Source organism: Nycticebus coucang, chromosome 6 (assembly GCF_027406575.1).
Source record: "Nycticebus coucang isolate mNycCou1 chromosome 6, mNycCou1.pri, whole genome shotgun sequence".
Classification (NCBI taxonomy): Eukaryota; Metazoa; Chordata; class Mammalia; order Primates; family Lorisidae; genus Nycticebus; species Nycticebus coucang.
In genome coordinates this window covers 48,085,817-48,157,905 of record NC_069785.1, presented here as the reverse complement: position 1 = coordinate 48,157,905, position 72,089 = coordinate 48,085,817, and positions in this window count along the sequence as shown.

Genomic DNA, 72,089 nt, shown 5'->3' with positions numbered 1-72,089 from the left:
GTTCTGCCCATGCATGAGCATGATGTTTTTTACATTCGTTTAGGTCATCTACAATTTATTTCTTAAGTGTTTCATAATATTTCTTTGTAGAAATCTTTCACTTCCTTGGTTAAGTATATTCCTAAGTATTTTATTTTCTTTGTAGCTATTGGGAATGATCCTGAGTTTTTGATTTGACATTCAGTTACACTGTTATTGGTGTATAGGAAAACTACTGATTTGTGTACATTGATTTGGTAACCAGATACTTTGCTCAATTTATCAATCAATCTAGGAGTCTCTGGGTTTTCCATATATAAGATCATATTATCAGCAAAAGTGATAGTTTGACCTCCTCTTTCTCAATATGGATACACTTTTATCTTTCTCTTGCCTTATTGCTCTGGGTAAGACTTCTTCCAGCATTATGTTGAAGGTAAATGGTGACAGTGGGCACCCTTGTCTTGTTCTACTTCTTAGTGGGAATGCTTTCAACTTTTCCCCATTCAGTATATTGTTGTGGTTTGTCATATATGGCGGCTATAACTTTTAGATATATTCTTTCTACATTTAGTTTTTTGACGGTTTTTATCATGAAAAGGTACTGGGTTTTGTCAAACTAAATATATACAAAACCAAGGCATCCATCCATTACCTAGACTGCCATTGAAACACAAGCAAAGCCAACATTTCTTACTTAACATATGCTACAGACACACCCTTCTGATGGGGAGAGGGGAGCCTCATCTAAATAAAAGAAAATCCAAAAATAAGTGACAGCTGCTTCAGATGAGAAGAAATCAGCAAAAAATCTCTGGACGTATGAAAAACTCAAAGGAGAATACCAGCTGTCTAGCAATGGATACCAACCAAAATGAAAATATTGAAATGATAAAGAATTCTAAATATTGATTGTAAGGAAGCTCAATTAAATTCACAAGAAATGTAAAATCACCTCAAAGAAATAAGAAAAACAATCTAGGAAATGAATGTAAGCATTTCTTATTTCAAATATTTACCCACAAATGTGGTTTCTGAAAGCATAATAAGAGCAAGAAATTCAGATCCGAGAGAGTTGAATTGCAATATTGACATCACCGATTACAGCTGTATGAATTTGGACAAGTTATTTTTCTTTGACAAAATAAGGTTAAAGGCACTAACCTCCTATAGGTGGTGTGAAGACTAGTGCTTTGTCTCAGATATTAGGTATTAGAAATCACAAAATTGTTGAGGCTTTCTCTGACAATTACACCTCATCTTCTCAGGGAGGATTCTATCCCATTCAAAATGTGCAAGCATTAGGGCTATTCCATGGGGAAATGGCCAATCCCATGAGAAAAATGGAATTCCCGGATTGAAGTATAAGCCTTGTGGAGGCATATGACACACTGCACGTTCAATAGATGAGTAATATGACTCCTTCTGCTCTACTCTCACACCATTTCTCATAGAGAGAAGTACTGCCTAACCTAGGTCTGATTGCCAACTCCCACCCCCACCCCCCCAAAAAAAAAAAATCTTTCCTGAAATTCTATGGGTTTTCTGGGCCTAGCTTACCTGTGAGAATATCCAAGGTCACCAGCTGGTTTTCAATTTCTCCTCTTCTTTGCTGCTGTCAGTCCTGTTTCACCTAGGTGGCAACTCCCTTGACAGTTGTCTCTGTGACCTGGGTAACACTGGCATTTGTAACCACCATAAGATCAAATGTTTTTCTTTACAAAAGACTGTACTCTTTTGACATGAAGTCTTGTCTCTTCTAATTTGAATTGTAATGATCTATGCAAATACTACTACAAAGCATAGCCAGGGATTTTAAAATGTGAAGGAATCTCTTCTTTCAACCCATGTTTGATAAAGTGAGTAACAGGGTCCCCAGATTGGCCCTGGAGGTCCATCTGTTTCTCAGATACACTGTTTCCTATTAGGAAAGAAGCTATAGGATAGCTTAAACTTTTAGTTTTCTCTCTCCTTTCCAAATAGTTTCCATTAATGTAAGGCCAAAACTTTTGCTGATGGCATGGTGGAGTAGTTTCTTCTTCTTTCTGATCATATAATTTACCTGTGGTGATGATGATTTATGCCTTTAATTACTTCAACAAGCTTATCCTACACCACAGTAATTTCCTCATTTTTTTCCAAATTTCCCTATTTTATTTGGTTATTCCCACCTAGAAATAATTTCATAACATAGATGGCAATATGCCCCAAACTGAAATTACCCTCTTCATCTAATTTGTTGTCCTCATCAGTGTCATTTATAACACTCCCAACTTCCTTAGTAATACATGCTTGAAAGCTAACAATAATCTCTATCCTTTATTTCCTATATCCTGTCTAGCATTGATTAATTCTTCTTCCTAAATTTCTCTCAACATGAAGTCCTTTCCATAAATGATGTGCTAGGCTATTCAAACAAAGCCCCTCCACAACTACTGCCTGAGAACTATAATCTCAACAACTAACCACCCCACCATGCTGTTCTGCCTGCCAATCATTGATAAATAAATTTTCCTAAAAGATCACTTTCCTGACGCCATTTCTCTTCAAAAATCTCCAATGGCTCCCCATTACCTGATTGTTGAATCAGTAAGAACCATTAGTATCATTAATTACTTTCTAATGACTCTGATTAAAATAAGCAAGAGAAATGAGAATGGAACTGGGGTTAGCCCCACAGGAATCTTGAGATATCACTATGTGGCACATGTAATTAACTGTCTTCTAGAAGTATTTAGCCAAACAAGAAAAAGAAGAAAGAAGTATGAGAGGGAGTAGAGGAGGAGGGAAGGGAAGAAAAAGAATGAAGAGAAAAGGGGTAAGGAGAAATGGAAAGCAGGGATTAAGAATGAAAGAAAGGAAGGAATGCATCTAAGGATATTACACAATTGCTTCTTTCCAGATTGCTTCCTTCAACATCTGGATTTCTATTTTTGTGTTAAGTCCAATTTTTAATAAAAAACAAGTTTATTCCAAGCAAAAAAAGAAAAAGTTAAAATTCATAAAACTAAAGAAAAAGCACATGATTTGGCTAGACTTTCATGCTTTCCTGGAAGACATCGAACTAAGATAGCACTCTCTAATTTTCCAATTTAGAAAGAAGAAATAGAAAAATATCTTTGTAGTTTTCTCTCATAAAAGTCAGAACACCCTTTATATTTGAATCCTGCATGGCTCAGATGTGGTGCTTAACATTTTTCTCTCTTAAGATTTGTTTCTGCCACCTTTGCTTATGTGTTGATTAGTATGTCAAAGAGAATATTGAGATTCAGAAATGATAGTCTGCATGTAAGGTACTTATTGGCACAAGAAACAGAAAGTAAACAACTTTAAAACTACAGAGCAGGTTTTCTCAATTAATCTGTGTTTTTTAAGAGTGAATGCAGAAGCATAATTGAGAGAATAAAGTTAATGATCAACATATTCTTCAACCAAACATAATTTTGTTTTAAAGAAAAAGAAATAACGAGTAATAACTGGTGCTAATTTTAGTATGAGCTTGGCCCTTTAAGTCACCCTATAGGAAATCCATTGGGAAGTAGACCCTAATGCTAAGGAGTTGAGTTAAGGTCTTTTAATTAAATTTAAAGATTTTCTTACCCCTGGGAAAGGGCATAATTAGCTGTTTTCTAACACATTTGACCTGCAGATGCTAGAATCAGCAGATAATTGAATGTATTAAAAGAAGTAGCAAATTCTAATTATGAGACATGGTTGTTGGGGTAGGGAAAAAAAGAAGTTATTCATTATTTATTCAAGAGAGTTCATATGCGTGTAGATGCAGGGAGGGAAACAGGCAATTACCAACTGTCTCAAGGTCCACAATAGTGTATCCTCAGATGGTGGCTCTTGAAAGAATTGGGCAGCTTAGGATGTGAGTCATTTTGTTATTCTCACGAAAGATCTCAATCTGCATCCAAATAAATTACTACTAAAAATAGAATGAAGCACTCAGAGCAGTAGAATGTACCAGCTGGACTGATGCCTGCATCACAGATTAACTCTGATATATGGGGCTTTGGTGTTGTTGCTGTGATGCTTCTGGAGGCACATATATCCAAATCTACATACTAACAAGCTGTTCTCAGGTTGAGTTCTACTGAATATGTACTTGGGTCATATAGTACTTATGCAAGTTTGCATGACTCCTTTTTGCAAGAAAACAAATCTCATAAATTCCTAGTTTAATATCCTATTATAATTATGGTAACCAAATATTTATGCATATGAAATCTATGAACTTAAACATATATTCTTATGCTTATGAGCCCTTCTACAGTTTAAAAAACAAAACTTACAAAGTAAATAAAACAATGAACTACTAAAATTCCAATCAACAAAATTAAATGTTAGGTAATACTGTTTTGTTGAAAATGTATCTTTACTCCAAAATCCAGATGTGGTATTGACTACTGTGACACTATTTTGCTGACTTCATTGTGCCCAAACTATCATGTGTCTTGTGGTAATTTAATCTCCATCACTCTTCTTTGCATGAACTAAGGAAAAACTAATCCTCCTGCTATGAGGACAGTTGACTTTCATTTGCTTTAATACATCTTTAAGTTTAATCCTGGAATATACTTAATATCCTAGTTCAATCTTTTTTCTTATAAATGCTAGGTAATTAATGCAGTATTACTGATCCAAACAAACTAAAACAAATATAAACCAAGATGCTAAATACACTGTAGAGGATATTATTTTTCTTTCCTACCAGATATAGAAAACATTATTTATTTCTTCTCATACATGCATTTCTTTCACTGAACAAATAAAGAGTGCTTGCTAGGTATCTACTTAAGATGATGATGATGATGATGACGGCTGCAAAATCTAAGGTCAAGAAAAATTTAAAAACTTTAAGATTGAATGCTCAGCAATGGATCATCCAAAGAGCTACAATTTTAGCCGATTTTAAAGCTATTATCCTTTGGAATGAGAAAGAGGCCCCAAATTTAAAAAATTACAAGAAAAATAATGCTGATTATATTTATACACATTATTAAGAACCTGTTGGGTACTAGTCATTGCTTAGGTATTATCTTGTTTAATAGTCACAGCAACCTAATGAAATAGTTATTTTTATTATTGTGTATATAACATGTAAGGTAGTTGAGACCCAAAGAAAACTAATAGAAACAGAGATAAAACTTCAATGTAGGCAGAACAGCTCCAAAATGTGAGTGTTTAAAAGACTTGCTACCTAAAAGATTTGGTATTTGAATTGGACATTTTTTTTTTTAAATTAAAATATATGAATTAAGCACATATATCAGGTGGTCTTGAATGCCCAGTTAACTAGCCCATATAGTAATCATTATCATATAATGTGATAATTATATAGTTATGTGTTTTAAAATATTACCAATAATATTACTAATAAAAATACATATTGTTATACATGCAATAATTGTATAGTTAAATTTTTGTGTCAATTTGACTGGGCTACAGAATGCCCCAAACTTGAATCTGAGTGCTTCTGTGAAGATGTTTCTGGATGAGATTAACATTTAAATCAGCAGGCAGAGTAAAGCAGATGGCCTTCCCTAGTGTTGAGTGAGCCTCTCCCTACAAGTTAAGGGAATAGAACAAAAGGGCTGACCTTCTCCAAAGTAAAGAGAATTCTTCCTGCCTGATGCTTTCAAACTAAGATACTCACTATTCCCTGCCTATGGACTTTCATTGAAACATCATCCTTCCTGTGTCTCAAACTTTCTGGCTTTCTAATTGAAAGTATATCATTTATATTCCTGGATCTCCAGTTTGCTGACTCACCCTGAAGATTTTGGAACCTACGCTCCCCCCACCATTTTCTCAATTGTTCTGGAGAACTCTTACTAATAAAGAGAGCTAATGTTTATTGAGCACTTGCTAGCCATTTGCCAGCCATTTTTACCAGTTATGTTGTATATATCAAAGAACTGTCACAATCCTATCAGTACTTTAGTTATCACTATTTTACAAATAAAGAAACTGAGGCAAAAGAAGATAAACAAATTTCTCAAGATTACACAACTTGAACGTGATAGATTAAGGATTAAAACCCAGACGATCTGACTTCAGAGTTTCTACTCTAATCCACTCTATGTGGGAAATAAAAAGGCAGTTATTATGTGGCTCTTAGTCGAAATAAATCAATATTTGAAGTATAGAGTACATGAGGGGCACAGAGTAGGAGACCTGAATCTAGATTGGAGATGGAGAAAAAATGGTGGATATTTTTTGGAATGGTGTTAGTAATCTGACAATGGAAGCTGAGACTCTGATCCTTGTGTCAGAAATGGAAGGACAAGATACTCCTGTTTTATTTTTTTATTACTCAGTTGTGTTACTTATTTTAATGATCAATCAATGCTACTTTGGAAAAAATATTCTTGCTATATTTCTTCTACTTTCTCTCCCTTATGATGCTAATTGGAAAATATGAAAATTTCAAGAAATCTATACAAATATTTTCCTACTCCCAGATTTTATAGTATTTTATTTAAAATAACAGTAAGAAATATGCCTTTTGCTTGTTCTTTCTTTCCATGATGCTAGAAATTGGGCTGCTTTGAAGAATTTGCTAGCACCCCTGAGGATTAAGGAAGTTATTCCTTGAGGCTCATGTCTAAGGATAGTGTCTAAGTAGGTTTGATAGGCTTGCCCCGACAGTAGTCCAGAGCTACATAACTTAAATGATACTTGATTTTTGATATATACTGTGTAATCTGAGAGAATAGCAGCACATGTGAGGTCGGACAATAAAGTTTTGCAAATTCATCCTAGAAAAGGTGTGACATAACTCATTGCTGAATATTATCACTACAGTCACCTTCAAAGTGCTCTCTTTGGGAAGGTATGCACCTGCACCAGGTCCTGGTCCACTGTTCATCACAATTTTGGAACTCCTTTTCTGGAATGGCCAAAGCTGTCAATTAAGTACATGAGGTCAATTAAGTACATAAATTCATCTCATAAAAAGTGCTTTGAATGTCTCAATATGCATATGAAAGTTGAGTGTTGAAATGCTGAATGAATGAAACGTGGGGTGCTAAATACATTATTATACCTCATTATACTTATATTACCTTCCCTGGTGCAGTAGCCCACTGTTATTTCTATTGTGTTACTTCAGAAAAGGGAATTTGCTATGCTAGAATTATCAAGAAATTGGTGGGACCTGAAATATGAAATATGATAAGAAAACACATTCCATTTCTTAGACTATGATGAAGAGGAAGACACCTTTTCTACAATCTTTGGCTAAAAATTAATAATAGATCTAATAACACAATGAATAAAAGAGCTCTGAATTTTGACTCTTTTCCTCACTCACAGTAAGATTGGCTCTTAAGAAGGGAGACCATGGACAGGATGAATGACACAGAACTGAAGATAACCTGTTTGTAAAACGGACATTCCTAAAGTTTCCTTTCACTTTACATTTTACCACAATTAGCCAATGCAAGATGGGAAATTCATACAGATCCTATCCCTGGAGAAGCAAAAAGATATGAAGACTAAGCACCAATTTGCATAGTGAGATGATTAAAAGTGTGAGAAAACCATGCAGAAGCCCTGGAGTACCAGAGCTCTGTCCTTACATAATGACTTTATACTCTAAGAAAATTTTCAGGGTTAATTATCTCATCCAATCTCAGAGGTAAAACCAGAATTATTGTATTTTAAGCAGTGATTATTAACATTGACAATGAATAAGAAAGTATGCCATTGTACTTAGCTGTCTTTTTTTACTTACCCCCCCCAAACATTACCACTATTCATTATAAACTGTTGGTTAATGGATACCTTTTATTATATTCATACAAATTGTAAATGAGAGGAAGCGTAGGTTCTAAGCACTAGTTTCAGTTAACCACGGCTATGGCTATAACCATATTCATTTATTTGGATAATGCGTTATTATACAGATATCACTATGTCCCTGTTGATAGTTTATCTACAATGCATGAATAGCTTATGGGAAGAGAGAAAAGTAGTTATATTTATTTGTCTGTCAAACCTAAAACTTGGAGGAAATACCAATTGTCCTTAATATGACAAAAGTTGTATGGCTGGATCTCCAGCATGATACCATATGCAGACAGTTGATCACCTGAGGCCTCCATGGCCAAGAACTGTGGGAGTAAATCTGGAGGTGAGACTGCATGGCTGAACTGATTCCTCTAGAGAACATGTAATAATTCTAGCATAATTACTCAGTGAGATTTTGAGTGGTAGCTATGAAGTACTAGTACTTTCATTTTCAACATTTGGCTGTTCTTTAAACCTAGCTTTCTCTGATACCAAATGCTTGAAAGCCTCTACAAAAATGTTCAGCATATTGTAAACACAGTAGCTTTACCAGTACTTGATTATTTTGGCTAAATTATAAATCTCAGATATATTTTGTAACTACACAGGAATAGTTTTACTCCTAAAACAAATCTTTTGCAGCTCCGAATCTCAAATCATATCTGGTTTTGTTTTATGTCTCTTCTGAATTTTTAAAAAACACTTTGATCATGTTGGAAGTAAATTAATTAATGAAATTTACATAAACAAATATTCTCTGAGGCATTGCTAACCAATCATCAAGGATGGCACAGAACATGTTTCTTAAAAGTGACATGACAGCATATATTTCTAAATTTGGTTACTCCCAGAACCTAACAGAACATTGTCAAAGGATATGGTTCAATGATTATGCAACCTCAAGTAACTGAATAATTAAGTTTGATTTAACCCAATAAAATCACTTCCCTAATTTACAACGTAACATGTGGCTTTTCTACACATGTTCTGAAGGTACACAGGACAAGTGTAAAAACTGAATCTTCTCTGCAGCCTATAATCCCATACTTAGAAGCCCAATTCCCCTCAAATTTAGTATTTACTCTATGCAAGTAAATCTGTTATACTGGACATCTCAATTTAAAAAGATCCCCAGGGCTAAATAGCTATAAACACCTTTGATACTACAAGATGGCAAAATAGTAATTTCAAGGCCAAAATTTTACATCAAGGCATGGGTATTTCTAAGATGGATACTTAATCCCATATTTTGCACTCTGCACTTTATAGAATGATTGATTGATGGCAATGATATTAACTCTAACTGTTCTGAAAATTCTTAGAGAATTGACATTCTAGAACTTAATCAATGGTGTCTGGAATACCATAGAAACACATCATTAACAGAGAAATGGAGTTCAAACAACTAAATTCATACTGAACCAACAAAAAGAAAGCTTATATGTTGCTCCTGCCGAAAGTCTGAATCAGAAAAGTAAGGAGACTCAATTGCCAAGGTTGCATAGATGCAGAGAAAAACTATCAGTTCTCCTCACATTCAGCTGCTCCTATTTTTACCCTTTGGTAAAGATGCCCATTGTGCCAAGCTCCTTGGTGAGTGCAGCTAACGTGCACAGCTACATGACAGAAAATTATTAATGTGTGAATAAATAGTCACAGTCTCATCTTTTTTCTTGCCTCCACTTAGGAAAAATTCTGGCATTGTCTATTTGGCATTTCTCTTGTCTCTGAATTTAATCAGAGGTGAAAGAGTACAAAATGGGAACAAAGGAAGAGGAGGAACGAGAGAAGGAGTGGGATGCCAGGTACAGTTTTTGAAAGACGGAGAGATAGGCTTTAAAGAGGCTGAGCACTCTGAGAAAAACGGGGGGCAGGAGGGAGGAGGGGGGAAGAGAGGGCAGGAAGAGGAGTGTGAAGATGGGGTGTAGAGTCATGCTGCATTAGGGGTGGCAAATCAAATGTCCTTTCACTTCTGCAAGAGAGGAAGCAGAAAATGCTTATTGGAACTATTAATATATTAAATCACTTTTGGTTGCTGGACTGTGCTTTTGTGTGCTTTAGTGAATTCTGACATCTCAATAGGACTTGAATCTTCAGGAACAGCTCACAGAATCAGCAGAGCAATGGATGATGAAAGTAGGAGCAAGGCCTGAATATACCTGACCAGCAACTATGGGGTTGGGTGGAGCGTATGAGGACAACGGAGAAAAATTAACTTAGCTGGAGACCAGAACTATATAACAACAGAAAAAGCCAAGATGATGACTGGTATTTGGAAATTGATCACTCTTACAATTTGGAGTGGAATAATTGTGCAATATTTTTTCAATGAAGTGTTCATTTTTCATACATTATCATACTACTGAGATCAGATACTACTGAAATCAGGATCAACCTTAAATTTAATAGTTTATGTGTAACATTTCTTATTTTCCACGAAAAGTTGTCATTAAATCAATGGATATCACAATTCACTATTAGCTCAACAAACCTATGGACAATATCAGTTTTTTATCATTATGATTGCTATTAACTATTTACCCAGTACAATCTACTATATATTTATTGTGCACAAAGCTTGCAGCATAATGAGTGCTCATTAAATAGTTATTGAATGAAAGAATCAGTTGTGTCTCAGAATTGAAGAAAATTATCAAACAAAAAAAAGCTCCTTTTTCCTAGAAATTTTTAGTTTTGATATGTGCCAGATGTGGTAGAACTGTTATAGATACTACTGCATTTAAGTTTCCCACTACCCCTACTTTGTAGGTATTGTTATATTAACTTAACAGATGAGGAAACTGAGTCTCAGAGAGATTAAGAAACTTGCCAGAGTTCCCAACTAGGAAAGAAATAAAACTGCTATTGAACTCGTGCCTGGATGACTCAAAGGTGCAAGGTTTAGGCAAAAATTTGAAGGAAAAAAGAAAGAGAAGCGAAGTCTGAGAATCGAGTCTGAATGAAGGTAGACAGCAAGGAGAAAACACAGAGATTATGTGAAGGGCTTTGCCTGCCCTCAGCTAAATCCCAGAAGAAAAAGATTCCCTAACTTTTAAGAAAATTTGCAATTGTGTAACCATTATTTTATACCTATATGATATTCTAAATTATTAAGAAGGAATGAATACCACTACCCTAATTTTCTTATTTGTATAACCTACCAGCTTGAACTTATTACATAAGTTATTATTACATAATATACTTCAATATACTAATTTTCCAAATAGTGAATTACTGATCCAATGGGTAAAAGAAGTTCCCAAAAGTGCTTTAGCATACTCCAAAGGAGTAACTTGTTATACTGGAGGAAAGTAGATGTTTTCTAAATCAATGTGACTTACAGACAAACATGTTTTGTACGTATATTACATGAGCTAAAAATACCACACTAGTTCACAGAAGCTATCCTCCATAAAGCAAGTGAAGTGTCACCAATCAATTCCTGCTAATGCATAGTAATGAAGAGCAGATGACTCAGTCATCAGCACAGCAAAACAGAAAGAACATAGCCCATATTCAACGGCTCCCAAAATAATTATAAAGGACTAAGCAGGGTGGAGAAAGGCTCCATGCTGGGAGGTTTGTTTTTCATGGACAGATGGTTTCCTCATGATTATGCTGGGTGCCAACTAAAACTCATGTGACCAGGAGGCAGAGATCAATTCTTGTCCACACTCTGTTCTGTTCTTCAGTTGTAGGCATTTCAGAGGCCTCTCCTAGCAAGCTGTGAGCTTTCTCCTCCTGGCTACAATGCATCCTAGGGCTAATAACAAATTGCAACTGTCTCACAGCCCATTATGCCTTGTCAGTATCCAATGCAAATCCATACTCTCATAAGTGTGCCTTTTCCTTGGTGTGTAACATCAGTTACTGACAGTTTCATACTGTAGTAGTCACATCAGTGACAGTAGATACTCTCATTTATTCTTTCCTCAGACTGTTCCAGACCCAATAACCCCAATGAATTCTGTGTTTCCCTGTGATCATTTTTGTTGTTGTTTAATCTCATTTCCTCTAGATCCCATCCTAATTCTCCATTTCTTAGATAAATAATAGGGTTAAAATGAATCTCACTATAGTAACAGTCAAGTCCAGAACAACATGAACTATCCTGGGAATCACTTTACATCCCCAGAGCCTACCTTTTAGAGCATGATTTGAAATTATGGTATATGTGACTATTACCTCACATGCTAGACCTTATTCAATCATATTTATTCAGAACATGACTAAAAGAATCACACCAGCTTGTTTTCAAGTTCTACTTGTCTGTTCCAAAATTATGGTGTTTTTTTTTTTTCTTATTTCTTGTACTGAACATGTCAATTGAAATATTAAGCTTAATAATTTTTCCAGTTCCTAAGTAGATATAAATTTAAATCATTTATGTAGGCCTCTAAATTGGTATTATACACATTAAAAATAGATGTCTTATATATATATATACATATATATATAAACATTCTAATCCATTAAAATTTCTAAGAATAGCCAATAGTCAGAATTATGGATTTTTTTTTTTTTTTTTGGAAACTGAGTCTTACTTTGTCACCCTCAGTGGAGTACCATGGCATCATTGCTCACAAAATCATGAAAGAACATTATGGAAGATTCTATTTTTTCAGAGACATCAGCCTAGTAACTTCAGTTTTCAAAAAGAGAAGACGCAGAGATCTTAGAGAGTTAGCTGGCACCTTCAACACAGTAAAGATTCAGCTAGAGGTGCCACCTGTGAACCAGAAAGTAGGCCCTTACAAGATATTAAATCTGTCAGCACATTGATATTAGACTACTCATTTTCCAGACTCATGAAAAATCTATTTCTGGACCCACGACCAGTGCCCACTCGGACCTCCAAAAGAGGTGCACCATGATCCATGACCTGTGCCCACCAGGCCTCTGCACGCCCTGACCAGGAACTCTGGGAGCCTCACAACCTCGCATCCTCCCTCCTGTACCTACCCTGCCTCCACACCAGCCTGCTCGTCTGGCCAAGGACTCTGGTAGCCGCGTGCCCTCCAGAGCCCTCCATGCCTCTGCATGAAGCCCTTCTCCTGGCAAGAGACTACTGGGCCTTGGACCCTCTGTGCCAAAAATCACTGGGCACCAGGCACTCCCATAACTGTGTATACCACCCCCCACCCTTTGCTGGATCCTGGTATGTCACACTCCAGAGCTGCTCCCACAACCAGAACTCCCTGGCTGGGGCAGCCCAAGAGGAGCTACACAGGGACACTCCCTGCAAAGATCCAGCAACAACAGAGTGATCCCATTGAAGTCTAATCTTGGAGAGACACAGCCCTAACTCTGAGGATGGCCAGAGGCAACGGTGAAAAACAAACATGAGGCAAAAATCAATGGAAATACACTGGAAATATGAATAATCAGAGTAGATCAACTCCTCCAAGGAACAATAGGCAGACACAGCAAAAGATCCCATGCACAAACAAATAGGTGAAATGTCAGAAATTGAATTCGGAATCTGGATAGCAAATAAGATTGACTTAGAATTCCAAGCAGTAACCCAAAAGATGTCTCAAGAATTCAACGAATTCAAAGAGCAAATTAAAGATTTTGACACATTGAGACAAGAAGTTGCAGCCCTCAAAGATCTGAGAAACACAGTAGAATCCCTCAGTAACAGAATGGAGCAAGCAGAAGAAAGGATTTCTGACATTGAAGACAAAGCTTTCGAATGCTCCCAAACTCTCAAAGAGGAAGAGAAATGGAGGGCAAAAATAGATCACTCTCTCAGAGAGCTCTGGGATAATTTGAAGAAAACCATTATTCATCTTATAGGGATCCCTGAAAGTGATGAAGTGGCTTCACAAGGCACAGAACCTCTTCTTCATGAGATTATGAAAGAGAATTTTCCAGACATGCCAAGAGATTCTGAAATTCAGATAGCAGACAGTTTCAGAACTCCAGCATGACTCAACTCAAATAAGACATCCCCCAGACACATCATAATCAATTTCGCTAAAGCTAATACGAAGGAAAAAAATTCTGAAAGCAGCCAGATGAAAGAAAACCATCGCCTACAAGGGCAAGAATATTAGAGTAACTGCAGATCTCTCTGGGGAAACATTTCAAGCTAGAAGAGGATGGTCATCGACTTTTAATCTCCTAAAACAAAATAACTTTCAACTCAGGATCCTGTACCCAGCTAAACTGAGTTTCATTTATGATGGAGAAATTAAATACTTCAATGACATTCACATGGTGAAGAAATTTGTGATAACTAAACCAGCTCTCCAGGATATTCTCAGACCTATCCTCCATAAAGACCAATGTAATGCTCCACCACAAAAGTAAACCCACCCAGAAAACTTTGATCAAATTCCAACTTTGGAAGTTGCAAAAAGATTAAAAATGTCCACCGGACTCTTGAAAGGCTTATTAATATTCTCAATTAATGTGAATCATTTAAATTGTCCTCTAAAGATGCACAGTTTGGCTGACCGGATACAAAAACTCAAGCCAGATCTCTGCTGCATACAAGAATCTCACCCTACATTAAAAGACAAATATAGACTCAAGGTGAAGGGATGGTCATCTATACTCCAGGCAAATGGAAAGCAGAGAAAAGCATGCATTGCAAACCTGTTTGCAGATGCAATAGACTTTAAACCAACCAAAATAAGGAAGGATAAGGAGGGACACTTCATATTTGTTGAAGGTACAACTCAATATGATGAGATTTCAATTATTAATATTTATGTACCCAACCAGAAATGCACCTCAATTTATAAGAGAAACTCTAACAGACATGAGCAACTTGATTTCCTCCAGCTCCGTAGTAGTTGGAGATTTTAACACCCCTTTAGCAGTGCTGGATAGATCCTCCAAAAAGAAGCTAAGCAAAGAAATCTTAGATTTAAATTTAACCATTCAACATCTGGACTTAACGGACATCTACAGAACATTTCATCTCAACAAAACTAAATACACATTCTTCTCATCGGCCCACGGAACATACTCCAAAATCGACCAAATCATAGGCCACAAATCTATAAATGTAATTCAACACATAATCAAACTAAAAAATAAAGACCATATGATTCTCTCAATTGATGCAGAAAAAGCTTTTGATAATATCCAGCATCCATTATGATCAGAACACTTAAGAAAATTGGTATAGAAGGGAATTTCTTAAACTAATAGAGGACATCTACAGCAAACCCACAGCCAATAACGTATTGAATGAAGTTAAATTGAAATCATTTCCACTTAAATCAGGAACCAGGAAATGTTGCCTATTGTCTCCATTGCTCTTTAACATTGTAATGGAAGTTTTTAGCCATTGCAATTAGGGAAGAAAAGGCGATTAAGAGTATCCGCATAGAGTCAGAGGAGATCAAACTTTCACTCTTCACAGATGACATGATCGTATATCTGGAAAACACTCGGAATTCTACTACAAAACTTTTAGAAGTGATCAAGGAATACAGCAATGTCTCAGGCTACAAAATCAACACCCATAAATTTGTAGCCTTTATATATACCAACAATAGCCAAGCCAAATAAACAGTCCAGGACCCTATTTCTTTCATAGTAGTGCCAAAGAAGATGAAATATTTGGGATTTTATCTAACAAAGGATGTGAAAGATCTCTAAAAAGAGAACTATGAAACTTTAAGAAAAAAAAAAACAGCTAAATATGTTAACAAATAGAAAAACATACCATGCTCATGGCTGGGAAGAATCAATATTGTTAAAATGTCTATACCACCCAAAGCAATATATAATTTTAATGCAATTCCTATCAAATTTCCATTGTCATATTTTAAAGATCATGAAAAAATAACACTTTGTTTTATATGGAATCAGAAAAATCCTCGAATCTCCAAAACATTACTCAGCAATAAAAACACAGCAGGCAGAATCACACTACCAGACCTGAGACTGTACTATAAATCGATAGTGATCAAAACAGCATGGTACTGGCAGAAAAACAGACAAGTAGATGTCTGGAACAGAATAGAGACCCAAGAGATGAATCCAGCTACTTACCATTATTTGATCTTTGACAAGCAATTAAAAACATTCAGTGGGGAAAAGATTCCCTATTTAACAAATGGTGCTGGGTGAACTGGCTGGTGATCTGTAAAAGACTGAAACTGGACCCATACCTTTCACCATTAATTAAGATAGACTCTCACTGGATTAAAGATTTAAACTTAAAACATGAAACTATAAAAATACTTGAAGAAAGTGCAGGGAAAATTCTTGAAGGAATTGGTCTGGGTGAATATTTTATGAGGAGGACTCCCCAGGCAATTGAAGCAGTATCAAAAATACACTACTGGGACCTGATCAAACTAAAAAGCTTCTGCACAGCCAAGAACATAGTAAGTATAGCAAGCAGACAGCCCTCAGAATGGGAGAAATTATTTGCAGGTTATAGCTCCGATAAAGGTTTAATAACCATAATCCACAGAGAACTCAAACATATTAGCAAGAAAAGAACAAGTGATCCCATCTCAGGGTGGGCAAAGGACTTGAAGAGAAACTTCTCTAAAGAAGACAGACACACGATCCACAGACACATGAACAAAAGCTCATCATCCTTAATCATCAGAGAAATGCAAATCAAAACTACTCTGAGATATCACCTAACCCCAGTAAGAGTAGCCCACATAACAAAATCCCAAAACCAGAGATGTTGGCGTGGATGTGGAGAAAAGGGCACACTTCTACCCTGCTGGTGGGAATGTACACTAATATGTTCCTTTTGGAAGGATGCTTAGAGAATACCTAGAGATCTAAAAATAGACCTGCCATTCAATCCTATCCCATGTACCTTTACTAGGTACATGCCCAGAAGACCAAAAATCACAATATAACAAAGACATCTGTACCAGAATGTTTATTGCAGCCCAATTCAGAATTGCTAAGTCATGGAAGAAGCCCAAGTGCCCTTCAAGTCATGAATGGACTAGCAAATTGTGGTACATGTATACCATGGAATATTATGGATCCTTAAAGAAAGATGAAGACTTTACTTCTTTCATGTTTACATGGATGGAGCTGGAACATATTCTTCTTAGCAAAGTTTCTCAAGAATGGAAGAAAAAGTATCCAATGTATTCAGTTCTACTATTAAGCTAATTTATAGCTTTCATCTGAAGGCTATTACCCAATTATAGCTCAAGAATATGGGGAAAGGGCCAAGGGCTGGGAAGGGATGGGTGAGGTCAGGGTGGAGGGAGGGCAATGGGTGGGGCCACACCTGTGGTGCATCTTAGAATGGGTACAGGTGAAACCTACTAAAGGCAGAATACAAATGTCTACATACAGTAACTAAGAAAATGCCATGAAGGATATGTTGAACAGTTTGATGAGAATATTTCAGATTGTATATGAAACCAGCACATTGTACCCCTTGATTGCACTAATGTACACAGCTATCATTTAACAAAAAAAAAAAAAAAAAAAAAAAAGAGAGAGAGAGAGAGAAGACAGAAAATAAGTTCTATGATTTTGGAGCATATAATCCAGGCCATATCCAAGAATGCAGATTTTATTAAGCTTGACACAGATACTATAATAAGGAAATAATAAAAAGTACAGTGAAAGATTACTCAAAATATGCATGAAGAGTATTCATCATAGAATTGATTACAGAGGGAAAAAAATGATAATTCTCTAAATTCCCAATTGGAATTGGCCATTTTTTAAAACTTAACTAACAGAGGGAAATCTGTTACGGTATTCAGTGATATTATACAGGGTTCCATAAAGTTCATGTGCAATTTGAAATAGTTTTTTATGTATACATATATACACACACATAAATAAACTATTCTTATCAGATGATTCAAAAAATCAAATGAAGAAAATAAAGATATGCAGATACATATACAAATACATAAATGTAGAAAAATGACTAACATTATCTCATGATAATTATAGATGATTTCTTGCAATTCCCTGTTTTCCAACTTTTTAAACAATGCATGTTCCTTTTACATCTCTCAATTGAAATTAACCTACTTTGATATTAGTATTTTGTGAATTCATGAAAGTAATCATTCGTCTGCTTTTTTCGTGCTTCTAAAACTCATTGCTTTTATGCCCAGGTGTTTAAGTGCATAGCTAACCTGAGCCATTAAAATAAACAATAAAAAACATTCTCCACTCCCTAAATTGATATTTTTCCATCAGTAATACCACACAAACATCTGGCCCACAAAAAGGACAAAAAAAATATTCAGAACATCCTGGAAATGTGAAAGGTGGGCTAGTTTAAGAGGAAGAGTGTAGATCTAAAATAGAAAGTCCAAGGAAGCTGCTTGCTGTTGACCTAATTTGGTCAAGATAACGAGTACATAAAAATCATATGAACTACAGGGGAAAATCAGAAAAACACCACCTCAGTCAGATGATCAAAGTTAACAGGAACAGCGATAAGTCTTATTGATAGTTATCATCATGTGATATAATGTGAGGGTAAAAGGCTTTTGCCTATTTGACCTTCTTCCCCCAAACCTATAGAATCAATCCAATCATGAGAAAGACATACAAATCTCACTTGAGGGGCATCATTAAAAATGTCTGACCAATATTCCTCAAAACTGTCAATGTCATCAAAAACAAGGAAAATTTTAAGAAACTGTCACAATCAAGAGGAACCTAAGGAGACATAAAGACTAAATATAATGAAGTATCCTAGATGGGTCCTAGAACAGAGAAAGAACATTAGGAAAAATAAACAAATAAGGAAGTTTGAATGTAGTAGGTACTTTAGTTAATAGTGCATCAATATTGGTTTGTTAATATGTACCAGAATAATGCATGACATTAATAATACGGGCAACTAGGTCTGGAATATGTCAGAAGTCTCAGAACCAGACTGAGACCTCAAGACTTTTCTATAAATCTAAATGTATCCCAAATTAAAAATTTTAAAAATGTACACACCCACATGCATGCATGTACCCCCTGCATACACAGTGTAGTTCACCACTGCTGAAAGTTGACCTTGATGCTTCTCCTTCACCTCAAACTCTTAAAACAGGATGTTTCATGCATCTTTGTCTATTTGATAAACACTTGGTCATGCCTAGTAGACATTAGCTACAGGATAAACATTCATAGTATTGAAAGAGAAAAATGGTCCAATGTCCAAGGTTCAGTTGACTGCACAGCAATAAAACAAAAGTTTCTATTAAGATGTGCTTTTTCTCACCCCTGGCAATTATTGCCGAATTTAATTTTACTTTGGGAGACAGACCCAAAATGGTAGACTTAAATTAAAAAAAAAAATAAAAAAAAAAATCAATGAACACAAGGGCAGTGGCCATAACACTAGCACCAGCAATATCTAGTAATCTCACAGAGCCTGTATCTTAATTTACAACATTGCCTTCAACTCCATTGCTTGGTGCTTGAAAGTCAAAATAGGGAGAAAAAAATTAAAGAAGGTAACACATAACGGCCTGTATGTAAAAGTTCTTCCTAGGATTAAATGAATAAAATATATATGAGAATGTATATTTGAAAATCACCACAGTCTAATAGCAGTTCTTATATTGCCTCACATATGGAGCACCTGAAAGTCATAGAGCTCCTTGGAGACCACAGTGAATATGGTGGTTTATGAGTTGCACCAGGGAAACCATTTTAATAGTTGGAAAATAACAAGGTAATGCAAAATATTATAACCATTATTACATGTCTCTCTCTCAAACACATAAATTTATTAAACTCAGCTCAATTGTCTCTTGATAATTTTTGCCATTGTTATGCATTTGCTATCATGCTCCCATTTTCTTGTGTTAACTTCTTAATTATGTGTCTTCCCCACAAACCATTAGTAAGTACATATGTCTCATTAATTCTTTTTTTGTGTGTGTGTGGTTTTTGGCCGGGGCTAGGTTTGAACCCGCCACCTCCGGCATATGGGACCGGCGCCCTACTCCTTGAGCCACAGGCGCCGCCCTGTCTTATTAATTCTTATATCAGAATTCTCAAATCAGAATATCATAAAATTTGGAAAGTAATAGATGTTCATTTATCCAACAAATATACCTGGAGCACTTACTGGAAGTCCTGAAATACAGTAAATAAAAGGCTAAGATTCCTATTACTGTGGTGATTACATTCTAATTCTAGCAGGTTAAAAGGGGACAGATGCCATGGACAAAAGTAGAGCAGAGTAAGGTGGAATGGAAGTTGGAAACAGATTGCAGGATTAAGCAGGGTCATTGCATTAAGAAGGGAAGTTTGAGGAAAAACGTAAAAAAAAAAAAAAAAAAAAAAACTAATGATTTCAGCCAAGCAAATATCTAGATGCAAAGCATTTTAGGTGGAAAAATGAGGCACCGGCCCTAGGGGCAAGCTTACCCAGCATGTTCAAAGAGCAGTCAGGAGGCCAAGGTTCCTGGAGCAGTAAGAGTGAAAGAGACGGGGAGGCAGAGCCGGAAAAGCCAGATCTGCAGGCCCTGTAGGCCCTGTAGGCCCTTAGAAGACTTGGCCTTTCCTCCGTAGTGAAATGGTAGCAAACTCAGGTTTTTGAGCAAGATTCACATCACCTGATCTACATTTTCCAAGGCTCATTCTGGCTGCTGTGTGGAGAATAAACTAATGGTAGCAAAGGCAGAAGCAAAGGGGCTTGTTAGGGGCTAGTTGCCACGATCTTTGGTGGCTCAGACCAAGGGAGTAGGTGTGGCCATGATGCAAATTAGCTCATGATGTATATATTAAAGTAGAGCCAACAGGATTTTATGATGGATTCAACAAATGTTTTAGATAATGATTGGCCAATATTCATTAGTAGGCAGGCATCACCAAGTACCAAGGGCTCAGTAACCATTGATGTGCAAAGAAGCTTAAAATAAAACAAAAACCATGTCTAGTACTTTAACATTACATGTATTATCTTTTATTATGTTGACAATGAATTGTTAGATTTCAGCCTTAGCACATTGGCACCCAGCTTGCAGGCTCCCTGTGTTTGGGGGTATGGAGCTGGAAAATCACTAAGCTACACAAATGTGAGAATCATGGCACTGATTCTGAAATTGCTTTCTCATGGGTGCTGTGAGGGGGCATCTCACCTGTTAGAAGAAACACGCTTGCCTGATTTCAACCTGACATTTGAGAACACATCCAGAGTGAAAAGGCTCACAGTGCTAAACACTGGATACCAATTGATACCACTTTCTGGCACTCATTATTTTTATAAAAGTATTAGCAAAGCAATAGTTAAATTAAAGTGCTCTATAAGCCTTACAGTCACCATTAACTTCTGAAATATTATTGCATGTTAGCTTTTACTGTTACGTACAAAAGCATTTACTCAAAAAGGCAAGGAAAACAAAATCTGTTAATGGTAGTGAAGGGAAAAACTATTGCCTGTTCACACATTGAGGCATCCCTTTTCCAAAACAACAGGGTCTCCATTTTACTGGACTTGACAAAAAACTGGGAATACCTTCTAGTGTCTGGGACCAACACATGTACCTGGAGAGATGGAGAAATGTCTGAGAGGTGCTTTCTGGTTTCCTTCCTCACTCTTTATCACTTACATTTTTCTTCTCCCTGCTTCCATGGACCTCCCAGGAATGTAAGTCTGCTCATAGGAAATTAACTGAGATTAGTTATTAACACTTCAAAGTGAATTTAAGTAACCCTGAGCACTCTATTCAGGGGGTACACATTACAAGGTTAAGTTTTGGCATATCAGACTTTGTTTCCCCCCATCTATCAAGTGAGGATGCTGTTTTATTTACTCAGGGGCTGTGAGAAGCACAGTATATTTCCCCAGAGGCGAGGAGGATGACTGGGGGAGTCCAGCTATATCCAGGCTCCAGGTTGTGCTGAGAATATGAAGCCCATGAAAGAGCTGGATCAGAAATTAAGAGACTAGAAATGCTTGCCTGGGTCCCCCATTTTCTCTTTATATAATAGTATTGCTCTATATGCACCCTGCCACACAGGGCCTTTTTGAAGACCAATAAAATGATGTTATCTGTTCAATGCGAGCCTGTCCCCCAACAACTCAATGAAAGATACTATGTATAATGACCAAGTTCTTGGGCTGAATTTAGAAACTGCAGATGACAGAGCTTCCTATGTTTATTCACAGTGGCATTGAACTTTGCATAGGAAAGTGAGGCCTGGGCATTTGCATTTCTCCTCATGGTTCCACTTTCCTGGCCAAGAAACACATGAAGAAGGGTCTTCACCAGCCCAGAACCTCTGATAAGATTCCATTCATGCCTACTACTCACTGACACAGAAAGCTCCCCACAAGAAGGCTCAGCTCTTATAAAGAGCTCTGCCTGATTCAGGAAGACATGGCTTTTTGTTCAGCATCATAGGACCCTGTGTGACACTGTACGGCCTGGGCTAGGGCCTGTCACAGCAGCCTTTCACAATTCAAAGAGAGAGGGAAAATAGTCTGCCTTTGAGCATCAGCGATGTGGGAGAGGCGGGAATCAAATCATGAATAAATAAATAAAAACACCAACAGCTGTGATATTTAAAACAGACAATCACTATAACAGCAAATGACAACCCCGCCGCCTGCAGAATCTGCTAATAAACTGTCTGCTGTGATGGTTATTAAAGATAAACTTATGAGCCATGATTATTCAACTATGAAACCTAAGTGGAAATCAAAGGAAGATCTGTGTCAGATGATGTTTTTGGTGCCATATAGCCTGAGAAAAGTACTTATCAAGTCTGAATTTCTGATCTCTCTGTCCTCTAAGGATTGGTCTTTTGAAATTTTAGAACTATCTGTGTAGAAACTTTCTTTTCATTTCCCTTTAATTATAATTATAGCTTGATAATGTGTGCCTTGTTTGTTTCTAATAAATTTGGGTGATAAGAACATCTCATTATCCCTGAAATAGAGGGAGTGACATTCAATTCATCAAGGTCATATTTATGACAATGAAAGAAAATAAGACTTCCCCCAGGGCCACCTGCTCACCAGAGAACCTTCCACTCTGCTGTGCTGATGTTGAACAAGCTACCAAGAAGTCTAGATTGTTTGTAGATTGATAATATATTAGATAATTCAACCTAACTAGAGTTTACTTTCAATTCAGGAATCTTCCAATTCTCTTGGATCTCAATCTCTGACATGACAGTAGCAACATAGTTAATAGGATGAGTGGTCTATTATGGCAGAAATGACATTATAGAATAAGATTATTATATGAGAATGCTGCTCTGAAGACACAAAAGGATGGCCCAGGGCGAGGCATGGTGGCTCACTCCTATAATCCTAGCACTCTGGGAGGCTGTAGCAGGTGGATCACCTAAGCTCAGAAGTTCAAGACCAGTCTGAGGAAGAGCCAGATCCTGTCTCCAAAAACAAAACAAACAAAAAAATAAAAATAAAAAACCAAGTAGAGAGGCACTGTGGTGGGAACCTATAGTCCCAGATACTTGGGAGGTAGAGGCAAAAGGATCACTTGAGCCAAGACTTTGAGAATGCTTTGAGCTATGATGCCATGGCCCTCTACTCAGGGTGACAGAGTGAGACTCTATATCAAAAAATTAAAAAAAAAAAATAGCCTACACTGAAAATAATCTTCATTAATATCTTAAAATATAATTATTATATGTAAGATGCAGGAGAATATAACAGTAGAGTCAGAACTATTCAATCTAGTAGGGATTTAAGGATTGCATTTTTAATTTCTCCTTGATATTAATATTTCTTAGGAATTTCCAGTCAGAAATTTGAGGTTAATTTCCAATAACGAGGGTGATAGTTTTTTTTTTCTTTTTTTTTTTAATTGAGAAACTCAACATTAATTGGTAAATTAGCAAAATGCACAGTAGTACAAATGTGTATAAAAGATTAAGGGAACAAAGAACAAATAAAACTACTTTTGTTATGTCCTGTATTTTGATTTTTAGCTTGGGTTTTGATATTTGGTGGGGGTTAATTTCTTTCCCTTTTTACTGTTTCAGTCTTACCTACTTTAATGTCTATAGTTGATGGTCCCTTTCTAAGAGAGACTTGCTGAGGTTGGGAGTCCCATGCTTTGTATTCTCATGTAGGTAGTAAATGAACCTACTAGGCACACATTATGTACTCAACAGACTTTGGAAGAATAAATAATTAGTCCAAATACTTGGATGCAAGCATAAATCTTAAATTATTCTAGGATAGGGCACAAATGAGGAAAATAAACAAACATGGTGTTCATAGCACAAATGCATGGAAGCCAAGAGGCCAAGCCCAAGTTGTGTACAGTATCATGAGTGAGAAAGCAGCTCATGCAGAGCCATGGGGCCTTCACAACGTTGTGCTGGACCCCAAGGTAAGCACACATGGAGAAAACACGTAAAGCATGTAAAGACAAAGGAGGAAGGCAGCCAAGTGCAGGCCAAGGAGAGAGGCCTGAGCATGAAGCCACACTGCCTGCACCTTGATCTTAGATTTCTGGACTCTAAAGCTGTGGGAAAATAAATTTCAGTTATGTAAGCCAAAATTTAAAAAAAACAAAACAAAACTGGTACTGGAACTGCTGGGTAATACCCAGAACCATTCAGAGTGACACTGACCCTGAATTCAAGGGGGGCTTCAAGAAACAAAAATAGATGAAGCACAGTTTACCCAGGGCAACAAAGTGAGACTGTGTCTCAAAAAAAAAAAAATAATAATAATAGTAATTCTCACATATGTCTGGACATCAGAAGCACCTGAAGAGTTTGTTTGTCCACCCTCTTAAATTCAAACTTCCATATCACCTCTCCAGCCAACTAAATAATATCCAGGGAAGGGTCCCACAAATCTATCCATATCTTAGCCTCCATTTGACCAAACATCATCTACCCTGTGGGCCACCGTGCCAGGGGAATAAAGTAGCCTCGTTGCCATTATGTCAGAAAAACCAACGTTAACCTAAATACCCACCTGGTAACACAGCCAAAAATAACATGCAGAACAGTAGAGCTCAGTCATGTGCTCAATCTCTGAATATCATAAAATGAAAATGAAACCAAAATAAACCTCATTAGATGCCATACGTACGTAAATGCGATTGTATGGTCCATAACCCAGAGCTTTTCTTACATACACTGGGCATCTTTATAAGGAAAGTTTACTTAGAAGAAGTAGAGCCACACGCTGCATCTAAAGAGACTGAAGCAATCTGATCTGGGAAGCAATCTGAAATGTATTGATTTCGTGACTTGAGAGTAGAGGGCTTGTTCTTACAACTTATTTTTCTTAAAAGTTGTACAAACTTGGAATCTTTTAGGTAGTTGAAGTGATGAGCTCACTATTGAAAAAAATACATAACAGATTTTTTTTTTAAGTTAAAAGAATATTTAGAAACCCTAAAACCTCTTCTGCATGTCTCTGGTTTAACTGGGTTTTATACTGTAGAACTTACACAATAGCCAGAACTCTATGACGTGGGGCTGGAACACAAAGGCAAATATAACAAAAGTCTACTGTAACCCAGAAATTATTTTTTTAAAAAACTATTTGCACAGAAATTTTGGAAATAAGGAAAGATCTAGTTTATAAAAAAGCTATTATATGCTAAAAATCAATAAATTTTTAATGTGGAAATCATCATTTTAAAAATAAATGATTTATTGTATTTTATACCAATTTTTCAGGAATGTGATTTTCCTTAAAGTGATTCATGACACTAAAACTGCCATTTACGTGAATTTTTTATTTTCTAAAAATTATTCATATGAGACACTTAATTGTAGCTTTCTCACTATAAGAGTTTGGTTTTAATTTATCTGAACTATGCAATGGGGCAAATACCACTGTTATTGTTATCCCCATTTTACGGTGGAGAAAATAAGTTCAGGGAAATTAATAGTCCTGTCCAAAGTCATACCTGGTGTCAGTGACAGATAGAAATTCATTTCACATTTTCTGGCTCCCAACTCATTTTCATCAGAATATGAATACAAAGAAACAGCTTGCAAATGTTAATGAACAATCCCTTTGGCTCCATATAAAGTAGAGCCAAAAATGTTATTCTGTATGGCCCAGAAGTAAATTCTTGGCCCAAAATAGAATTGCCATCATTTTCCATCCAAAATTTAGAGTATATTTAGTTCAGAAAGTCAGCAATAATGTCCTCTTTTCCTACAGTGTATGTCTTTTTGTTGTTCTTTGTTGTTGTTGTTGTTAATGTTTTCCAACAGAACTACCTTTTACTTTGGGCTGGTCATAAGTCAACTGATCTTTGGGTGAAAAGAAAAGAGATACTTATCACCTGTGATGATTAGGTTGTTCATACAAAAGATATCATATTGAGGAAGAGATTATAGTGTGTCTACAGGAATCTCTCATCTTAAAGCCATAAATGAACAAGATGGCTGTCAGATTCTTCTTATTAAGTAATTGGGGTGGATGGAGAAATGGGCAGGAAAGAATTAAGACCTGAACCAGAGCTTGCCACCTTGCCTTAGGAGGTATTTGGTATATGATTTGAGGAAAACATTTATTCTTCACCTTTTAGGTTTCCTTTTATACGGAGACTACAGGTTGACATTACAATCCTGGTCTCTTCATTCATCCTACTATCAGTGAGTCCAAAGGGAGAAACAGGGCAAGTACAGGGAAAGCCATCCTCTCCTGTTGCCTGTCTTCTTAGTGGGGCTGCCTGCAAAGATCATGTGTTATAACTGTGCTCTAACATGGTTAAGCCTCTCTACTGAGTGGCCTTCTCCCCTCAGTAGAGATGTCTCAGGTTGATTCTCTGAAGAACAGACTTTTTTTTTTTTATTTTTGGGGATTCATTGAGGGTACAATAAGCCAGGTTACACTGATTACATTTGCTAGGAAAAGTTACTTTTGCAGTTGTGTCTTGCCCCCCAAAAGGTGTGGCACACACCAAGGCCCCACCCCCCTCCCTCATTCCCTCTCTCTACTCTTTCTTTCATCACCTCCCCTCCTTCTTTCTCTCTCTGCTCTTCCCTTCCCCCACTCCCACCCTGACCTTGTCGTTAATTGTCCTCATATCAAAATTCAGTACATAGGATTCGTGCTTCTCCATTCTTGTGATGCTTTACTAAGAATAATGTCTTCCACTTCCATCCAGGTTAATACGAAGGATGTAAAGTCTCTACATTTTTAATGGCTGAATAGTATTCCATGGTATACATATACCACAGCTTGTTAATCCATTCCTGGGTTGGTGGGCATTTAGGCTGTTTCCACATTTTGGCGATTGTAAATTGAGCTGCAATAAACAGTCTAGTACAAGTGTCCTTATGATAAAAGGATTTTTTTCTTTCTGGGTAGATGCCCAGTAGTGGGATTGCAGGATCAAATGGGAGGTCTAGCTTGAGTGCTTTGAGGTTTCTCCATACTTCCTTCCAAAATGGAGGTACTAGTTTGCAGTCCCACCAGCAGTGTAAAAGTGTTCCCTTCTCTCCACATCTGCGCTAGCATCTGCAGTTTTGAGATTTTGTGATGTGGGCCATTCTCACGGGGCTTAGATGGTATCTCAGGGTGGTGTTGCATTTCTCTAATAGATAGGGATGATGAACATTTTTTCATGTGTTTGTAAGCCATTCATCTGTCTTCTTTAGAGAAGGTTCTATTCATGTCTCTTGCCCATTGATAGATAGGATTGTTGGCTTTTTTCATGTGGATTAATTTGAGTTCTCTACAGATCCTAGTTATCAAGTTTTTGTCTGATTCAAAATATGCAAATATCCTTTCCCATTGTGTAGGTTGTCTCTTTGCTTTGGTTGTTGTCTCCTTAGCTGTACAGAAGTTTTTCAGTTTAATGAAGTCTACAAAGGCTACTGACTTGTGGACATTGATTTTATATTCTTAAACATTACTGTATTTTTTGATGACTTCTAGGAGTATTATGGTTGAGTCTTTGGGATTCTCTAAGTATAAGATCCATGTTGTCACAAAGAGGGAGAGTTTGACCTCCTTTGTTCCCATTTGGATTCCCTTTATTTCCTTGTCTTGCCTAATTGTATTGGCTAGAACTTCCAGCACTATGTTGAATAGTAAAGGTGACAGAGGACAACCTTGTCTGGTTCCAGTTCTAAGAGGAAAAGCTTTCAGTTTTACTCCATTCAGTAAAATATTGGCTGTGGGTTTGTCATAGATAGCTTCAATCAGTTTTAGAAATGTGCCACCTATGCCAATACTCTTTAGTGTTCTAATTAGGAAAGGATGCTGGATTTTATCAAATGCTTTTTCTGCATCTATTGAGAGGATCATGTGATCTTTATTTTTGCCTCTGTTAATATGGTGGATAACGTTTATGGACTTGCATATGTTAAACCAGCCTTGCATCCCTGGGAGGAAACCTACTTGATCATGATGTATGACTTTTTTGATGATAAGCTTTAATCTATTGGCTAGGATTTTGTTGAGAATTTTTGCATCTATATTCATGAGTGAAATTGGTCTGAAATTCTCCTTTATAGTTGGGTCTTTTCCTGGTTTTGGTATCAGGGTGATGTTTGCTTCATAAAACGTGTTGGGGAAGATTCCTTCCTCCTCAATTTTTTGGAAAAATTTCTGCAGTACAGGAATAAGCTCTTCCTTGAAGATTTGATAGAACTCTGGTGTGAAGCCATCTGGACCAGGGCATTTTTTGGTTGAAAGCTTTTTTATAGTTTCTTTACTCTCAGGCTTGAAATTCGTCTGTTCAGGAGCTCTATTTCTTCCTGGCTAAGTCTAGGGCGAGGGTGTGATTCCAAATACTGATCCATTTCCTTCACATTGTCAAATTTCTGGGCATAGAGTTTCCAGTAGTATTCAGAGATGATCTCTTGTATCTCTGTGGGATCAGTTGTTATTTCCCATTTATCATTTCTGATTGAGATTACTAGAGAGTTTACTTTTCTATTTCTAGTTAGTCTGGCCAACAGTTTATCTATTTTATTTATTTTTTGAATAAATTAACTCCTTGTTTCATTAATTTTCTGAATGATTCTTTTATTTTCAATTTCATTGATCTCTGATTTGATTTTGGATATTTCTTTTCTTCTACTGGGTTTAGGCTTAGATTGTTCTTCTTTTTCCAATTCCATATGGCTTGTGAATTTGTTGATGTGCTCTCTTTCTGTTTTTTGAATGTAGGCATCTAAAGCAATGCATTTTCCTGTCAAAACTACTTTTGCAGTATCCCATAGGTTTTGATAGCTTGTTGTTATGCTAAAGGAAGTTAATGATTTCCTGTTTTATTTTTTCCTGCACCCATGTGTCATTCAACAGAAGATTGTTTAATTTCCATGCCTTTGTGTGGAGTTGAACATTTTTGTTAGAGTTGAGTTCCACCTTTAGTGCCTTATGGTCTGAGAAGATATAAGGTAAAATTTCAATTCTTTTGATTCTGTTGATATTTGTCTCGTGTCCCAGGAAATTATCAATTTTGGAGAATGTTCCATGGGGTGATGAGAAGAATGTATATTCTTTATCTTTGGGATGGTGTGTTCTATATGCGTCTTATCAAGCACAGTTGTTCTAGGGTCTCATTTAAATCTCTTATATCTTTGTTTAATTACTGTTTAGAGGTTCTGTCCAGCTCTGTAAGAGGAGTGTTAATGTCTCCTGTTATTATGGTATTATCAGATATCATATTGCTCAGACTAAGGTCTGTTTCAAGAATCTGGGAGCATTAAAATTGGGTGCATAAATATTTAGAATTGAAATGTCTTCTTGTTGTATTTTTCCCTTGACCAATATAAAGTGACCATCTTTGTCTTTTTTTTTACTTTAGTTGTTTTATATCCACATGTATCTGAAAACAAGATTACAACTCCTCTTTTCTTCTGAATTCCATTTGCCTGAAAAATTGTCTTCCAACCCTTGACTCAGAGTTTTAATTTGTCTTTTGAAGCCAGGAGTGTTTCCTGCAGACAAAAAATGGATGGCTTGTCTTTTGTAATTCAGTCAACCAATCTATGTCTCTTCAGTGGGGAATTCAAGCCATTAACATTTATTGAGATAATTGGTAAGTGTGGTAGTATTCTATTCATCTTATTTTGTGAGAGACCATTGCTTAGTTTTATCTTTTGCATCATTGTGGCAGTTCAGTTCTGTCCTTTACTATCTGGGTTTTTACCTTGCTTCTGATCCATTGTGATGGTGAGTGTGCAGAACAGGTTGAAGTATTTCCTGTAGAGCTGGTCTCATTGTGGCGAATTTCCTCAATGTTTGTATATCCGTAAATAATTTGATTTCTCTGTCAATTTTAAAGATTAGCTTAGCAGGGTATAGAATTCTGGGCTGTAAATTGTTCTGTTTAAGTAGATTAAACATAGATGACCATTGTCTTCCTGCTTGAAAAGTTTCATTAGAGAAGTCTGCAGTCACTCTGATGGATTTGCCCCTGTAGGTCAACTGGGGCTTACTCCTTGCAGCTTGTAGAATCTTTTCTTTTGTCTTGACTTTGGACAGGTTCATCACAATGTGTCTTGGAGAAGCTCCGTTAGAGTTGAGGCGACCTGGGGTCCGATATCCCTCTGAAAGCAGTGTGCCAGAATCTTTGGTAATATTTGGGAAATTTTCTTTTATAATATTCTCTAGTATGCCTTCCATTCCTCTGGGGCATTCTTCTTCCCCTTCTGGAATTCCTATAATTCGTATGTTGGAATGCTTCATAAAGTCCCATAATTCTGACAGTGAATGTTCTGCTTTCTCTCTCTTCTTTTCTGCCTCTTTAACTATCTGAGTTATCTCAAGAACTTTGTCCTCTATCTCTGAAATTTTTTCTTCTGCATGGTCTAACTAGTTGCTGATACTTTCCGTTGCATCATAAAGTTCCCTAATTGAATACTTCAGTTCCTTTAGCTCTGCTATATCCTTTCTATATTCTTCATATCGTTCATCTCTTATTTTATTCTGTTTTTGGATTTCCTTTTGGATATTTTCCACTTTTTTTAGCAGTTTCCTGCATTGTTTCCATCATTTTCTTCATTGTTTTCATCATGTGTATTCTAAATTCCCTTTCTATCATTCCTAACATTTCTTTATAGGTGGAATTTTCTACAGTAGCTACCTCTTGGTCCCTTGGAGGGGTTGCTCTGGACTGGTTTGAAGAACAGACTCTTAAACAGAGATTGGCCTACAGGATTTTAATAGGAATCCTCTTTCCTAATTTGGAGACAGGCCACATTTCTTATGTCAATTTCTTATATGTGCTTGAACATGTATGGTGACCATTAAAACACATTTCCATCTGTTTAGCCAATACAATTCAGTAATGGTGCTTGAACAACTATGTATCAGTTATTATAAGAATGAAATTGGGCTCTGTCTCACAACATATACAAAACTTAAATGAAAATGGATCATAAATAAAAATGTAAGAGCTAAAATGTAGAAAACTCCTAGAAGAATGCATAGAGTAAATCAATGTCACCTTAGGTTAGACAATGTTTTCTTAGCTAGGACACCAAAAGCATAAGTGACAAAACAAACATATGAATGAATGTTCCCAGCAGCACAAATTATAGTGGTCAAAATGTGAAATCAACCCAAATGTCCATTAACTGATGAATGGATCAACAAAATAGACTATATCAATTCAATAAAATGTTATTTAACCATAATAAGTAATGAATTATTGCTATGACATCTGAGAACTAATTTCACAAACTTGCCATCGTGACCTTATGTTACAGCACTGTACAAATTACTTAAGGTTTCATAACCTTGGTATATTCCAACGCCTGTGTTTGTGTCAACGGGTTAAGGTATCTTCCTGAGTGATGTTCATTATTGTTGTGTGTATCTGTGTCATTGAGAGAATGTTGGAGCTTGAATCACAGCAATGAACAAATACTTGTAAATTTCTTGTTAATCTTGGCAAGAGCAGAAGTTAAATCAGGGACATGTTAGTTCAAGTTTATGAGGGTAAGGGCTTGAAAAAATGGCAGTACCAATGGGTTAAACATTTTTCTGAGGGGAGAGAAAGTGTCTCTGATGAAGAAAGGTCAGTAACAAACAGAACTGATGAAAACATTGCAATAATTCATTGAATTGTGCACCAAAATCACCAGCTGACCATGAGAAGCACACAGACAAAGTAAACATCAATAGAGAAACAGTTAGGAAAATCTTAACTGAAAAGCTTGGCCAACAACTCATGGCTCTTGCATCATGACTATGTACCAGTTCACATACCAGATCTGTGAGGGAGTTTTTAGCCAGTAAACAAATAACTGTACTGAAACACTGTTTCTACTTACCTTATCTGGTCCCTAATGACATTTTTTTTTGTACCCGAAGATAAAGGAAACATTGAAAGGAAGACATTTTGATGACATTCAGGATCAAGGGTAATACAATGACAGCTCTGATGGCCTTTCTAGACAAAGAGTTCCAAAATGGCATTGAAGGGTGGACTAGGCACCGGCATTGGTGCATTGCTTCCCAAGCAGAGTACCTTGAAAGTGAGCATCATGATACTCAGCAATAAGGCACATAGCACTTTTTCTAGCCTAGGTCTAACTTAGGTTAGCAAATGACCTGAAAGGATATTGAGCTCTTAGAACTAGAGTTATTGCAGCATGTTTCCCATTAGGAAAATTGCCTATTTTGCAACTCTTAACCCAGAAAGATGTCTAATAATGCCAAGAATACTAAATAGATATTCACCAAATCACCAAACAGTATGAGTTTAATTGACTTATATCCATGATAAATGTGCTCAGAACCAGACACCTAGAGACCACTTATTAAAACCAGGAGGGCTGACAAATGGACATGCATTCTCAAGCCCTATGAACAAGCCCTCAAAGTGTTGGAATAATACTGAGAAAAATTATTTAATAAAATGAATTCAATAAACAGTTAAAAAAATGCTATATATGCTATAATACAACATTGTTCTAAGTGAAAAAATAAACAGACACAAAAAGCCACATATCACGTAATTCTATTTATATGAATTGTCTAGGCAAAGCCATAGAGAAAGAATATAGATTAGTGGTTTCCAGGGGTTGGAGGCACTAGGACTGGAGAAGTAACAGCTAATAGGTATGGGTTTCTTTTCAGGATGGGATGATAAAAAATGTTCTAAAATTAGATAATGGTGATCATAGCACATCTCTATAAATGAACCTACTGAATTATGCCATCTAAAAGGGTAAATTTTACAGTATGTGAATTACGTTTCAATAAATCTGTTATAAAACACTTTGTGTTCGTATTTGTAAAAGGTGTCACTGAAGCAACTGTTGAATAGGGCATAATTCAGTAAGAGAAGAAATAGGATAATAATTTGCCTACATGCACTTGGATAAAGGCTCTGAGATGTGGGCAATTATGGCTCAGTGAGTAGGGCGCCGGCCCCATATGCTGAGGGTGGTGGGTTCAAACCCAGCCCTGGCCAAACTGCAACAAAAAAATAGCCGGGTGTTGTGGTGGGCGCCTGTAGTCCCAGCTGCTCGGGAGGCTGAGGCAAGAGAATCACGTAAGCCCAAGAGTTAGAGGTTGCTGTGAGCCGTGTGACGCCACGGCACTCTACCCGAGGGCAGTACAGTGAGACTCTGTCTCTACAAAAAAAAAAAAAATTGACGTTGAGATAGTCCCTGGCTGAAGCAGCTTGCATGACAAAACAAGTATGTTTTATATGAAAGGCACATGAAAACCTTAGTCTGGCATTGAGTTAGTGCCTTAAGATGTCGAGACAACCCATCCAAGCTTATTTATCAACCTCCCCCATTTAATATCCTCTGCTTCGAACTGTGGGACTCAGTTTATCCCACCCATCTCATTCTTTACCACCTGATTGTTTTGCAAATGTTGTTAGAGTGCCTGAAATCACTTACCTATCTTTCAGGGCCCTTCTTATATGCCATGTTCCTATGGAACCATTGCTAATTTCCTCCAATTAAATGTGCTTTACCCCTACTTTGTGTCCTGTTTCCCTCTGCTTTGTATTAGTAATCTATGAGTTTATAATATTTTCTCTCTTTCTAGGAACATCTTAGTGGCTGTTCAATTTCACAGGTTAATGAGGGTGAGACTGCCCTTCACTAGATGGCATTTGCAACTTTCAGACTTGCTTGTGGTAGCCCTGCAAATGGCTGTTGATTGGATTGGACTATCTGCACAATGTTGCAGTTTTTCAGCTTCATTTTCATGTTTGGAGATAAAATATTATGTTAGATTACTCAACATTAAAAAAATCAGAACTTTAACCTACCAAACCATCCCTTCATATTGAATGTTCTAACACAGGAACATCATATATATTTATATTATTACATAGTGGTATAATATTATATTTATATTTATGCTATAACTTTTATCTTAAAATATAAAAAGCAAGATGAAGATGAGTATGTTTCCTAATATGGTAACATTCCATTTTTTCAGCATTGTGATAAAAGAGAATTTATCTGGTATTCAAGGTAACTTGAAGTTTATCTCTTCAAGTTCCAGATTTTTAAATTATTTATATGTATTTAGGAATGAACATTTTGGTAAACTGTACTGCATATATTTAGCATATAGCAAGAGGACTAGTTAATTGGAGTATTTTGACTGTAAGCTGTCCTTTTATTGAGGAGTCACCCTCAAAAATCATTGTGCTACATTAAGCATAGCACTTCAATTATCACCTGTCACCCAAATTGACTGGCAAACAATAAAGTTCCCTTGAATTGAAAACTGAGGCAGGTCCATTGAACTGCCTGCCCATAATCCACATGTCCTTAGATCCCACTTGTCATATATTTCTTCTCTAGAATGTCATGTCTCCAAGAGTAAGGGCTGTACCTTCCATTTCTCTGTGTAAAATTTATTGTCCATTTCCATGTGTGCAGAATACCAGTTATTGCTGACTTTCACTCTATAAAAAGAAACAAATTACCCATTAAAAAGAAAATCCTGCTTCTCAAAAGGTTGAATAAGATAGCAGGTTTGTTTTTTTTTCTAATTCTAAATAAAAACCCAGCTGGTTAAACTAAACCCATTGAAAAGAAGCTTAATTGAGGAATATTTTTTTTGGCTCTGAGCCCACCATCTTTTCATTTGATTGTAAATTGGATACAATTTTATTCACTTCAAGCTCTTATCTTTCCTTATTTTATTCCACTGAGACCAGTAAATAAGTGTTGATAGTCATTTGAGCTCAGTTATACTACTTCCTTCACTTAAATTACCCATTTTTGTTGTATTATTGCCAGCCGGGCTTTTGCTTGTTGACATTTTTATTGAATGAATGATTGTGCAAGAAATGTTGATATATTCATGTAATGTTTTGACCCTTCACTAATCCTTTTATCTGCCATTTCTTTCCACCTGAAACATCCTCTTCTTCCCCCATGCTTGTATTATTCATCCCTCAAAGCATGCCCTTTCTCTCTCCTGTAAAATGATGGCAACTTCTATCCTCCAAGAAAATTTCCAGAGAATATCACCTCTAATTTTTAAATAATATGCCAAGCAGACACTGAAATTCCTTGATGGAAAAGAATTCTATGTCCTTTTCTGCCACAGAATTTATTTTTATTGTTGTTATTGTTTGCAGGGAGTGGAGGACAAAATTGGTGAAGCATAGAAATGTTCTAAAGCAATAAAAGACTGCTTGTAGGAAATCCTGCTTTTTCTAAGCTTTGTATATTGTTAATATAAAGCATTTGCTAAGTAAAGCATCTCTCAAATTATCTCAACAACTAAGACCTATTTTTCATGCCCACATTCTTTTTTGTACAATTTCCATTGCATTTCTGCCTACGTTTATGATGGAGTCATGCTCAAAATTCAGTTCCTAGGATAGAATCAAGATGGTTGACTAGACATAGGTATTATGTGCCTCCTCCATGGAAAAGAACAAGAATAGGAAGCTATTCTCAGTTCTCACATTATCTAGAAGAGAATGCTAGGATTCACCATGTAAGTGATGTGAAGTACAAAAGGTGATTAAGGAGAAGGTTCATGGTCACTTGCCCAGCTGGGGACTGGTTATGATCTGAAAGAAGCTTTTAGACACATGGAAAAAGCAAGACAGAAATTCCCCTTCCCCCTTCAGAGCTCCACATTCTGAGAGGAGCTTTTGCGATTATGGCTACAAGAGAACACCCCAACCCACACAGGTCTCAGGCATAATTTAGGGAACTTCTTGGAGATTACACAGAGAGATTACTCCAGAAAGGGACAAAGGTGGAATCTCAAAGTTATCCAAGCCTAAAGTAGCTTGATTTCGGTGCCATTCTGAAAGCCTGGTTACCAGGGAACTGTAGGTGTGCCTCAAGCCACTGGGCAGCTCTGAAGAGGGACTGAGGAGCCCAGGCACTTAGACATACTCCTGGGAAGATCCCTACCACCCTGCAGTAGGCTGCTGTTGAGATTTAAATGTAAATGAACATCGTTTTCCATTCTATCTTGCTCATACTGCTTTCCTGGTGGGGCCCCACTCTCCATGGTAATAGGCCCAAAGCACCATTTGAAAGTTTAAAGCTAGGTAGCACACTACTCTCTACGTGAGTTTGGGCTGACACAGCTGTAGCCCTATCAAGGTAACAAGCCCAAGTTTTCCTAGGTCCACAATAAGACAATTCCTGTTATAGGCTTCTGTGAGATTAAGATGTGACCAGACTGTACTCCCCCAAATTTCTTGTCCATGCTGCCCACTCAAAAGGGGCCCTGCCCTTTGATTGCAAGCCCACAGTGGCTGCTACTTTGAGACTTTAACACTGGACAACACCCCACCCTGGGAAGGGACAGAGGAGATCTAAGCATACTTAGGACAATCTACAGGCTATGTTATAGGCAGTTGTGGGAATGAAGACTTGCCTACTCAATCCATTGCCACTACCAGAAATACCAACATGGTCCTAGTGAGTAGCTTCACTATCTATATGGCCACCTTCCACATCACGACAGCTACTCTGAGTCTTGAGAACCTACCTTCAAACCTGGTCATCTTATCCACCTACTAGCTTCTGAGAAAGCCACCTAAAAGCCCAAGAATTGGCCTCCCAGGACACACTAACACTGCTATCAGCACAAGCTGTTCTAGGACCTAAAATCAGGCATACTCAGCTCACTGCTTCAAGCAGTAGAACCCAAAGACTTACTTGACTGCTGCTCAAGTCTTTCACAAAATTTCACCACACCTCAACTAATAACTATATAGTATGCCACCAAGGACATCACAGATACCACTGACTCTGTGTAATGCCCAAGTCATACAAAGATCACACTACTGCAGGCACCCAAAAATCAAAGCCAAAGTTTCATACTTAGCCAACAACATACATAGCTCTTCAGGAAAAAATTTTCCCATTCAAAGGAAATTTTTACAAAGTGGAACAAAGGAGATGCACAAATTATCAAAGGAAGGACCACAAGAAACATGAAAAAGCAAGGAAATAAAGGCATGACTAAAGGACCACTATAATTGTCCAGCAATGAATCCCAACCAAAAAGAATTCCTTATAATGCCAGATAAAGAATTCCAAATACTGATTCTACAGAAGTTCAGTGAAATGTAAGAGAAATCTAACAATTAATACAAAGAAATCTGAAAAACATTCAGAATGTATAGGAATGAGAAATTTACTAATAAGATATATATTTTTTAAAAAACACAAGAATTTTGGAGCTGAAAAAAATGACAGAAGAAAATATAAAATACATTTAAAGGCTTTTAGAATAAAACTAGCCCAAGCAGAAAAATAATATTAGAGCTTGAAGATAAGTCTTTTGATAATACTCAGTCAAACAAGAATAAGAAAAAAAAGAAACAAAAAATAAAGAGCAAAGGCTTCAAGGTTTCTCAGACTACATAAAGCAACCAAATTTACAAATTATCAGTATTCCCAAAGAAGAAAAGAGAACAAAAAGTTTATAAAATCTATCTAAAGAAGTAAGCAATGAAAATTTCCCAAGACTAGTAAGAGACTTAGACATTCATATTAAGGAGACCCAATAATCCCCATGCAGACACATTGCAAAAAGGATTTCACCAGGGCACATTATATATTAGAATGACCAAAATCCAAGTGAAAGAATTTTAAAAAAGACAAGACAAAAGCATATAGTCACCTAATGGAAACCCCATCAGAATAACAATGAGCCTCTCACAGAAATCATATAGGCCAGAACAGCATGGGAAGACATTTTCCAAGAACTTAAAGAAAAAACCTGGCAGCCAAAAACTTTATATCCTACTAGAACAACTACAAAATTTTATATCTACCCTACAAATATAGAATATACATTCTTTTCATCAGCTTATGGAACATTCTCCAAGATAGCCCACAACTTTAGACCAGAAAATAAGTCTCCACAAATTTAATGATTGAAATCATATCAAGTATCTTCTCAGACTACAAGGGAATAAAACCGAAATCCAATATGAAGAAGAACATCAGAAATTACATGGATATATGCAAATTAAACAACATGTTCCTGTACGATCACTAGGTGAACAAAGAAATGAAGATGGAAATTAAATACTTTTTTAAACAAATAAAAATGCAAACACAACATACCAAAATCTGTGGAATGCTATAGAAGTAGTCCTATTTGAGAAGTTTATAGTATTAAATACCTGTATCAAAGAAACAAAAAGTCACAAATTAACAACCTAACATCACACCCTGAGGAACAAGAAAAAGAATAAGCCAAAACCAAACTTAGTAGGAGAAAAAAATTAAAGATCAGAGCAGAACTAAATGAAATAGAGACATGCATGTGTGTGCATGCATGCGCTAACACACACAGGGTCAATGAAACAATAAGTTAGTTTGTCAAAACAATAACCAAAACTATAATCACTAGCCAGACTAATCAAAAAAGAATAAGGAAGATCCAAATAAATACAATCAGCATAGGAAAGGGTACCATTACAACTGGTACCACAGAAATACAAATGACCATCAGAGACTACTATGAGTAACTGTTCACTCATGAATTAGAAAACCTTGAGAAGGGTGGCGCCTGTGGCTCACAGAGTAGGGTGCTGGCCCCATATACAGGAGGTGGCAGGTTCAAACCTGGCCCCAGCCAAAACTGCAGGAAAAAAAAAAAAGAAAAAGAAAACCTTGAGAAAATGATGGGTTCTGAAAAGTATACAACCTCTTGAGATTGAATCAAGAATAAATAGAACTCTTGAATAGACCAACAACAAGTAGTGAGATTGCATCAGTAATAAAAAAGCTGAACATCTGAACCAGATGGACTAGATTAGATTCATAGCCAAATTCTACTAACTTACAAAGAACTAACACAAATATTACTGAAATTGTTCCAAACGATCAAGGAGTGAATCCTCCCTAAGTCATCCTATGAAGGCAATGTCACTCTGATATCAAAGCTAGGAAAGGGTGCAACAACAACAACAAAACTATAGACCAAAATATCTGAAGAACATAGACACAAAAATCTTCAATAAAATACTATCACACCAGCTTGGCATCCATAGCACAGCAGTTGCAGAACCAGCCACATACACTGAAGTTGGCAGGTTCAAACCCTCCACCGGCCAGCTAACCAACAATGACAACTACAACAGGAAATAGCTGGGCATTGTGGTGGGCACCTGTGGTCCCAGCTGTTTGAGAGGCTGAGGCAGGAGAATCGCTTGAGCCTGAGAGTTTGAGATCTCTGTGAGCTGTGACGCCATGGCACTCTACCAAGGGTGACATAGTGAAAATCTGTATCAAAAAAAAAAAAAAAAAAATACTATCACACCAAATGCAACAGCACATCAAAGAATAATTCACCTCAATCAAGTGTGCTTAATCTCAGGGATGCAAGGATGGCTCAACATACACAATCCAATAAATGTAATTCAGCATATAAACAGAATTAAAACAAAAACTGTATGATCATTGCAATAGATGTGGGGGAAAGCATCCAATAAATCTAGTACCCATTTATGATAAAATCTCTCAAAAGATTCAGCATAGAATTAATGTACCTCAAAATAACAAAAGTTATATATGAGAAATCCACAGTCAACACCATATAAATGGAAAAAGTTGAAAGCATTTTCCCTAAGAACTAAAACAAGACAAGGATGCCCACTTTACCACTTCTACTCAACATAGTACCAGAAGTCCTAGCCAGAGGAATCAGGAAAGACAAAGAAGAAAAGGATGTACAGATTTTACAAGAGGACATAAAATTATTTCTGTATGCTGGTAACCTAAGGACTCTTAGAAAAGACCCTAGATTTGATCAATAAATAAAAGTCTCAGGTTATAAAATCAATGTATAAATATCAATAGCAATTTTTACACCAACAACTGCTAAGCTACAAACCAAATTAAGGACTCAATCCTATTTACAATAGCTGCGAAGAAAAAAAAAATACCTAGGAATAAATTTGACCAAAGAGTTGAAAGATCTCTACATAAAGAACTACAAATCACTGATTAAATAAATCATAAATGACTCAAACAAATGAAAAATTATCTCATGCTCATGGATCATAAGAATTAATATTGTTAAAATGGCCATTCTTCCCAAAGCTATCTAAAGAGTCAATATAAGTCCTATCAAAATGCCAACAGTATTCTCACAGAATTAGGAAAAAAACCCACAATTATAAGACTCATATAGTAGAACTAATTGATGAGCACACAGGTGCACAGAGGCAAGTAAAATTCAGAGGAGGTGGAGAGGGAAACCTACCTAATCAGTACTATGAATGAACTCTATTTTGGTCACAATCAAACCTATTGTCTGGATTCAAACATTACAAAAGTAACCCATGTAACCTAAAACATTTGTACCCCATTAATATTTTGAAATAAAAATTAAAAAAATTCATATGGAACAAAAAAATGGCCCAAATAGTCTAAACAATCCTAAGCAAAATAACAAAACTAGAGGAATCACATTATCTTACTTTAAATTATACCACAGGGCTACAGTAACCAAAACAGCATGGTACTGGACTAAAAGTAGAAACATACCTCAATGGAACAGAATAGATAATTCAGAAATAAAGTCATACACCTACATCCAACTGATCTTCAATAAAGCAAACAAAAACATACACTGGGAAAGGATATATTATTCAATAAATGGTACTGGGAAAATTGGATAGCCATATGCAGAAGAAAGAAATCAGGTCTTTATTTCTCACTGTGTACAAAAATTAACAGAATATAGATTAGTAACTTAAATGTAAGACATGAAACAGTAAAAATCCTAGAAGTAAACCTAAGTAAAACCTCTTCTAGACATTGGTCTAGTCAAAGCATTTATGACTAACATGCCAAACACAAATATAATAAAAATAGACAAGTGGGACTTAATTAAATTAAACAGCTTCTATACAGCAAAATAAATAATCAATAGAGTAAACAGACAACCTACAGAATGAGAGAAAATATTTGCCAACTATGTGTCCAGGCAAGCACTAATATCCAGAATCTAGAAGGAAGCTCAAACAACTTAGCAAGAAAAAAACAAACAACCCCCTTAAAAAGTGAGTAAATGACACGAACAGGCATTTTTTCAAAAGAAGATATATAAATGACCAACATGAAAAAAAACATCAGAGAAATGCAAATTAAAGCCACAATGACTGACCATCTTACTTCATTTAGGATTGCCATTACTACAAAGTCAAAAAACACTACATGGGGATTACAGGATTGAATGGCAGATCTATTTTTAGATCTCTAAGTGTTCTCCATATCTCTTTCCAAAAGGAATGTATTAATTTGCATTCCCACCAGCAGTGCAAAAGTGTTCCCTTTTCTCCACATCCACGCCAACATCTCTGGTCTAGGGATTCTGTGATATAGGCTAGTCTCACTGGAGTTAGATGATATCTCAAAGTAGTTTTGATTTGCATTTCTCTGATGATTAAAGATGATGAGCATTTTTTCATATGTCTGAAGGCCGTGTGCCTGTCTTCTTCAGAGAAGTTTCTCTTCAAGTCCCTTGCCCAGCCTGCGATGGGATCCCTTGTTCTTTTCTTGCTAATGCGTCCTGTAATCCCCCCACTGGGCATATACCCAGAAGACCAAAAATCACACCATAACAAAGATATTTGTATCAGAATATTTATTGCAGCCCTATTCATAATTGCTAAGTCATGGAAAAAGCCCAAGTGCCCATGGATCCATGAATGGATTAATAAATTGTGGTATACGTACACCACGGAATATTATGCAGCCTTAAAGAAAGATGGAGACTTTACCTCTTTCATGTTTACATGGATGGAGCTGGAACATATTCTTCTTAGTAAAGTGTCTCAAGAATGGAAGAAAAAGTACCCAATGTACTCACCCTTATTATGAAACTAATGTAGGACCTTCACATGAAAGCTATAACCCAGTTACAACCTAAGAATAGGGAGAAAGGGGAAAGGGAGGGGAGGGAGGGGGGAGGAGGAGGGAGATTAATGGGATTACACCTGTGGTGCATCTTACAAGGGTATATATGAATCCTAGTAAATGTGGAATGTAAAGGTCTTAGCAAAATAACTAAGAAAATGCTACAAAAGCTGTGTTGACTAATGTGATGAAAATGTGTCAAACGATCTATGAACCAAGTGTGTGGTGCCCCATGATCATACTAATGTACACAGCTATGGTTTAATAAAAATAAATAAATATTAAAAAAAAACACTACATGGCACAGATGTGGTGAAAAGGAACATTTATATACTTTAGGTGGGAGTGTGAAATAGTACAACATCTATGGATATCAGTATGGAGATTTTTCAAAGAACTAAAAGTAGATCTACCATTCGATCCAGGAATATCACTACTGGATATCTACCCAAAGGAAAATAAATCATTATATTTTTTAAAAATCTTCACTCACATGTTTATTGCAGCACAATTCACCACTGCAAAAATGTGGAATCAACCTAAGTGCCCATAAATTAATGAGTGGATAAATAAAATGTGGAATATATATAACGCACACACACCATGGAGTGCCACTCAGTGATTAGAAAGAGTGAAATAATATCTTGTGCAGCCATTTTGACAGAACGAATGCCATTATCCTAAGTGACAACACTCAGAAACAGAAAAATGAATGCCACACATGTTCTCCCTTATTAGTGGGAGCTACACAAGAACACACAGCATGGTATAATGGACAGTGGATACTCAAAAGAGAGGAGAGTGAGGAAGAAAGAGGGATGAAATATTAGCTGTGGGATAAAATATACACTATTCAGATGATGGATATGCTAGAAGCCCAGACTTCCCAACTATATAATATACTACATATACATGCAACAGAATTAAACTTCTACCCTCTAATCTGTTAAACCAAAAAGGGAAAATAAATAAACTTTTCTGTTTAATTGTTTTTCATTCAACTCTTTCATTGCCTTTATAGAGTCTTGATTCATATGAACTATTTACATACTAACATTTTTGTCATGTAATATGTGGCAAACAGTGTGGAGGTACAATGATGAACATATAAGCTACATATATATTAGGCTGAATAAAAAGGTAATATAGCATGCATGGGTAAGGTATAAAAGGAATACTCCTATCCCTGTTGAACTTGAGGTTTCTCTTGGGTATTCAAATTGAGATAGCCAAAACAAAGACAAATATACAAATTTTCCTCTCAGAAAAAAATAAATCACAATAGACATATAATAACACCCTAATATTTATTGAGTACTTAGTATATACCAAGTACCCTTATGGATGCTTTATATGTATTATTAACTCATTTAATCTTCACAATATCACTGTTAAAGACATGGTCATCTATATTTAGATCAGAAAACTAATCTGAAACTCAGCAAAGTTTAACAACTTGCTTAAAGTCACACAGACAGCTAATGGTACAGTTGGTATTCCAAGTTGGGCAGTTAGCAAAGTACACCCTCTACCGGTACATAATGCTTTATCTCTGTTTATACATAGAATTATAAACACAGAGATGATAATTTATATCATTGCAATGGATGTGATCACTGGAATAGTACAAGAAGAGACTCTCAGACAGAAACCAAGGCATACTCGATCTACTGATTCTTCCCTGTAGTGTGCAGGATTCACCTTCTATTCTGGCAGTTCCTGGACATTCATATCTGCACTCTAGCACCAACCATCTTGTCAACTTCTCCTTATCCAACCTACCTTACAAACAAATCTGCAAAGTTGCCTTCTGAGAACCTGAACGGACTTGAATTTGCATTTTGAGCCACATAAAAACCTCTTGTCACAAGCTTCAGGAAGACCTATTACTGGAACTTTCTCCCCCTTCCTACTTTGCATTATATATCCTTCTCCAGCCATGCAAAAACTGTTACTGTGACCAAACTCACGTTTCTCTAAACTACCTTACGCTTTTTCCTGAGAAGCTTCCCCCCACCTTCATCTTCCCATGCATGAAAACACCTCCTCCCTCTCCTGCAAAACATACTCCTCTTCTTCAGATAATCTTCTTCCATAAACTCCTACTTAACCTATTTCCATCTTATTCCCATTGTAAATCACCATGATTGTTCAATATGCATAAGTACTTCTGTGCAGATGTTGCTAGAAGCAAATGTTTATCTGTTTCTCTAATTTTGTTTACAAATGATCAGAGAATGGTGTATTGTAGTTCATCACAAGTTCTAGTTACTAGAAATAAGAAATATGTACCATGCTTGAATGGCCAATTGTCTAATACTAAAATTCAATAATAGCCTCAAACCTAAACTATACTGAAAATAATTTAATCTTCCTTTAATGATTCTGAAAACACTTCAGGGTTTTGCAGAGTCTCAAGGTTATCATTATCATTGTCCTATATATGTAGGGAAGTAATAGAGATTTCCAGTCCACAGGTTATCAGATTGATCACCTTTTACTGCATTTCTTTAGGTTTGCCTCACCTCCATCATTATATTGTAAGATCCTTAAGAGCCCAAATCGTGTCTTCTATTTATTTTGCACTACACATAGGACTTTGCACAAACAGGTGAAGAATTTATATTTTATTGTACATACTGGAGTTTAGAGTTCACAGGGAGTCATTTATTTTAATTTCCTATATTTTCCCTTTACTGAATATGTCAGGACTTAGCCTACTTTTCCATCCCATAACTACAGGAAAACAGAAGCATGGGTACTATTTCTGACACATAATTCTTTGAGTATACATAGTATCTCTATTGTATAGTATACTGTAGGAACTAGCACTTTTCACTAGTGTCCAGTTCTCCTCTATCTACAGTACACATGGGGTGTGTATTTCCCTGCCACACTGGGCCACATCTTGCCCTGCTACACAACTTGCTGGGGCAATGAAAAATGAATGGAAATGACAAATGTCACTTTCCACTAGAATGTTTAATTCTGATGCTGTATTCTCCAGCTCTCTCTTCCCCGGACATGATGATCCTGAAATCACCTGTTGATGTGAAATTGTTACCAGATTGAAGCATCTGGAACAAAGAACTAACATATGGAGAAAACTTTCCTCCTGGAGACATTCAAATCAAGAGCAAACAATGCATAAACAAAAAAGATAAAAACTTACTATGTAAAGTCTCTTAGATTTTGAGAGGGGGTTATTCTATCACTGCGTAACTTACCATAACCTGATATGCTATATAGCACTTTATAAATATCTTATTATATATTTTTTCCATAAATGGTATATTCCTTCAGGTCAGGGAATATGTCTGAAGCATTTATTTACTCTCAGTATCTATGTCAACATAGTTTTTAGTAGGCTGTGAAATAGTATTTGTATAATGAATAAATGCAAAGTAAATAATCTTTATTTAAATAGAAAATGTGATAACAGTCTCCACTTACCCATTTCTTTTACTTTATCCTTTAGAATTGGAGTTTAGCTTCAGGAATCTTCAGGACTTAGTATTGTCAATCTGAATTTTTTCTTAAAGCTGCTAAGTAATTATAAATTGCCCCTAGATAAGAGTGCTCCCCAAACCTAATGTGTCCCCTGAGTCCCATCTTGGCTTACCTGGTACCCATTGCTTCTTTTTTCTAAAGTTAATTTTCTTCTCCTTTTAAATGCTGTTGTTTGTCATGGTTAGATTACTTCCCTCCAACACTGACTTCACAGCAGGAAGCCATTTCCTAGATTCCTTCGGCCAGCTTGAGCTGTTAAACATGTTCTTTGCAAAGTTCCTAGTAGAAAGTAGGCTAGCTAGTCAATGTGTCCCCAGAAAGAAGTCTGAAGTCTGCCTTTTCAACCCCCAGACAAGGGTGATTAACTGACATTTTCACCTCTGGTTTTGATTTCTGTGGCCTCCTCATGCCCATGAATCAAAAGGCAAGGAAGTTTACCTTGCCCAGCCAGACTGATTTTGACTTTCAAGGGGGAAAGTGGGCTACCACTATGGGTGATAACTTGAGAAACGTCTTAACAATTCTAGATCTTCTGACAAACATTAATGCAGAACTATTACAATCCAATAAAAGCTCACACCTGTTATGATTCACACCTTTCTGGAATAAAAAGTAGGTCACAGCACCACACAATAAACCTCTAAGAGCTGAGGTGTTTGCTGAAAACAAAGGGAAAGTGGAACTAAGAAAGGACACAAAGAAAAGGGCTTCAAGGGGAGGAGGTGGGTGGGTAGGAAAAACTGGCCTACTGGACCCAGAAGTCTGGAGGGCTCATAGACTGTAGGTATGAAGTAACCTAGGTAACCAATGACCAATAGAAAAGAGCAATCAGTGACCAATAGAAAAGGGCAATACTGCCTGCAGGTGCAGAGAAGCCAATGAAAGACTTGAAACCAATTTCAAAAAATAGTATTTATACCCCTGCAGACCTTTGCTTCTCTGTCTCTCTCACCTCTTCTCCTCCTTGAGAGGGACTCACTTCCAAGTCTCTTTGAAAGTGCTCTAAACTTTCTCCTTGTTCTTCCTAAATATAATTTCTTTGTTACCTTGAAACTTGGGTAAGTTACTTTTGTTTTCTATCCACACTGCCTATGCACTGCAGTTTCATTTTTAGTTTCCATTCGCTTGTGCTTTCAATTACTGCTGTGCCTCGGTTGAACCTTCTAGCTCAGCAAAGTAATCAAACCAGGTCAACAGGATTCAGGTGACTGGGATCCCCAGCTCCCAACAGAACAGGTTGTGGAAGAAAAGTTTTAAATAACAGCTATGACCATGGAACGGACGATAGAAACAAGGACTGTAATAGTTATTAATGCCTTGATTTAAACTAGTTTGTAGATACATTAATCATTTTTCTTCCCCCTTTTCATTTCCTATATTAATATTAATCTTGTATTTGAGTAATTAAGTATGCTCTTCTAGAAGATGAATGAACAACCCCTAAAGATGGATAAAGGGACTTTATATCTTATTTGGGAGAGGGTTATGGAAGAAGTTGAAGATGAACCACGTAAGTGTTTACGAGTGTCACATTGACAAATAATGGACTGTGATGGCTTTGTACTATGCTAATTTAGCTAACCTAGAACAAAGTGCCCTAGACTTTTCTTCTTTTTATAATTAATAAAAAGGGTTGGCCATTTACATTGTGTATAGGATTTGAAAAGCAGAAGTAAAGAAGCAGTATTTTTTCATTTGTTTGGGTATTTGTGGTGGTTGTTGTTTGTTTTTACTCTGAAGGCTACTGCAGGACTGTAGCAGCTCACCTGTACTTTTATTACTGCCCACGTATACGTTTATTGATCTACTGGCTCACTTTGTTGATGTAGGCAGCACCCTAAACCACAGCTACTTAGGCTATCCCCAAATCCTTTTCTTCATTTTCTCTATGTTCTTGTCTAGATACACGTTTCAAGAAACATCAGCTTCTTCCATAGGTCAGCAGCATTGTTCAAGCTGTAAGTGATGAGAAATAGACATGAGATCTGGATTGTCCTCATCTGTTCCTGCTTCTTTGCTCCCCACTTCATATCCAGCTTTCCTTCCTAACTGCCAACCCAGTTTACCTAAAAGCTTACCTCTACCGCCAGTATAATTCTGTCTAGGAACCTATCAATAATGTAAAAAATTGCATTAATTTAATCTTACTGTATAGTAAAAGTACCATTGTTTTCACAAGAATTTCACAATTCTTTGATGTCATTTTATCATTTAAAAAGTTATTTTTGAAGCAGCTTCAATTGCCCGGGGGGTCCTTCTCATAAAAAACTCGCCCAACCCAATTTCTTCAAGGGTTTTCCCTACACTCTCTTCTAGTATTTTTATAGTTTCATGTCTTAGGTTTAAATCTTTAATCCAGTGAGAGTCTATCTTGGTTAATGGTGAGAGGTGTGGGTCCAGTTTCAGCCTTCTACAGGTTGCCAGCCAGTTCACCCAGCACCATTTGTTAAATAGGGAATCTTTTCCCCACTGAATGTTTTTAATTGGCTTGTCAAAGATTAAATAACGGTAAGTAGCTGGATTCATCTCTTGGTTCTCTATTCTGTTCCAGACATCTACTTCTCTGTTTTTGTGCCAGTACCATGCTGTTTTGATCACTATCGATTTGTAGTATAGTCTGAGGTCTGGTAGCATGATTCCTCCTGCTTTGTTTTTATTTTTGAGTAACGTCTTGGCTATTCATGTTTACATGGATGGAGCTGGAACATATTCTTCTTAGTAAAGTGTCTCAAGAATGGAAGAAAAAGTACCCAATGTACTCACCCTTATTATGAAACTAATGTAGGACCTTCACATGAAAGCTATAACCCAGTTACAACCTAAGAATAGGGAGAAAGGGGAAAGGGAGAGGAGGGAGGGGGGAGGGAGGGGGAAGGAGGCGGATTAATGGGATTACACCTGCGGTGCATCTTACAAGGGTATATGTGAATCCTAGTAAATGTGGAATGTAAAGGTCTTAGCAAAATAACTAAGAAAATGCTACAAAAGCTATGTTAACTAATGTGATGAAAATGTGTCAAACGATCTATGAACCAAGTGTATGGTGCCCCACGATCGTACTAATGTACACAGCTATGGTTTAATAAAAATAAATTAAAAAAAAAAGTTATCATGGGGGCGGAGCCTGTGGCTCAAAGGATAGGGCGCAGCCCCATATACCAGAGGTGATGGGTTCAAACCCAGCCCCAGCCAAAAAAAAAAAAAAAGTTATCATGCAGTGCATGTTTTGCAATATAAGCATTGAACAAAGAACACATTTTTTAGGAAGGGCTAAAAAAGGAGAGGGAGTGTGTGGGGATCACTTGTCTTGTCCTAAGATGAAAGACATAGGACAGGTGTAAATGTCACTAGAAAAGAGCAGCCAAAGGACCAGGACTATGGAGAAACTCATAGAAATCAAATCCCCAGATGCTGTATAAATTGGTATCACATTTGCAATGTGTATATAGTTAATGGCATTTAACAATACATTATGCAATAACCATTTGAGAAGATGCACTCAAGAAATATAATACATACCAAAGTTCAAGGGGAAAATGTATTTCCTCAAAAACTGATAGGACATTTTTCTCATTAAGAGTATAGATAATATAATTAATTATATCTCAATCTCTTTTGCTCTTGTCACTTACAAGCTCTTTAAGTCACTTTAAAAAATTAAACATAAACTATTTTGCTTTCTGTTCTGCATTTCCCTAGTCTTTTTGACAATATATTTCCTAAATTATGATATATACTCTTTTAAGTGACATGAAATATTTATGAAAAGAATTGAGAAATAAGGATATTAATGAATAAATGAATAATGAAAAGCAAATAAATTCAATAGACATTTTTTAAATGAATGTTTCCACATAAATGACTGGGTTTGTATTGTTCATCTAATTACATATCTGCTTAAATTATTTTTTTATTAGTAAAGAGCCTTAGTCATTGGAGACCATTTTAGCTAATCTATTTTGCTTAGAACAATGTATTCTAAAAGGCATGTTAATGAAAGAAAATATTACCATGAGAATGTGACCACTTCTCGCCCCCTACCTTAGGAATGTGACCTTTTGTAACTGTTCCAGGAGCTTCAGCAAATATTTACTTAATAGTAAATATTTGACTGTTAGTCTTGTCTTAAGACAGTTGAATAGTGAATTAGAGTTCTCCTTATCTACTTAGAATCCCAGGTTTGTGTATTCTCTCTTACTTTGATAGAATCCCTGCATGTCTGCTATCCCGCCCATTTTGTAGTTTTTGCCTTTAAAAGCTTGTAAAAAACTGCTGTGGGGGACTTGATTTCTCGGCTCCTAAAAGAGTTGTGAATCAAGTCCCCCGTATACAGGAATAAAAATCCTCTTGCGTTTTTGCATCAAGAGACGACTCTTGCGGTTGATTGGGGTGGTCAGAGCTCTGGGCTGAGGGGGGGGTTCTGCCCCCAAGTCTTTCAGTTAAAAATTATGTTTGATGGTAAATATATTTTATATGCAAACCTTTTTCCCTATGTGCACAGTTTGTTTCTCATAGCACATAGCAAAATTATTTCAAATCAATGGATTATTTTCATGAAGGTCACCCTAGATACTTATAACTTATGGTATTGTGACCCTTTCCTCATTTACAGAAAATTTAATATATGTATAATTTTACTTGTTATTCACTGTTTGCCTTACTTATTACATAACATGGTCTGAGGCAATGTCTAAAATTGAAGAAAATTAACATGTTGCTAGGTCTTCTGGTCAGTTCATTTCCATCCACGTATCATGGCAGTTGTCTGTTCCACACCAGTGTTGCTGTAACACACAAGCTCTAACAAAAGAGGTATCACAGTCATTCTTGATTCTCCATGCCCTAGCAGCATTAGCATTCATCCTAAACAAAGGCCTTTTAACTTAATGAGAAATGCATTTCCTTTGTCCATTTATTTCCCCTTTAAGTGTTTATCTTCTTTTCTAAACCTGCTGCAAGGCATGTGGGCAGCCAGCAAATTGAGAATTCAGAAGGATTTTCACTTCTTATCTCTGAAACTGAATTGTTCTGCGCCAGCATTCTAAAAGGACAGCAATCTATGACCGTGCTGTGCTCTCAGTCTTCTTTCCTCACATCTTAGTGACTTCTATAATGTTCCTACCAAAGTGGTTCATTCAATAATCTAATAACTTCAGTGTTAACTTTTCAGCCTCATTTATGTTTTGATAAATTATTTAGATTTTTTTTTTTTTAGTTAAGGAATGAAATGTTCAAGTACCATTGTTATGGCTGAAAGGAAACCAGGTACCTTATTACATCTCAGGTATATGCTGCATTGCAAGTATTTGAATGCCTTTTTATATTTAGATGATTGAAGTTCACAATAAAGAAATCACAAATTCTAGAAATTATGTAGCTGTTGAAATGGAGCTGCCATTTTCTAAAGCATGACACCCATTTTTTGTCATGAAATTTTATTTAAGGCGCTGAACTGCAAACCACAGAGAATGAGATATTGGCAAAGGGGATGCTATAGAAAGAACAACAATGAAAAAACTCCTGATGGATTCCTTAATCATATAAGTCACTGGTGAACAATAAGGCACTGTTAAGATTGCTTTAGAAATTAGGTCTTGACCTGACTTTTTGAAAAATAGTACAAAGCAAATTGAAAACATAAATGGATACGTGCTTTTGAGAGAGGTTGGGAGAACTGCCTTTCAGTATAATGAAGATGAAGGATGTTCATCCTATCAAAGACAAACATTAAAATTAATGACACCAATTCTAAAAAGGATGATTGTTCAATTTTTAGAGTATACATCATCCATTCATGTCATCGGTATGTATATAAAGCATGTGTCACTATTCACACAATTATTTGACTAAGATGTGGACAAGCAGCCAGGAGAGCACACAGGTCATCTGGGGGTTCATGTCTGCCCTGACAACCTGCAGACATGTGGGAGAAGTGGTCTGCCCATAACAGTTTGCATACCTACCAATGGTATCTTCTTGGGCCCCACCAGGCTAGTTTTCTTCCCAGGGTTTTTGCTCTGCTCTAGCTTCTTCATTCAACTTTCTTTTCTTGGTGCCAGTTTTCCCCTTTTTGGCCTTTTCGCCACCTGTCTGGCTCCAGATTTATGGATATTTTCTTCCAGCATCCGCCAGAGACTGCTGAGCTAGCACAATGCATAGCTGGAGGGAAGGCTGCCTGGCCTTCAATCTCAGTCATTAACATTCAGCACCACGTACCAAACCACCAACTACTGCATCTTTTATTATAACTTTGACCTTTTTTTTTTTTTTTTTGCTTATTGTTTTCTAAGGTTTCTGAAGCCAAACTTAAAATAATATCTGGTCCGTAGGTATGGCCATTACCCGGTGGTAGTAGGAGCCAGGTGCTTCAGTAGCAGGAACAGAGTGGCCTGGTGACTTAGCATTTGCCCGAACTACATTTATTAGAAACACATACATTAAAGAGAATAGTTTTCAATCAACAAACAAAAGCTAGACAATTTACAAACCAGTGACAGTCTGATCCTCATGATGATAATTGTTAAACTTAACAGATCAAGTAAGAAGAATCAAAATATCCTGATATATGTGATGGTATAAAGTTGACATTATTAAAATTTTTCTGGATTTTGGTGTTGTGCAAAGTGCCTTGTTTTGTTTTGTTTTTTAAACAGATCTCAGGATAGTGACCGTGACTAAGGACTCTGCACTGAGAGCTGGCTTCATTAAGTCACTTAAGCACACTGAGCTACAGTTTCTGCATCTCTGAATTTGAAGTAAAATCTACCTTGTAGAGTTGTAAGAGTGTTTCCTTTCACTCATTAAATATACATTGATATTTAAAAAAGAGTATTTAAGCTAGTAAACTTGCACATATTAGACACTCAATAGTGGGACCACACCTACGGTGCATCTTACAAGGGTACATGTGAAACTTACTAAATGTAGAATATAAATGTCTTAACATAATAACTAAGAAAATGCCATGAAGGCTATGTTAACCAGTCTGATGAAAATATTTCAAATTGTATATAAAACCAGCACATTGTACCCCATGACTGCATTAAGGTACACAGCTATGATTTAATTTAAAAAATATATATATTTAGTATTATGAAACTAAAAATTCCACAGCATAGTACATACAAGCATGCATATAAGTAGCATGTAACATTTTACAATTACTATGATATACAGTATATAATATTATACTGGTAATATTATAAACAGTTTCAAACACAATGATGAACTTTCCCCACACAGGCAGTCTTTGACATGTCATCACTCTATTTCTTCCTATTCTCTCATTCATAAATCCCTCTACATTCTCTTTGCTAGGGAAGCTGAAAGCCTGTCTAGAGCCTCAATTCCTATGAAGAGAAAAAAGAGGGGAGATAGGGAAATCTCTACACTCTTTAATACATCCTATGAAGAATGAATATTTTTCAAAATATGACATTGTCCCTTCCGATCTGTTTTTTTCTTTTTTTTTATTGTTAAATCATAGCTGTGTACATTAGTGCAATCAAGGGGTACAATGTGCAGGTTTCAAAGGACATTAGCATAGAAAAATCAGAGAGAAGTATTGTTTGACATGAGAACCTGTTTCAACCCCTCACTAGTCTTCCCGTGAAACACTACTCTCTTTCTACTTGTGTTTCAAACTTCTCTCTGCCTTTACGTGGATACCTGTGCTCATGCCAGTTTATACCACATTGGTTGAATTCTCTTGACAACATACCCCTGATCATAAAATTGGAATAATAAGGTAAAAAGTTCGCCTTACTTTTCTTGTGCTAATGAATGTGTTGATTTCATAAGCCTACCCTTGAGTACTCTCCTCTCTACATCTTCCATCAGAAGCCTTTCATCTCCTCAATTTCCCTATACTGTTGGAATTGCCTACTTCACTGACATCACTTCCAAGTCTTTTTTAGCTGATTATTTTACTGTTTTAAATTTTAGATACTTAATATACCTGGGGATCAGTATATTTGCAAAGTTTTGAATTACTTTGAGTTCAAAAAAACAAATAGGCCTTTTGAATTACTTTGAATTCAAAGAAACAAATAGGCCTCAATTATGAAAAGATGGTTATGCAAATTGACTTATTCTCAAGATGATCTGTCTAGGATCACTTTGTTATTTTCCAGACCAAAAAAAAAAAGGTATATCTTCATTCATAAAATCCCTGTAAGTCCAGATAGCATCAGAAAAAGGTAGAAAACCCAACTGTATCAAATGAGAATTTCAGCTTTAGGAGTTGAAGCTTGTCCTCTGTGTGTGTGTGTGTGCGCGCGTGTGTGTGTGTGTGTGTGTGTGTGTGTGTGTGTGTGTGTGTGAAAGAGAGGGAGGAGGATACTCCATAACTCTCAATATAACAGCAGTTCCCTTCCCATCGTTCCCTTCTCCTCAAATACTAAATAAGAGTATCAAACTGTTTCAATTTAAAAAGACCTTGGAGCTTCGGACCCCATGTTATTTATCTTTACAATAACTCTATGAAGTAAATTGTATTATCCTCATTTTAGAGATATGATACCCAGGCTTAAAAAGTTAGATTACTTACCTAGGTCAAATAGTTAATATGTAGCAGAGCCAGGATTTCAACTGAGGTCTATTTAGTACCAAAGCTTTCATTAATTCCATGAAATACTTCTCCAGGGAAGATTATCAAAAGATTACTTATTTTCATCTAGGGAAGCCACAAAGCAGGAGAAAAGCTTTAAAGAGGGTATAATATGGACATTTACAAATGGAGAAAAATACATTTTAAAAAAAGAAGGAGGGCCAGGTGCAGTGTGGCTCACATCTGTAATCCTAGCACTCTGGGTAGCTGAGGTGGGCAGATCACCTTAGCGCAGGAGTTTGAAACCAGCCTGAGCAAGAGTCAGGTCCTATCTCTACTAAAATACAAAAATAAGCCAGGCATCATGGTGGGCACCTATAGTCCCAGGTACTTGGGAAGCTGATACATGAGAATCACTTGAGCAGAAGAGTTTGAGGTGTAGGTGTGAGCTATGATGATGCCATGGCAATCTAGTATTAGAGTGAGACTTTGTCTCAAAAAAAAAAAAGTGTAAGTACAGAAACAACTGTGAAAATGTTCCAGCCATAAATGAAGAATAGCAAACCATTCAATTTGTTCATTTCGCCTAGTATGAGGAAGAAAATAGAAGAAATTTTTGGAAAAGGATGCTTGGGACAATCTACCTTGAATGGCAGGCTGAGAAGTTTAGAATTTATTCCATGGGACATGGGGAACCTCAGAAGGGATTTGAAAAGTGGAATGCATTTCTTTTCTTTTCTTCTTCTTCTTGTTTTTTTTTTTTTTTTTGTTTTGTTTTATTTTGAGACATAGTCTCACTTTGTCACCCTCAGTAGGGTACCATGGCGCCATAGCTCACAGCAACCTCAAACTCTTGGGTTCAAGTGATCCTCTTGCCTCAGCCTCCCAAGTAGCTGGGACTACAGGCACCTGCCACAATGTCTGGCTATTTTTAGATACAGGGTCTCACTCTAGCTCAGGCTGGTCTCGAACTCGTGAGCTCAGGTAATCTTCCTGCCTTGACCTCCCAGAGTGCTGGGATTATAGTCATGAGCCACTGTGCCTGGCAGGGAATGCATTTTAAGAAAATCAATGTGTAAGAGTTTCACAAGGAGGAAACACAAGGAAAGAGATGTAAGTTAGGGAGACCAGTTATCAGAGTGGTCTGACCACGGTAGTGAGGGATTTTAATGGGGAAGGATTATGAAAAATAGGGTAAGGGATATCTGCCGTATTGGAAGAAGGTTAAACTTAATGTGAGAAGTTATTATGAAGGAGCCTCCCACCCAAGTGTCTTTCACTAGCCCCTGAGTTGTGTGCAAGTTCTAGTCAATATTTAGCAGTTGTCAAAATTAAAAACTGTACATTTTGATCAGGAAGCAAATAAAAATGCAAGCCAATTTTGTAAGGAGCTAACACTATTCTAACTCAAAGCTAATGGCACTGAAAGCAAATATTATCCTCGGGATGGGGATAAAGGCAACAACTACAAGAAAAACATGAAAATGAAGCTGACAGGTCAATCTATGTAATTAGCTTAGTTTATTTTAAGCTGATATTTCATTTTTGGAAAGAAAAAGAAATGTACCATGGAAAACATAAAGGACTATTTGGTGAGATATTTGGAAGGAAAAACAAATCTAATGCTCTTGGTTAGGTTAGGAACTCTGTTTCAGCAGATCACGTCATACCTCCATTCCCTTTTGTTATTAAATTATAAATAAAATTGAAACCATACATATAAAGCAACACAATTTAGGTAAAAGGCAATAACAGTATAAAATAAACAAGATAAAATAGCAGACTAAAAATTCAGACTAGATAAGATGGAGCAAAAGAAAAAAGATTAAAGAAGTTTAAAGTAAATAAACAAATATTGACTGAAGGAGAGCACTAAGAAGACAGACTATTAAAGCTTGATGAATGTAGCCTGAAGAACATCCTTTTTAAAAGGATGGCAAAGTCCTACAGAGCTCAGAGCTAATCCAGAGGACAAATTAACCTATCAATTTCCAGTAGTCACCCTGACACATGTCATTCTTCTGAGGTCAGGCTTTACTCCAAACATTCCACCACCCAAAGAGGGAGGCCCCTGGAAAATAAACTCAGGTATGGAAACCCTGAGAGGTCTGTCCCTTAGGGAGAAGGCTTTCATTTCCAACACCTGGGCTTCTTTACATATTTGATAAACTGTTCCAAATACAAAACTCCAGCCGATTTGTTTCTTTACCCAGGTTCTTCAAGTCAGCAAAGTCTCTCCTATACATAATAAGGTAGTGGATGGAGAATATTCAGCAGCTAATTGAATATAGGGAAACACAGGAATGAAAGAATCAAAGAAGTCTCCACATGAGCCATCTTCCTCGAAGGCTAGTGTAGGTACCAGGGGAGCTTCAACCCTGTGAGATGCATTCCCTTCTTATGTGTGAAGTCATCAATACTGAAAGATAGCAGCTCTCCAATCACATGGAGACAAAGCAGCAAGAACAACCAAGAAAAACACGAATGTCTCTAGTTAATACAATTATTCGAAAGAATCACACTTTGGATGAATTTCACTAACAAATCTCACATAGTCATTGACAAGTCAATGACTCAAAAATTCTGGGTAGTTACCAACCCCACAATAAAGCTGTAGCTCTTAACTGCCCAAAAGAAAACCAAAGGCAGCCAACTTGATGGTGGTTGGTTAATGTCAGAGCAGAGACTTGGCCTCTGACTCTGCCACTTCCTAGCTGGCTGATCTCTGGAAAGATACTTCAATCTGACAAATGGCAACATGCCATTCCCAGGAAGAAACGTTGTGACCCACAGAAAGTATTAACCATGTCAACCCCACAGCAGTAACTGTGCTCAGTGAATATTTGTTATTATTATTATCATTCTGATACCAAAGGCTTAAGTAATGCTTGTTAAAAATGATAGTAAAAAATGTCTGGAATTCTTAAAACTCTCAAAATGCAGAGTGGCATATCTAGCTAGCAACTATAAACTTAGGATTAATGAAATGTTTTAAAAACTCAAACTTCATTCAAACTGGGAGAAAGGAGGAAGGCGAAGGGAAGAGAGAGGAGGGATGGGAGGGGACCGGTATGCTCCCACCCACTGGGCGCAATGTGAGGGTATATTGGCGCACCTCCTGGGTGCCGGACACAACCACAACAGGGACTGTACCTAACAAATGCAGACATTATTACCTAATCATTTGTACCCTCATATCAATCTGAAATAAATAAAAACTTAAAAAATAATAAAATACATCAAAACGGGGGGGAAGGTTTTGACAAAATGTTGGCAAAAGATAAATGGCACATAAATAACAAGAGCTACCATTGGCTTCATACTTACTTTGAGCCAGATACTGTTCTAAGCATTTTGCACTTATTATTATAGCTCATTGAGATTAATAATAATGTTATGACGTTAAGTGCTACTATCACCCAGTTTAGTGAGGAAGAAGTTCAGAGTGGTTAAGTAACTTGCCCAGAACAACTAGTTAGCAGAGAAGAGGAGCCGGGAACCAAATACAGGCATAAAGCTGTACCCTCTGCTTCTTTAACAAAACCTTTTAAGAAAATTCTGGTTTTTCTGATGAAATAAAATTAAATTTTCTTGTCTTCCCAGAAGACCGTATCTCCTGGGTGGGTAGTCTTTCCTATTTTCCTGTAACTTAGGATTCTTGAGTTGAAACACATGCTTCTATGAACTTTAATAGAGTGACCTTTGGTGTTTTCTCCACTCCCATTCTCTCTTCTTGGATTGTGTGTGAGTCACAACTAGGTCCAGACACCACAGGGAGAAAGAGAAAGCTAAATCTGGATTAAGATCTACATACCAAAAAAAGGGACCATCTTTATTTCAAAGGCTGCTAGACTGAAGCTTTTGTTAACTTTGAAAGATATTGGGATATACATGCTTACATATAATACTATACAAAGATGGTTGAAGATTGTTCCCCAGTCAACCCTATTCTGTTTATAATACATGATTTTAATTTTTCAGAAATGAATCCTGACTAATCAGCCCCAAACTTCACCTGATGGGTTCTTCTTCTCATTTTAATTGGCATTTGTAACAGTTAAATCCAGTTGCTTTTCAGCCATCCCCACCCTCTCCTGCCATTCATGCTGTAGGCATAAAACTATGAAATAAAGCTCTCTGGAACAAAACACAAGGGTGGTAATGGCCCCACGTTGAGCCATCAGCTATGTGCAAGATACCTTTAAGAATTATAAAGAAAAACCAGATGAGCAAAGCATATACCAATTTCTGGGGGGATAAAACAGTGACTGAATCACACAGGGAGAGTACAGCACAGAAACAGCAACAGAATATTGTAATTCCCATCCCTCCTCATTGATTTATGGGCCAGGGTTCCAGGGCTCCACAAAAGCAGAATCTCCAAGGCACAATGCAGCACTCCCTGATCAATTCGTAGGGTGACCTCACTGCATCAGTCAATGGAGGTTAGTGGTCATTTTAAATTCACTGTGAAAGAAGAGCTTTTAAGGAAGCCCTTAATCAAATGTAATTAGTCTGGAGGGTGATGGAGGATCCATTTAGCCAAGCCTATGTGAAGTAATATAAAGTAGCCTTAAGTAGGGTTGGCCTGGGGGCATCTTATTTACTAAATCAAATTCAGTTTGATTTTACATTCTGTTCAAAATGATGTCTGAGAAATTTCTTTCCTTTACTCACCTAAGCTGATCCTGACCCACTGCAATGACCAAAGAGGTCCGTGTGGTCTGTCTCTTCACACTCTACAGTTATAAGGTGAAACAAAACATAATTATTCTCCCTGACAGTCCATATCATTTTCTTTCTTATTTATTGTTTCTGATAAAAACAAATTTGAAAAATACAGGTAATCCCATAGGAGAAAGTCAACACCCCACAATAAGTACTGTGAATATTTTGGTAGATGGCCTGCTAGTTTTCTTTCCTTTGCCTCCACAGAAATTGACAATACCTTGAACCTTTTTTTCCTATGTTCTCTTATTTTTAAGGCTTCCCCTGTTTGGAGAAATCCACAAGGTGTCTAGAAGAACTTTAATTCTTAGAGGAACTAGCAAACTTTAGTCTGCTTAACTGACAAAACAGGCAGTTGGGGTGAAACCAGAAGACCTCAAGGGGGGCTAAGCACAGGGCTTAGGGCAAGATGATAGACGAGAAAGAGATTAGAAAATGTAAGTTGTCCTTCCCTTGGAGGCTGAGGGATACCCTGGAGTTGGCACCAGTTGTGGGTGGGGCAGGGTGGTAAGTAGATGAGCAGACGCAGGGATGTGTACGGGAAGTCATGGCAGGACTGAGTGACTATGGAGCCACTTCTACTGCCACCTCGTGGAGTGGAAGCTGAGTCCAGGTCTGCTGGCCTTCCGTGCCCATAAGCCATCACTTTGGTCATGTGTGCTGAGGAGACCATTTGGCAGCTTTCTTGCTCTTGAGAGAGGGCCTTGCAATCACAGTAGAAGGCAGGCTAGCTACCCAGCAGTGCTGCCAAAAAGGGGACAATAACAGACATTTTCATACCTGGTTTTGATTTCAATGAGGCCAACTGGATAACTTTTTTTTTTTTTTTGTTATGGCAAAAAGACTTTAATTGCCTTCAAATTCCTCAGAAAAATAAATCCTAAGTCTTTTTATGTATGAAGTATTTCAAGTGTGTGTCTATTTCTCTTTTAAACCTAAAATCATTGAATAATAACTCTGAGTCAAGAAGACTCAAAACTTTACACCTTTTTGCCACCATAATCATATTGTACCTGAGCATATTATTCTGAGAGCTGAAACAAAAAAGATTTTGAATGTATCTGATGCATAGTAACAAACAGTGGGTTGACAGACCTATGGTAAAAGATACATATGGTTGCATATGGGGACTGTTAACAGCATCATTTGTTCAGCTCCAAGCCCCTTGGGAAACAGTTCAGTTCTCCTTCCAGCTCAGGCAAATTGGTGTTCTGCGTGAAAGAAGGAGAGTTTCCTTCACCCTGGCCCGTGTTGCTGCAGTGATCACATCCATCAGCTCCAGTGTGTTTCCTATGGGTACCCATGGGAGTAGAGGGGACTGGCTTATTGCTTCTCTGCTGGCTCCCCAAGGGCTGGGCTGGCAGGAGTTGCTACCTAACTGTAAGAGAGCTTGTTTCTGGGGAAGGAAGCAAACTTTTTCTCCAACTTCAAAAGGAGAAAGCCAGATTTTATTTTTCTAATCTGTAGTGAGAAAGAAATGCTACTATTCTACTTTATCAGTGATGGAATAATGCCGCCAAGTTTGCGAGACTCATTCAAAAACTTCAAAGCATTACAGTCTGAATTCAGCCTGGTTTTCAGTGGACATAGTGGGGCTTCCTGCCAGTTAGTTCCACGGTCACCATCCTTTATTTCCTTCATTCACATTTTACATTTTATTCTTCTGTTAACCTTTGCACATGGTAGGTGCTTTATGAATTTTCATTGACCAAATAATAAATCAAAGTGTGACCCTGGACATGCCACTGTATCTTGGAGACTTATTTCTCCATCAGTAAGTAAGAGTTGTACTAGATAATTTGTAAGTTGCCTTCAAGCTCCAAAGTCTTCAAAGTTTATGCCACTAGCATTTTACCCATACTAAATGGTTTTTTTGGCTGAGCTGCTATTTCTCTTGGATCAATACAGGTGAGTACTTTTAAACAGGATGTGGGGCTTCATATATAATGTTATACATTCAAAGAAAGAATTTGTCAACTGAAGGTGCAGACCAGGGCAGAACATGAAAATCTGAGAGTAAACTAGGGCAGCGTAGGCTTGACCAGAGCAGAGGAGAGAAGCTTTGTTCACATGAGCCATCTGGTCCCGAGAGACTGCTGTGAGCCAAGCATGCTTCATCAAGGTCTGGCTTACACAAAGCAGCCACTTCCCTGGACACCCATTCTTTATTTTCCAAGTCACTTTCTGATACTAATTTGACTTTCCAGTATTGAGAAAGAGATTAGGCTATTCCAATCAATGGAAAAACATTGTCAGTTAATTAATTAACATTATGATTTAAACATCATAGCAGGCTCAATAATGCCTATTTCCTAGACATTAGGGTCTAGGCATATAGACCCTAATTCCTAGGACCTATGAATCTTGCTTTACAATTTAGGGGTGTCCAACCATTTTTCTTCCTTTGCCATAAATTGAAAGAATAAGAGATGCCTTCGGTCACGCACTAAACACGCAAACACAAATAATAGCTGATGAGAAAAACAGAAGGTCCATGCATACTTTTCAGGATACCCAACACCACAGATCAGCAAAATAGTGCTCAAAATATCAGCATGAGCCCTGTGGGCTGCAGGTTGGACATCCCTGCTTTACATGGAAAAGTAGCTTTGCAGGTATGACTAAGGATATTGTGTGGGAAAATTATCCTTTATTATCTGGACGGGTCCTAAATGTAATCACAAATTTCCTTGTAAGAAATAGGCGGAGACTATCTCTTGGAAGAGACAAGGAACAAATTCTCCCCTGGATCTTCTAGCAAGAATCCCCACCCTGTGACACCCCCCACCCTTTAGCCCACAAAATCTGATTTTGGTTTTCCATAAGAGAATAAACTTGTATTGTTTTAAGCCACTAAATTGGTGGTGGTTTGTCACGGAAGCAATAAGAAACTAACACAAACAGAAACCTCCCTCGGGATGCTAGTACTAATGATCCCCCATCGTTAAAGAATCTAATTGCTTTTAATTAACCTAAAAATTAAAACAAAACAAAAAATCTAGTTTCTGGACATGCAGACACTGGACCATACTCTACAAAAACCTTCTTAGGAATTCCCTGTTCACCTCAGGTAACTCCTTCAATTTGATTCCCACTCCCTTTCAGACTGTAGTAACACAAAGCTTTCCCTACTAGGGTGCCTCAGAAAAAGAGATCAGTGGGTTGATTTTCCGTATAACTATACGAAACCTACCAAGGATTAACAGAAACAAACCAAAACCACGGTTCTCAACCTGTGGATTGAGACCCCTATGTAAAAATGAAAATATATCCTGCTTATCAGATATTTACATTACGATTCTTAACAGTAGCAAAATTACAGTTATGAAGTAGCAACAAAAATAATTTTATGGTTGGGAGTCACCACAACATGAGGAACTGTATTAAAGGGTCGCAGCATTAGGAAGGTTGAGAACCACTAAACCAAAAGAAAGTACTGAGTTTACACGTTAGTAACAGGTGCATCTACTCTTGTTCAAATGCAGCTATTCTCCCTCCTTTATTAATCTTCTTTAAACATTTATTTTAGAACCTTTATTAATCTTCTGTATACATCAATGCCCCCTTGCCCTGTCTGGACTGGATGCTAGGCTGGTGTTTCTCAAACTCTAATATGCACAATGTGCATTGGCATCACCTGGGGATCTTGTTAAAACGCAAATTCTGATTCTGTAGGTCTGAGGCAGGACTGAGATTCCAAATCGTAATAAGCTCCCAAGTGATGCCAATACTGCTGGTCTGCAGACCTCACTTTAGGTAGCAAGGCGCTAGATCGTATTATGGAAATTTGGGCTTAAGCTAGATTCAAATTGGCACTAACGACAACAAAGTCTCGCAGAACTTACTTTGCAATTCTTTCACAAGATGTGGGGCTCCATTTAGCGCACCCTCCCTGGTCTTGGCCTGCACGTTCAGTACTTACTATAGCTGCCGCTTAACACCCCTGGGGCCTGTCCCGGTCTTCTAAAGATTTTTTCCTCACGGTGTAGGCACTGCCCTCGCCGGAATCTGTGACACTCTCCCGGTTGTCAGCGCTTCTCCCGTTCTGTGGACTCTTACCTTCAATGTTCGCCTCTCTGTCCTGTTCACATGCACCCCTGGGTTACAAACACTTTCTCAGTCCTTAAATAAAAGATTTATCTCCTGGTCTGAGTTTGTATCTAGTCACACATTTGCCAGAGCCTGGGTTTCAAGAACAGCCATGGGCCCAGCACCGCCCCATAGCTGACTGAACCCCATAGGTTCCCAGCAATATCTCACAGCCTAATTCCATTTCTTCCTATTTTAAAACTAGCATTCCTCTGCATCCGTTATTGATTTCGGTTTCTGGTCTGAGTAATGACTCTGGTCTATGCCTAACTTATGGAACCCAGACAACTGGCACAGCCGCACCCCACGAAAGATCAAATATTTCCTCCTCCTCCACCTGCTGCGGGTTCTCCCACATAGCCCACTTCTGCAGGCGTCTCTCAAAGGGCTTCCCAGCTCTCTGCTGCCCTCTCCTGGCATTCTTCAGCACTGCGCACACATCAGCCTTGGGAGACAGCTGATCTGATGGTCACAGACTGCACAATCTAAAAGACGTATGTGGTGGATAAAATCAGTTAAGTACCCTGGGCATCTACCACCTTTGTGAGTATTTATTAAAATAACAATTTCAAAAGGGATATAAATGGAATACAACCCTAACAAAATTAAAATCACAAGCATAACCACAGAAAACAGAAACTTTGAAGGATATTTAAAGAAGAAAGAAAAGCCCAGTGTGGCTAACCCAGACCTAACTGAAAGGTTTCAGTGAATATTCTTCCCCGAGTCCCACTACAGTCCGCTCCAGATTACTTATAATTTGATTTATAACCGTCCTGGTTATGAGTATTAAGAAGTTCCTTGGTTAGATCGTAAAGTGTAAGAGCTGTGAACTAAAATCTGGTCATAGTATGAAAAATATTAAATGAAATATTTGTAATTTGTAGATAATTTTCAAATCTTTTAAAGGTGCTATCCCCCCCACACACACACACACACACATACTTAAAGGGTGTTTAGGTTTTTACTTTCAGTTTACAAATCAGGTCTGGGACTTCACTTCCCTACCGCACCTCGTTCTCGTCCTGACGCTGTGCCTCTGCGCATGTGCAGCCCTTTGCTTCATTAAGCACTCGGCATTGTGGCTTCAGGCTGACCCACAGGGAAAATAAATGACTCTTCCTAAGTAGGTGCTTCTCTCCACCACAGCACCACAGCCTCAGGGAAACCCTGTCCCCCTGGCACATCGTCCAAGCCCCATCCGGGCCCCCGCTCTGCTGCCCCCTCTCCTGGTGTGGACCCAGACGGGATGAAGCCTGGGAGGGGGAGACAAGTGGGTTTAACCAATGAGAGATCCAGCAGGGCTCCCTGGTGCTGTTGTCACTGCTAGCTGCTCCTAGTATGTTCTGATAATATGAAAGCAAGTCCCTCCCTCAGCTGCAATCTTGCCCACCTTCCTTGCTATCTTGCTCATCATAAGAACCACCCTTTCCCAAAAGACCTTGCTGACCACCCCGCCTCTTCTCAAAGTGCCCTAGGGCTCGCTCCTCTTATGTCCTTACCTTGCATCTAGCATGCCATATTTTCCTGCTGTCCACTTGAGTACATCCTCTCTTAGCTGCCTTACATGTTTAGTCCGTACACTGCAGAATCATCTCTACCCTTCTCTACTGCCCCAGGAAGGCAGAGCAGGATGCTTTGCACACAATGGGTGTTCAGTTAATATTTGGTGTTTGGATTTGCTCTAACCATGGTTGGCCCAATCCTTAGGCGTAAAACACAGATCCTCATAAATATCCTCTGTGTTTCTGGGTGACTTGGTTTTTTTCCACCCTATTGACCAGGACCTGCCCAGTCTTTCCTTACTCCTCAGAGGCAGGAGGCCACGTTTCCTACCTCCTTCAGCACACACAATCATTTCAGTTTCCTAACCGACTTCAAACTCCCTTTACCCCTTTCCAGTGTTTACTCAGGTAGACAATCACTGGAAAGTTGGAATTTGCATTTTTAATCAGGCATTGCATCAGATTTTTAACTCTATTATTCTGAGTTCCTCTTACATTTAAGCTACTGTGGGGTGCACAGGTGATAGCTTTAATTTAAATAAGAAAGTAATTTGTTTCTCTTTATCTTTAAAAAAAACTCCAAGCCTTAGAGAATTTTGTAGAAAGCAATATCACATTTTCTTCCTTGCATGCAAATGTTGTTTATTATTTTTAAGGTACAAACAAAGCTTCTCCTAGGGAAAAACCCACCTTATTCCAAAGCCCCTTCTAGAAAGAAACATCATGTATATTGAGTTACAGCCTTTGCTCAGGGTACTCCTGAGGGGACGAAGGCAGCACGGTTCACTTAGCTTTGCTCAGCTCCACCGTCCTCCTGTCTTCTCATTTCTGTCCATTACAGCTTGTTGCTTCCCCTGGAGTGGGGTGTCTGCTTTGGAAATGGATAAATCTGACCATGGTGAAGCTGCCCAACTCCAAGCAAACCCCAGTTCCGTGATTATGGCATAGACCTGCCATAGCTTGCCAGGTTTCTCTGCTATGGTTTTACTTCCTATGCAACAGGGTCTCCCACTCCCCTGTGGCTGCTTCCTCTCCAATCTTGGTGAGCCTCGTAAATACCCTCAAAAGTTCCAGGCAGTTAGGCTCTTTGCTGCCCTCTCCTGATGTCCATCGACACTGTCAGGCCTACCCAGGAGTACCTGGCCTCTCTCTTCTGCTGCCCCCACATGAACTCCAAGTGAACCTGAGAAGTTGATCATCTGAAATGAAATACAAAGTATCTCTGCTCTTTGAATGAGCTGAGAATGTAAAGTGCCCCCAAATTATTAACAGAAAGAAAACAGCAAACCCCAAACTTGGGAAGTTGATGGAGGTCTTCAGGGAGCCAAGAAAAGTGACTATTAAGGCACAGGCTCCACCTGCTTTGCCAGGTACTAGTCAGATTTCCTTATGCCAAGTTACCATAGCTACTTATGCTCCGTTTTTCACATCCACAACATGAATATAGTACTATTTCTAGGATGTGTGGTAAGAAAAAAAAAATAGTTGGCACTTGGATAAGGCTTATTATTGTGCCCAGCACTGTGCTAACAGCTTTACGTATATTTCATTTCTTAATCTTCATAATGTCCACTGGAAATAGGAAATGTCCTGACCCCTTTTCACAGATGGAAGAACTGGCAAGAGATGCATTTTTAAAACTATTATAGTATGTGTACTCATCTATTGAGATATCGACTTAGGAAGTAGAAACTGAAGCCAAGAGCAACAGCTATTTGGTAAAGATATAGCCAGAAAGTCAGAGAGGTGTGGAGGTGACCAGAGGGACACATGGACAGTGGGAGTCACATAGGGAAGGGCTTTGATGGAGGCTCAGCCTTCCTGTCTAAAATTCTATTTCAGCCATTTATAAGCTACCCTCTGACACTTGACCTTTCTGACCTTCATAAAGTTGGAGATAACATCTAAACCTACCTCACTGGAAATATTGCAGATAAAATGCTTAGCAGAATGTCTGGTAGACAATAAGTGCTCAGTTAAGGGACAGCTATTATTGTTGGCTTAACCACCTGTGAATCAACACAATTTTTCTCTCAGCAGGGAAGATCAAAAGTCATAGCCCCAATGAGTAATTTAACATATAAATAATACCAGGCTATCGTTATAAAATGTTTAAGGGTGCAAAGGGAACAGCTAGAGCACACTTCAAGGTTCTTAGAAGGTAGGATGACATAGTCAAGGATTTGCTGGTGGCCCCAAGGGTGACCAGGTCTAGGAGAAAATGCAAGGGAAAGAAAATATAAAATCTGCAGTTTACATTTATTTTCTGTGCCTTTGCCACACACACACACACACACACACACACACACACACACACACACACACTTATATATAACACATAACACACGTGTCTCCTTCTATGGCTGAACAGATTGGCTTCCTGCCTTGTCCCTTGAGCCTTCTGCATGCTGTAACCTTTGACATCAACCCTGGCAAAGCAGAAGGTCCCAAACAGCTAATAAACAGCAGGTACAGCTACTTTACTGGTGGACATGAGAGTCTATAATCAGTAGTGGCAACACTGCATGACACCAGAGGAGACCCAGCTATCTCTACTGCACAGGTACCTACTGTATGATTTAATGAGGCTAATTCTTAAGGCAAAAATTAGCTCACATCACATGGCCCAAGGCTGGCTACCTCCCTCTGCTTCTCACTTCAGAACAGGGGCAAAAATAAGAGGGATGTGAAGACTTCTGGAATTACTAACTTTGTCAGTGTAGTTATATTTGTTACTCCCTAAACTGTTTTTCTGTAGTGTTTTGTAACAAAATACTTAAAAAGAAAAGGAACAGTGTGCTTATTTCCCACATATAAAGAAGAGAGAGGAAGACTGTCCACACCTAAAAGGAATTCCTTCAAAAACGCCAAGCTTCATTAATTAAGGAATAGTGGGTGACCTGTTGGCTGATGTAACTTTTATAAGGAAGAAATGTGAAAATAAGCTTAAGGGGAACAGGAGAAAATGTCTCTAGACTTTAGCAGGGAAGATGCAGTTGGTAGAACTTCCTCTGGCCATCGCTCCTACTGTTTTTTTTTTTTTTTTTAAACTTCCAGATGGGCAGGCACTGACGTCTTGAAGAAATAGTTCTTTCTAGATCTCTGCTGTGGTGAAGCTGTACCAACAGCTTGAAATTTGCATCTCCATCAGTCTTCCCTGACACCTTCTTCAAAAACTCTTGGAATCATTACCGCTAGCTGACTTCTGACATTTTGGCTAGAATTTCATGCTAGAAAAAAACCATTGTTTCTCATGCACATCAGACTTTGTTATTCCTCTGTGTGGGTGTGTTTTACCCTCCCTGGCTGAACAACCTGAAGTTGACAGAAAGACTGTATTTTCCCTCCAGCTAGGTTAAATCATGAGAGAAAATTCAAATATAGAAACTATTCCTCATAATTTTTCAAAGGATTTGTTTGTATGAGTGTGCTTAGTAAATCATTTTTTGTCACTCAAATTCTATTAATTCAAACATGTTTTCTTTGGTTTTACAGTTTTTAGGCTACATTGGACTAAACATACACCTCCAGGAATTGGAACGTCTTAATTATCAAGAGCAATTTCCAAATTCGGACTAAATAGAGAGTCCTGAGCCAGCTCTTTGCCTCTCTTGCATCCCAGAGGCCCAGAGACTGCCTTTATTTCTGAGTCGGATCTGTGAGCCAGACTAGGTTTCTTAGTTCATTTGGACTGTTACAGCGATATTCCAGAGACTGGGTGGCCTATGAAGAATAGAAATTTGCTTCTCACATTTTTGGAGGCTGGGAAGTTTAAGACAAAGGTAAGAGAAGATTCAGTGTCTGGTTAGGGTCTGTTTCCTGATTCATCAATGGTGGCTTTGTACTGTGCCCTCACACAGTAGGATGGGCTAGCCAGCAATCTGGGTTCTCTTTCATCAAGGCACTGATCCCATTCATGAGAGCAGAACCCTCATGACTTGATTTAATTTATGCACCTCCTAATACCTTTAATACTTCAGCATATGTGTTTTGTGGGGCACATTCAGAACACAGTATTTCACTCCTGCCCCACAAAATTCATGTCCTTATATAAAAGATACATCCATTCCATCAATAGCCCCTAAAGTCTTCACTTATTTCAGGATCAATTTAAAAAATCTGAAATCCAGAGTCTCATCTAAATACCATCTATATCAGGTATAGGTAAGACTCAAAGTCTGTGGCAGATTTCTCTCCAGTTATAATACTGTGAAATCAAATGAGTTAAGTGCTTCCAAAACACAGTGGTTGGTTAGACACAAGACAGACATTTCCATCCCGAAAAGGAGAAAAAGGAAAAGGGAACGAGTAATAGGTCTCAGGCAAGTCCAGAACTCAATAGGGTAAACAACATTAAATCTTAAGCTTTGAGAATAATGTTCTTTGATTTGATGTTCTTCCTTCTCGATACAATGGGATGAAGATTCATTCTCCCGTGATTTAACTGGGTACAGCCCATGCCCCTGCTTTTACAGGCTGCAGTTGAGTGTGTACAGATGTCTAAGCTAGAATCCCACCCTGTTAACTCTTCCAGCTGGAGCTTGAGGGTAGCCTTTTACCCACAGCTCCACTAGGCATTGTCCCAGTTGGAGAATCTCTGCAGTGGCCCCACCCTCTCAGCAGTCCTCTGCCTGAGTTTGGTGCCCAAGGCTCTGACAGCTCCATCCTTTGAAATATAGGTGGGTGTGGCCATCTCCCTACAGTTCATACACTCTGTGAGGCAGTGGACATGAACCAAGGTTTTCTGCCTGTGGCCTCCAGAGTGGCAACTACCACTTCCTCTAGACCTGCTGGAGCTGAACCTGGGGTGGCAGAGGGGTGCTGTGCTGGAATTCAGGAAGCAGAGTCTTAAGGAAGCAGGTCAGTGAGTCCAAGGAAACTTGGGACCCTACTTTGAAATTGTTTGGCCCCCAACACCCTAGCCCTTTCATGAGAGTGACAGCCTCAAAGATCTCTGAAAGGTCTTTGGGGGTCATTTTTTATCATGGTCTTAACGGAGAACACCTACTCAATCCATATAATTTTCCTGTCAAAGAATTGCTTGACTACAGCATTGATGTTATTCTATGAATATGCTTTCTCATTTATAGCAACAGGCTGAGAATTTTCCAAATCATTAAATTCTGCTTCCTTTTGACTAAAGATACCATCTTCAAATCATTTCCCTCTTCTCTCTTTCATTATGTATTAAAAGCATTCAAGAGAAGTTATGCCGTACCTTCAGCACTTTGCTTAGAAACATCTTCCACTAAATATCCCGCTGCATTGCTCACAAGTTCCACCTTCCCTAAAATACGAAGACACAAACACAATTCTGCCAAATTCTTTGTCACTTTATAAATGAGGGTTACCTTTCCTCCAGTTTCCAATAACATGTCCCTTATATTGTCTGAAACTTCACCAGAATGGCTATTACCATCCTTATTTTCATCAACATTCTGCTGAGTGCCACTTGGATATTCTGTAAGAAGACTGAGGCTTTTCAAACATTCTCCTCTTCAGATCCCTCACCAGAGCAACTCTTAACAGTCCATTCACAGCGCACAGAGTTTTTGTAGCATGTACTTCAAAACTCTTTCAGCCTGTCCCCACCCTCCATCCCCAAAGCTGCTTTCACACTTTTAGATATTTGTTACATCAGCATTCCACTCTTGGAACTAATTTTGTCTTACTCTTTTCAGGCAGCAGTAACAAAATGCCATAGAGAGAGTAGCTTAAAAATAGAAGAAATTTACTTCTCACAGTCTGGTGGCTAGCAAGTTCAAGATCAAGGCATTGGTAAATTTGGTGTCTGGTGAAGACTTATTCTCTGATATATAGAAGTCACCTTCTTGCTATTTCTTCACATTGCTATTTTCTACAACTCTGACCATTTCATAAGGGGCTTGCTAATGCTCTGGACTCAGTTTCCAACAGGGGCACTCATCTCATTCATGAGCTCAGTTCTCATGACTCAGTCACCTCGCAGAAGTCCTCACCTTCAAATGTCATCACCTTGGGGATTAAGATTTTAATATGTAAATTTTAGGGGGACACAAATTCTCAGACCATAGACTAGGTTAGAGTTAAAGTTACTCAGAAGAATAGAACACAGGTGTAGAAGCTCCTTGGGGTAAGCGATTGTGGTAGTTATGGACTGACGATCATTTATAGAGTCTTCAGCCGAAAGGATAAAGATAAATTGGGTAACCACAAAAGGAAGTCCCATTCGGGCATTTGAAAGGATACCTGTTATGTTGATGAGTCCATTTAAATTCAACCATTTTCATTTTTTTTTTGATATTTTCAATATTTATTAGTAAGGCTGAGGCTACAGCCTTTATACAGCACAATTTAAGTTAAGTTATCAAGATACATCTTGTATACAATCACAAACCAAGGCATAAATTGAACCATGTTTATGTAGTAACACTGAGATGCAGGATTTAACAAATGCAAATTATTAAACATTTATATATTTTCTAACAAATACTGCCATTTCTTCCTCATCCTTTTTAGAGATGGAAAGAAACTCAGGTATGCATGTCATAGTTATTTTTTAGTAATTAGAAATATCTTAGAATTATCTTTTCAAAATGGTACATAGAATTTGTTCTATCAAAATGCCTTGGTTTGCTCCTAGAATTACCAACCAAGATGAACCAAGAGGAACCAATCTGATGTAGAAACAGACCAAGCTGAACACTATCTCCTGACTGCTTTTATACAACTCTGACCATTTCTTAAGAATTTTTAATGATTCTTCATCTTAACATCAGAACCCAGGATTCAAGTACCCTAGGGAGGCAGAGCTTCCCTCTACCCAGAACAAAGGACAATCATTGTCATATCCAGCTTTCTTTCCTCCTTGAGAATCTGCCTCACCCTCAACCCTACTCCCTGCATATGAAACTCATCTTCTATCAGTTCCTCTTTATGAGGACCAAGGGGTCTCTACGGGCCACCTCCTTCTTGCTGCCAGTCAGGCAGTTTGTCCAGTGATCACATCCCCTCCTCTCCTTTCTCACCTGAATCTACCCATCAGAAATTTCTTCTTGAAATAGGTGTTTGAAAGAGTTATTACAAGTGACAGTCACATTTCCTTTTGGGCCCTTTCCTTTAGCTTTCTTTTTGAGGGATAGTCCTGGGAAGTAGAGATTACAGATGAGTTTATCACTTTTGTTAGTGTCATTCTATTAGATGACAGCACCAACCAAACCACTGATATCTCACATATCCCTGTTATATCCTGGCCATCTCTATCTGTCCTAAAAACAAACAAACAAAAAATAGGATTCAGTACTTTGGTGCCAGCAGAAGCAGTGAAACTTGTTGAGAAAAAAAAAAACATCCAAGAAGCCTTTTAAGTTTCTTTATTTATTTATTTAGCGCTGCCTTATGCCACACATTGTTTTTTTTTTTTTTTCCTATTTTAATCAGGTATGTAGTGGATATGTATGTGTAAATCAATCCTTTAACATCAATTGATAATTGAGTGTGTGGTGCCTCTAGCAGTTACACGGCACAATTCAAGTTTTGGTAAGGAATTTGAAGAAGTGAAGAATGTGTTCCTGGCTCTCAAGAAAAAAAAAAAAAGATTCTGCAGGAAAGGCAGCGTATGAGTACATGGAAAGCAAATGTGCAGCAGCTAAAGCTAAATGCAAATTAAGTCATTTAGAAAATCAGTTCTCTAGAAGTTAAAAAGCAGGTTTTATAAATAT